Consider the following 72,089-nt stretch of genomic DNA (forward strand, 5'->3'; position numbering starts at 1 on the left):
GGCCCACCAAAGTACTTCCCTTGGTACCTTATCATATGCTTTCTCCAAGTCAATGAAAACCATATGCAAGTCTTTCTTCTTATTTCGATAGTGCTCCATTAATTGTCTCATTAGATGGATGGCTTCCATAGTTGATCTTCCCGGCATAAAGCCAAACTGGTTTTCCGAGATCTTCACTGTCCTCCTTAGCCTTTGTTCAATCACTCGCTCCCAAAGTTTCATAGTGTGACTCATTAATTTGATTCCCCGATAGTTGGCACAATCTTGGACATCGCCTTTGTTCTTATACAAAGGGATTAAGGTACTTTTCCTCCATTCTGATGGCATCTTATTGTTTCTCCAAATTTTGTTGAAGAACGTCGTCAACCATTCGATTCCTCTTTCTCCCAAACATCTCCAAATCTCAATAGGGATGCCATCAGGTCCTACTGCTTTCTTCAACTTCATCTTACTTAATGCCATTTTGACTTCACCCTTTTGAATTCTCCGCAGGCATTCATGATTTATCATATCGTGATGGATACTTATATCTCCAACATCTTGTTGGCGATCTCCATTAAATAAGTCATCAAAATAGGACCTCCATCGTTCCTTGATATCCTTATCTCCAACTAGGACTTTCTGGTCCACATCCTTCACACATTTAACTTTTCCGAGATCTCGCGTCTTCCTATCTCTCATCCGAGCAATTCTATATATGTCTCTTTCCCCTTCTTTCGTATCCAATCTTGTATACAGATCCCGATTCACCTTTGCTCTAGCATCTCGTATGACCTTCTTTACTTCCCTTTTAGCCTCTTTGTATTTTTCGTAGTTCTCGTCACTCCTACATTTCCCCAATAGTTTATAGGATTCTCTCTTACTCTTTACTGCTTGTCGTACTTCTTCTGTCCACCAAGATGTGTCCTTACCCGGTGGCATGCTACCTTTAGATTCCCCTAGAACTTCCTTCGCTACTTCCCTTATACTATGCTCCATCTTATTCCATATTGAATCTATATCTGAATCCATATTGCAAGTCCAAATATCTTTTTTGGTCATCTCATCCACAAATTTTTGTTGATTCTCCCCTTGCAATTTCCACCACTTAATCTTAGTCTCTACTTGAGGTGTTTGTTTTCTTATACATTTCCTACTTCGAAAATCTAGCACCACTACTCTATGTTGGGTTGTCGTACTCTCACCAGGGATCACCTTACAATCAATATAACTCTTTCTCCAAGCACTCCTTACTAAGAAGAAGTCAATTTGGCTCGCATTACCGCCACTCCGATAAGTCACTAAGTGGGATGTTCTCTTCATAAACCATGTGTTCATGATACTCAAGTCATAGGCTGATGCGAATTCCAAAATATCATTTCCTGCTTCATTCTTATCTCCAAAACCATACCCTCCATGAACACTCTCAAACCCATCTCGCCTAGAACCCACGTGTCCATTGAGATCACCCCCTAGTACCATTTTTTCATCCCTAGGAACCTGTTGCACCACTTCCTCTAAGTCATCCCAAAAAGCTTGTCTTATAGACACATCTAATCCTATTTGTGGCGCATATGCACTAATGACATTCACAACCTCATCCCCTATCACTAGCTTAACACTCATAATTCTATCGCTCTTCCTAGACACCGCTACTACCTCATCAATATACTCCCTATCAATAAGAATACCTACTCCATTTCTACCCTTATCCTTTCCTGAGTACCAAAGCTTATAACCCCAAGGAGCTATCTCTCTAGCCTTGGCTCCAACCCACTTGGTTTCTTGTAGGCATAATATATTTATTCTCCTCCTCTTCATAACATCTACAATTTCAGCTAATCTTCCTGTCAAAGAACCTATGTTCCATGTCCCAAAGCGTAACCTACTACCCTTACCCCTACCCCTACCATTACCGTGGACTAGCTTATTTACCCGCAACCCTTGCATATTTGACACCACCCCCGGGTCCTGGGGTGGCGCGCCGCTTCGGGGCGACGACCTAGCAACCCTTGCACATTTATCACTACACCCGGGTCTAGGAAGTGCAGCGCGTCGCTGAGTAGGGAACGCCCCAACGGTATTTATATTATGGTTCATGTCATAAGATGTGGCTAAGTTTTACGCTGGCCGCCACAAACCTACCGCAACCCTCCTCCTTTGTCCGGGCTTGGGACCGGCTGTAAAGGCCACCAAGTGACCCTCACAGGCGGAGTTTCATGGGACCTTACAAACACTACAAAAAAAAAAAGGAGTTTCAAGTACAAATTGCTAGCGACAAATTACAGCTCTTGTACTTAATTATACATTTTAAATTAATATAGGGGACTATTTTACATTTTGTATCCGTTTGTTTTATAAGTCAGACAACTTTAATTAATTAAAAATATAAATTGGATATATTTAATTGTTTTTTATCAAAAGGCACCAAACAACCGACTGAGTTTCTCATTTATTTTTAATCGTTTGGTTTATAATGCCCAAAGTTTTCTAAGATCCATATGCCAATTCCTTCTACACCATTACTGTATGTAAACACGTTTGGTTCTAAATTTGCTAATCAGACCTAGTTATCAATTTCTTATCATATGAATACCATCTATTTTAGAGGAGTTGTTTTTGGAACATAGTTAGACTATTCTGATATGTACACTGTGTTTTGGGATTAACATACGATATTTTTGTTCCATTCAGGACTATGCACCAATTGTTGGCGGAGGTAGCAAAACGTTGGCTTAGCATCAATTAACCAGGCTAGTTATTGTGGTGAGAAGTAAAAGGTACATATCTTTATTTTGGTACTTTTATTTTGAAAACTCCCTTGATACGTAAGTTAGATTGTATTTGAAAATTGAGAGGAAAACATGGATATTATAATTTTATTCTAGAATTGGTATGTAGTATATTACCTTAATTGGGGATGGGATTTTGGACTCAATTCCTATGTGGCTATGGGATTTAAGTCCACCTTTCATCTACTGTTTTAATTCCTACAACGTGACTTCTCAACTTTCAACTTCTCTTGTGCTGATTAGAGATGGAATTGCTAGCATAACAGTTGATAGTGCATGGAGAAGAGCTATTGCGTATCAATTGTATCAACTCTTTTTGTTTCTTCTGTTCTGAAAATATAGAGAAATTATTATGACTGCTGACTAATTTAAAAGACAGTATCAAGTGCTGTCCAAAACAATTAAAAAAGAACATATACTCCCATCCATAGGCACAAAAGCCATGTGATAAAAACCTATGAAGCACGGACACGGGTGCGGACGCGGGTGCGGACACGGCAAACGACATTTTTAGAAAATATGAGACACGGGTGCGGCGGGGACACGGCAAATTTTATATAATTAATTATATATATATTAGATATAAAAATATATAAAAAACATGATAAATCACAAATGAGATTATAATTTAGGATTTTTGATAAATTGCATAATTGATCCTTAAATTTTATAAAAAAATTTAAAAAAACCCTAATTTTTAACCTTTTTTTACCCCAGCCGTGTCCCCCGTGTCCGGCCGTGTCCCCATCCGTGTCCCGCCATGTCCCCATCCGTGTCCCATTTTCCGGCCGTGTCCCGGCTGTGTCCGGCCGTGTCCCGCCGAGTCCCCGAGTCCGGCGAGTCCGACTCGGCCACGGCGACCCCGGGGAAGAGTCCGTACTTCATAGATAAAAACTAATGATTTTTAAATAAAAGCATTGCCAAGCTTTCTTTTCATTCCCTTGTGGTTAATAGGAGATACGTTTCTTGAGGTGTTCAACTTCGCGACTATGGTGCTCGATCAAAACAATAAAAGCCTCTTCTTACTCTATAACGCTTGTACCTTCCCCTCTTTCTCTTTCTCTTTCTCCTTCTCTGTTCCCTTCCCTGGTCATCGAGTTTGGGTCACAACTATGTTGATAGGTCATGGAATAAATGTTACCAAATAATAGGTCAGACAAACAACAATATTTATAGACCAGGGGCCCAATAGTGCTTTGAGCCAATAAAAGTTCATGTTTCTGGCTTGCAATTGAGCTAATTGTAAACTTCATAGCTGATGTGGAAGGCTGAGCCTCAAATCTGCAAAGGTTAAGGGGCAGGCCAAAATTGATAGTTAATGGATTTTGTTGGGGTACTATTTTGGTAGTAAGCCTATAATTCCTAAGGATAACTTCTCCAGAATAAAATTTAGTTTCTAGAAACTTTCTTCAGCTTTTCAGTAAATTTGTCTCTGTAAACATGAAAAATCTTTTTCACTCTAATATTGATTGGACTTGGCACATATCATATCAAATGGCTAATATGGTTGAGTGAAATATTGTTTTTGTAACCAAAATATTGTTGTTCTAATTGGTTAAAATCTTTATGCAATTATGATTTTCTCTTTCCAAGTTATGATGCACTCCACTTGTCAACATTAGATGCAGCTATTTAAGAAAGCAAATGAACACAGTACCAAAAATTGTTTGTGTCATGTATATTGGAGGAATATATGAATAGAAGATATTTGGTGTAATGCATATTTACACCCTTAAACTTGGCAAGTCTTGCTTATTGGCACTCTGAACTTTTAAAATAATCTATCACACACCTATATTTGGCTTTAAAAACCTATCACACACCAACTATAGGTGTGTGATATGTTTTTAAAGCCAACTATGAGTGTGTGATAGATTATTTTAGAAGTTCAGGGTGCCAATAGGCAAAACGTGCCAACTTTAAAGGTTTAAATATACATTAAGCCAAAATCCTTTTACTTAGTATTTATTATTTAATGGGATGCCCCTCTTGGCTTCTTATCAGATGGTTAATGTAGATGTGCAAAGGAAAAAAAAGAAGAAAAAAGGACATGTTTTGTTTCTGATCTTCTTTAGTTACCTAAAAGTGAAAAACAAAATATTACTACCGGAAACGAGAGAAAAGGTTTGATAGAAAGAGGGAATTTTTTATATTGGCTAGTCGTTGACATTTATTTCCCAGCAAAATATGGCAATCAATAGGTGAAAAGGATTGGGCGAAAAAAGTCTGAGGTTTAGTTGTGTTATGACGTTGTGATTTAGGCCTTAGTCATGATGCCATGTAGAAAGAAAGTTTCTGCTATGCATTCTTTTCCTCCCATTATAACCTGGGTTATTGACTTTTTAATATTATTTTTTGGTTTGGTCTCTGGATCCATGTGCAAAATTTGATAGAACAGTGTCTTCAGTTTGTACATGAACCAGAGAGAAGTTGTGGAAACATTGTTAGCAGTAAAAATTGAACCTGGCTTCACTGAACTTGGTAACTGTTCTAACGAAGTTAATGTCTCTTGAAACATTATACCATGTACTCTAAATGTTAGCTTTTACCTATGGTGGGCACACATTCAATGTAGTCTATTACTACAAGACAAAGGGAATTGTGTTCCTCCTTTTCTGATGATGCCAAGTGAGTTGATCAATTTAAAGTCAGTTGCAGGATTGACTGATTCCTATTTTTTTTTCCTGTATGGCCGTATATTGTTCCATTAATATTACATCAAACAGTATCTGATTAACTTTATCCCTTAAGAAACTGAAAATCTTCATTTTCCTTATCATTCTTTTAACGAGTAAAATTAGGTTCATGAGAAGTACCTGACCTGGACTGAATGTCTAAATGATGGGTAAGGATGAAGGGTGCAATAATCCATGTCTTTGTTTCTACATTGGTTATTCTTCAATATTGAATTAATGCTTCGACTATATGTCTAGGTATATAATGTATTCTATTAGTTTTGTGGTAGAGTTTTTTAGTTTCAAAGTAGAATGAAAGTGGGATAAAATCTTGATTTCCTGAATATTCTTATTCACTACAAGAAAATTGATTTTTGGCAACAGATGAAGTCGTTGCTAAAAATATTTTTCGCAACGACATCTCCTCTTTTGCAACAACTTCTGGTCGTTATGAGAAGTTCTGTTGCTAAAGGTTTCTGCAACGACTTACTGTTGTTGCCAAAAATATATATTTGGCAACAACACTCTTGTTGCAAAAAGTTTATTGTTGCCAAATCTTGAGCATATGTGAGAGAATGAAAGGTTTCTTTTGCAACAACATGTTGTTGCTATTTATTGTAACATTTCACAACAAGTTCTGACGTTGCTATATATATTAGTTTTCTCAACAACATTTGAAGTTGTTATACATTTTGAAGTACTGCAACAACACATGTCGTTGCTATTAATTTTGACGATTTGCTACAACTACTGTCGTTGCTAATATTATATTAATGGTAACAACTGTTATGTTGCCAATGTAATTTTCCAGCCATAAATTTTCGATTTTAAATTTATTAATGGTGGAATAAGTTATACTAAAAATCAAAAATCAATTACAATGATGGAACAATATATACTATTCAATTATGTTTCTCCTAATCCTTTCATGATCACATGCTATGCTAAAACTAATTTTAATTTCAATGTCAAAAAAACCTTAGTGTTTTTAGGGGATAAGGTACCAAAATAAGCCTATGGTTTTTGGGGAAGTATCAATTTAGGTTCAACGTACAAAATAGCAACAATATAGGCTTAACATTTAGAAAATGGTACCAATATAGGCCTCGATAACGGATTGGATACGTATATTGGTGCTATTTTGTACGTGAAGGGAGAAATCGGAACTTTACAAATTAATAAGAATGACGTATCCAATCCGTTATTGAGGCCTAAATTGATATAATTTTTTAAACGTTAAGCCTATATTAGTGTTATTTTGTACGTGGAGCCTAAATTGATACTTCCTTAAAAACCATAGACCTATTTTGGTACCTTATCCCTATTTTTAACTATTTCTTCCCATATAAATGATAACATAAACACGTTATATACATATGTGCATATCTAATTGAGTACTTATTATGGGCTTCATTAACCACATCCAAAATGGATTGTGCATATCTATTCCGTCCATCTACAACATCAAGTGGTCTGCATTGTTTCTCTTGGGAAAAATAAGTATCTGCAATACATTTTTCTCCTAATTGAGAAGTTCAATACCAAAACAAGACTAATTTAATCAACTACAATTCATAACCGCCAATAATAAATATATTAGAACTGCACAAGTTGATTTTTCACACAACTCATTTTGCAGTTTAGACAGGTAACTAATGCAGCAACAAAAAACTGCTGGTAATAACATGTAAATCTACAATTTTTCATCTCTACGAGTTCATAGATTTTAGTAGATATTTTCAGATGTTATATACCCAAAATCATCAGTTTACACTTTATAATATCCCAGGTTATATCCTACACCCAAAATAAGATAAAAGTGGAAATGATACATGCTATTCTGACACCAAAGCAGGTGAATTAGGACCAAGTTTTGCTTGTAAGATTTCTCTTTAAACACTCTCTTTCTATCATGTGCATGAACATCCTCAGAAACATAAAAATATACCAAAAAACAATGTAAAAGACAATTAATCCTCTGCAATCCTAATAAAAGAGCTTATAATCATAACAATGAATAAACTAAAACTTGTACCATTCTATATTGGCTTTAGTAGTCCAATAGGCAATTTAAAAACGCATTCCCTATTTGCAGCAGAAGTATATGATGATGATTATGCTCCTGTACCTGCAAGAAAACCAATAGTTTGTATTATGCCAAAAGAAAGATAAAAGACCTGAAGAGTATGATTTCCACAAACTAATATAGTTGAAAGACAAAAAGCATCAATAATTGAAAAGCAAACGAATAGAAAAATCAATAGGCAATTCAAATAAAATGTGTTGTTTCAACACACAAAAAAAAGAACTACGTACTTACATTTCAGGTCGCTTATGGGGAGAAAGTGCATCGGAACATTGAAATCTATACAAACCATCACAAGGGTTTCATCATTATTCATTTGACAATTCATTTAATTAAAATTCAAACAACTTCCGCAAAATATAGCATAATATACATACCAAGCTTGATTTAAACTTCTCCACAAACTTGTTAATCTTGACTGGTTCACTTCTCTTCTCCAACTCCCTTAGCCTCCTCATTAAAGTCCTATTTCCGCTCTTCCCAAAATTGGCTAAACTTAACAAGCTTTCTCTTTCTCTTAACCCTATTAAACTCCCCATTTACATTTATATCCTAATCCTCCAGATCCGCTAATATCGCTGTCCTTATAACAGATAAATCAATCCCTAGCTTCGCCCTCCGAAACAATGAGATCTTCTGCTGAAATTTCTTCAGGAAATTAATTTATGTGGGCATCAAGGACGGAAACGAATTGACCATTGGAGGTGTAGAGATAAGCAGAGTGTGGCCATTGAAGGCTGCCATTTTGAGAAATGGGGTGGTTGAAGAAGAGAAAGGTTTCCTTTAGAGAAGATGAAGAGAGGGGCCGCGCAAACAATGAAAAAAAACATTAGGTTTTAGAACTTATATTTTATACTGTTACACACTCATTGTTTTTGCAACAACAACTGTTATTAAATGTTTTTTAAATATATTAAAAAATATACTAATAATAAAATAAGAAATATTTTTTAATATTTATTAAAATATATAAAAAAATAGAAAATATAGTTTAAATACTCAATTTAATTTGCATGAAAAATAAAATGTTTTTATATTTATATTATTCATAATAAATAATTAAATGAATGTTAGTGTAATAATTTAATTATTTATAGGCTTAATATATATAAATCTATTTTAATTTTATGATTAGTCTACTAATTATTAATATTTAAAATCAAATATTAATTGAAATATAAAATATAATTTAAATAATTAATGTACTTACTTTTAATCAGCATAATAATTTTCTTTCGCAACGACCTCTTTTATAGCCAAAATATTTCAGTTTTACGCAACAACACTTTGTTGTTGCTGTAAAACACTTTGTTGTTGTTGTAAATGTATTCATTTACAGTAACAATATATAGTCGTTGTTGTAAATGCATTTACTTACAACAATAATATATAATCGTTGTTGTAAATTCTTTCATTTTCAGCAACAACACTATGTCATTGCTTTAAGTTTTGACATATACAGCAACAACATTTTGTCGTTACTATAAATTCTTTAATTTATAGCAACGAAATTATTGTTGCCAAAGTTGCTACTTATTTTTCACAAACCCCATACCTCGAATTTTTTGAAGGAGACTTATCTGAAATTAATGGCAACAAGCATTGGCAACGACATAAAGGTTTTCGTTGCTAAAGTTCATTTATAGCAACGCGTTTTTCTCTTGTTGCCAAAAATCAATTTTCTTGTAGTGGTTGTTGAGAGATTTTTATGCAACCAGGCTAGCATGAGCCCATTATAGTATTGAAAATGGAACCAAATTGAATTGTGGATTGAGTTTATGATTTGCTAGTCAACTTCTACGATTTACAACTCACAAGTCAACTTCTATAACTTTCTATAACAATTTCTTACCAAGCATAATAATAAATTTGTTTGCCTTCTAAATTATTTTGACTTGTTTAGAATTGCTATTTTCATGTTTGCCAATCACTTCTCCTGCACTATCTTTTCCCCTATTTCGTTATTCTCTTTCATTTTTTGTGTCATTCTTGCTTCGTTTCTTGTTTCTTGCTTGCCCGTACAACATAAAGGGGACCATCAAAGACAACTGATAATTAGTGATATGGAGATGATTACCAATAGACCAGCTTTTAGATAATCCTTGTATTTTGAATGACGAATGAAAAAATGTTCCATTATGTAATATGTGAAAAAAGAGAAACTCTGAACATCTTGGAAACTACTGTTTTATTTGAGATGCAATTGTGAAGATGGATGTATGAAGTTGGAAAATGATTTCTACTTATCACTTGCAATCTTAATTTTTCTACTTGACACATGATGTTGTAGTAGCTGGTGGTTATCTTGCTCGAGTTTTAGCATTCTGAGAATCGGAATAGCACATTTGATAATTGATTCGATAATTATAGATGAAATCTACTTTGAATTTTGATATGGGGCAGCCAAAACTATGAGTTTATGTGTTTTTAGATGTTTGGTTTAATACATGAAAGAATTTGATTATGAAGCTTGTATTTTATGTGAATGGTTTTTGGACTAAGAAATTATTTGTACCAGGTTGTAAAAAGGTTAATTGAATTGTTAAGAGTATGAAGAGTGTAAAAAAGGGCAAGAAGTACGAGAGGAGATTACACCCGATACTTAAACCTCACCCACCTACCTTAAATGATTATTCCGATGAAGATACAATTTCCCCGTCACTAAGTCAAGAAATGCCTACTTTAGATGCAAATCAAGGTAAAAAGATAACATTTTTTAATCATTTAACTTTTATTTTCCTATAATGGTGTATGATATTATATATGTTAAATTTTGTTTCATAGAGGGATGGAGACAAATTTTAAGAGGAAAGCAGGTACATGGTGCTGCTAACATTAATGAAACTAGAAATGCAGCTGCACAGACACCATCATCTATTGCGCCAATAAACGGTACATTATATTCAAGTTTTGATTTATTTTCTATGCTTGTATTTAATATGAATAAACTATTTATGATATCTAATAATTATTTTATTTTATCAATTAAGATTTAAGAAATAAAAGAATTACATCGGCTAGTCCTCATACACGTGCTACTATTGATGATGAAGGCGTGCATTCTTCGCTACGTCGATCTACTCTCGGTATAGTTGCGGTTATTATAATTTTCATTTATTGAGTTTCTTTATAAATGTTTTTAAGAATGTATAATAACTCTTTGTTTGTTACATAATATTAGACAAAAAGAGGCATAATTTAAATAACAATGCTGATAATGAACTGGTTACCGAGATGGGTGCTCGTCACTTGCAAGGTTCTGACAATCCACAATCTGATAATCCCATTGATAATTATGAATCCAACTATCCTTGTCCATCAGACACAGAGATAAGCCCTAAAAATTCTGAAACTTTTCGAGGTTTGTTTCATTTTTAATTTAACATTTTTTAGCGCTTCATACGAAAAATTAGAATATCTTCATTCTTTTTTTTAATTAAGTACTGTTGTTACTTATTTTTAGGGAGATCAGTTGGTGGTAGGGGACCATACAAAGGAATGGATCTCGAACAAACTTACCAATGGAAGGAAAAACAAATTAGTTGTTTTCATTCCACCCGGCAGATATTTTAGACCAATTGGGAAACACTCTAATAAATTATCATCATGGTTAGGATACTGCGCAAGAATCTATGGACCTCCAACTGAGCCTTGGGATGAAATTGAAAAGAAGCACAGGTCCCGTTTATGGGCTATGGTTCAGGTAAATATCATTTTATGTACGACCAATTTTAAAAATTTTTGTATAATTGTTAAATTTTATTAAATATTTCATGAAATTACATATTGTACACGACTATTTTGATGTTAGTACTGATAGCCCTGAAAAGTGGAAGAAGCGTGAAGAGTTAGGAAAGGTCGAGCACGACAGGCCAGAAATGAAAAGGGCTAAGTTTGAGTACTTTTGTTTCTTTCAGATGAAGACAGCATATCGCAGATGGAAACATAAATTACATAGCCAATATTGCAAGTATACTAATGATGATGAATGTTTGAAACATGTTCCTAAAGAACTATCTACAGATGCTTGGAAAGACATGCTTAAAGTTTTTGGAAGCAAAGATTTTTAGGTAAATATCTAATGTTTTGTTTCATTTATTATGTGATGGTTAGTATGTATTATTTTCAGTTTAAATCAATGTTTTCTTACACATTACTTGTAGGAACGGAGTTATATTAATTCAACTAATCGTGCTTCTCAAATAGTAGTTTCTTCAACTGGTCCAACCCCTTTTGCACAAGTAGAGTATAAAATGGTAAATATATAGGGCAACTCTTATCAATTATTTTTAAAAGTTTTGGCTAGTTCCTTTTAAGATGATTATACTATTAATGTTGAAGATGGATGAGGAATTAGGCGAATTGCCAAAGGCTTCTGATGTGTGGAAGGCCACTCATGGAATTATAGATGACCAAGGACAAAATACATTCCGTGATTCAGAATCAAGAAGGATTTATGTAAGTGATAGAACTTTTTAAGCAATTACATTAGTATACTTGTCAAACTAGATTAACCTTTGTTTCATAAGCTTATTTTATGTGTTTTTATTGATGTTGCAATTCTGATTTACAAATATAATCATCAAAACTCGTTGCTTTTCTTGTACTTGGTTGGCATGCCTGAAATGTTCTTATGACATTTTTAGATTCAGAATATAATCTTGTTACTTGGTCATTTATCAATGTCTTAAGCATGAGTATCCTAACCATTATAATTACCATTATGGTTTAGGTAATTATTGTTTTAGTATCAGAGAAACCAAAGTCTAATGTAGAACTCTGCATCTAAAGCATACTGGAGAACTAATGTACTAGTTTATATGGAATGTGCAGGTTGTGAACTTTACATAATGCTGAAATTTATTTTCTTAAATCTAAGGGACAAGGTACTAAAATAAGCCTATGATTTTTGGGAAAATTTATATGTGTAATATCAATAACGTGTCTCGTTCTGTTATCAAGCCCTAAATTAGTACTATTTTGTACATGGAGCCTAAATTTATGCTTCTCCAAAAACCATAGGCCTATTTTGGTACCTTATCCCTGAATCTAATTTCAAGTGAAATCTCTATTATATATGATCTAATGTTTATGATTGAGTTATGAGACAATTGGTGATTGATTGGTCTATAACATTATATATGTTTGGGCTTCTTTTAGGTACTCTTTTTATGACTAAGTTTGTTTCATATCTTTATACTCGGTTTATTAAATTTCACTTATTTTAAGTAATGCATGAAGATATGAAAAGGGTTGAGGATCAACCAATAAATGATAATGAGTCTATTCCCACACCAGATCATGTGCTACAGCAGGTATTTGGAGTTAGATCGGGATATGTTCGTGGTAAGGGATTGGGATATAAAGCAAGTACTAGAGGAATGATGTCTAATGGTAAAAGTGATGAAGTTAATGCGCTTAAAAATGAGGTTGCAAGACTGACAGCTGAATTAAAGGCACAAGAAGGACATAGAAAGACGCAAGAAGAACAAGAGCTGGAGAGACATCTGGTTTTTGAATGGTATTGCAGAAGGATGAAAGTAATGTTAAAAGAAAACAGTTCAAGGAGTACACAAAATACTTTGGTAAGTATACTTAATTAAAACACAATATTGCTTTTGAACTATATAATAAACCATATTGTTAATTGGGTGTTTTTGTTCTTACAATTTTGTAGGAGAAAGAGATGCAAATGGACTTGTGAAGGTTATCAATTGATGGATTCATTAATTTTGAACTTGCTTGCTTTATTGATTAATATCACTAGTTTATTACTTTTCAACATTGATAGGGATGATGTTTTTGGTTTAGGATGGATTTTTAAATGTTTTGATTTCAATTTACATAAGGTTTTAGATTTTGAATTTAATAAATTGCATAGTGGACTGATGAAAGTATCAGAAAGTTGTTTAGTGGTTGCATATCGATATTGTGGGAATAAGAATGTGTTGTGTTTGCTAAGGAAGCTGGCTTGGCAGCAAAGCTACTGCTTACAATACAAAAAAAAAGTGGGTGTAATCCTGAGCTAAAATGGAGATCAGCCGAGCTATTGAAATTGTGTAGTGTAAATTATACAGCTATTTCTTGATTTGCAAGTGTAAGCTTACAAAAACGAATTTCAGTTTCCTGGCATTATAGACCACAGTATAAGTACATATATGTATGCTTCCAAATTTACTGATTATATACTTTCTATATATTAGCCATAACTATCCGATGATTAACCCGTTCCAGTAATTATCTTTACTTGTCACCATGAAGAGTGGCATAATTGTTGAACAAGGAAAAACCATTGCTGTCCTCTAATATTATTCTTCAACTTACCATCCATTGTCTGCTTTGAAAAGCAAGCTGTTTGTACAAGTAGTGAAATATAATAAGTAGCTTCACCTGTCAAGGCTGAATATCGTTAATCATTAGCTGAAAATTGGAGGCTTTGGCCTTCCCCATTTCATTAATTGATTTATAAGTCTCATCTATGGGTTTTAATATACTGTTTGAAGTTGAATTAAGTTGATTTTGGTGGCATGGACAGAGAGGGGACGATAGTTGAGTTGTGGATAAGTAGTCGAGTTTTTATCGAACTGAACACAAGCTGTTCAACTTTGACATGCTCATATTCGGATTCTCAGAAAATACACAAGCTCGAACTAAAAGTTGAACTCGGTTCGAGCCTAAATTCCTATTTACTAAAATTGTAATCAAGCTGGAGTTATTTATAAATAGGATAAGGTGCAAAAAATACACCTAACGTTTACGGTCAGGAGCAAATTTACCCTTAAAATCTACAATGATGCAATTATACTTTAACTTTGGCTGCTAAGAGTAATTTCACCCCTAACATTCGGCGAAATATTTTGAATTTTTTTTGTCCAACTCGTAAAATAGAAAGTATATTTTTTAATTTTTTTTCCAAATCTAATCATATGTTTATGACACTCACATGTATGAATGATGATCGAGAAGACAGTTAGATGAATTATTTCTAAAATTTTCCAAACTTGACAACTTTAGGGATAAAATTGCTCTTGGTTGCCAATGTCAGAGGTAAAATTGCATTATTTTAAACCTTAGCGGTAAAATTGATAAGAGTTGGATGTAAACGTTAGGGGACATTTTTGCACCTTATCCCTTTATAAATTGGACTGAATACTATCGATCTTTTATCAAGCCGAACGTCAAATCACTCATGAGCGGATCGAATAACAAATACAATTAATTGGAAAATTGTTTTAATAAATTAACAATAGAAATAAGGCATGAATAATTTTGGGTTTAATACAAAAAAAAAATGGATTGATCGGATATTTTGGAATCAAATTTTGAAGTGGGATTTATTTGAAATTCTGGTATTTAATAATGAGTTATATTTCATTTTTTTTTAAAATAAACCAAAAGGACATGGTTTGATTAGACACAGCGTTTCAATAAAACAAAATCAATTATAATGTAATCCCAAACTGCGAGCCCCTCTTTCATCCACATTTCTTACGCCAAAAATTGAGAAAACGCAATACCCTTGTCAGGCGATTCAGGCGAGACAACAGTAGCTACCGGAACCCAGCCTCGGTTGCTTCGCGTCGTCAACGTTCGTCCATAGACGTTAGATGATTGGTCTTTTTTTAATTTTTAAGTTTGTATCACTTGTTTTTTTAATCTGTCTTCTAATTTATTCATCTACATAATTGTGTGTTGGTTTATAGAATAAAACTACTTATTTTGTTTGAAGTTAATCTAAAATTTCATTGCATATGATTGCTTTGGGGATTTTAGGTCTTTTTGTGATTTGGTGGCCTTTTCATCACCAAGGTGTTTGTCAAAATACCTGACTGAGCCATATAAATAATACTTTCAGTTTAAAATTATGGAAACTGTGAACTAAGTTCCTACCTGTCTCAAAAACCAAGATCTTATCTTAGTATGCATCTTAATAGTAGTGGGTGAGGTTTGTATTTATGATTGGTTTGATGCTTAGATAAAAAAAAAAACTAAGAGACTACAAATAAAGTAGTTGTATGTATAAAGGCTGGACTATTTTAGCTAGGCAAGTAGGCTCTGTCTTATATAATGGTATTTCTAGTTAGCTAACTAAATGTAAAATGAGCCATGAAATGCAAAGATAAATTCACATGAAGCCCTTGATAGGTCAACTTCAAATATAAATCTGGTTTACATAAATTCCAGAGAAACTTTTTTTTCAAACTTTTTTTTCAAACTGTAAAAATGCAATTTGAGACATTGATGGAATGAGTAACTCTTTTTGCTCAATTTTTTGGTTTTTTGGTGCTTAGTTCTAATATCATATTTGACACTATGTGATTTAATTTCAGATTGGTTCATAAACGATATGAATATTGATAAGAGTTGGATGGCTCTTGCCAATAGAAAAGATCGTAGTTACATTGAAGGAGTTGAGACTTTTTTGAAGTATGCGTATAGATTTAAATTGTTGATCGACGTGATTCAATGTCCTTGCAAAAAATGTAGAAATGTTGTTTATAATGATGAATCTACGATTAGATTTCACTTGTTGAAATTTGGAATTATGACCACATATACAGTTTGGTATCTTCATGGGGAGTCTCCAAATGAAGAACGTGGTATCAATGAAGATCCGAATGACAATGATAATGATAATGATAATGAGTCGGATGATGATATGGTTGGATTGCTCAATGATATATATGGTGTTGATCATGATAGTTTAGTTGGTAATGATTGTGACAGTAATAGTATGCTAGGGGAACCTAAAGGGGATGCTGGTGAGTTTTATCGATTACTAAATGAAGCTAAGGAGAAATTGCATTCAGGATGTGAACTCTCGAAATTGGCTACTATTGTCAAGTTACTTCACATGAAGAGTTTTCACAGATGGACAAATAAATCTTTTGACGATTTACTTAGTTTATTAAGAGAGATAATACCAAATGGGAAACATACTATGCCTGAGTCATACAGTAGTGCAAAGAAATATATCCGTCGTTTGGGTCTTCATTATGAAAAATATGATGTCTGTCAAAATATGTGCACTTTATATTGGGGTCCATTTGCAAATGCAACATCTTGTCAAATATGTGGGTTGTCTAGGTGGAAGTCTGGTGACAATTCAAACGATAATAAGAAAATTCCACACAAGGTCTTACGATATTTCCCATTAAAACTAAGACTGCAGAGGTTGTTTATGTGTACAGAGATGGCATCAAACATGCGGTGGCATAAGGAAAAGAGGGTTGATGATGGAATTATGAGGCACCCTGCTGACAGTCCTGCATGGAAATCATTCGATGATCAACATGAAATTTTTTCAAGTGACCCTCGTAATGTTAGAATGGGTTTGGCAACTGATGGTTTTCAACCTTTTAGAAACATGAGCTCTCAACACAGCATTTGGCCTGTGATTCTAATACCTTATAACTTGCCTCCTTGGTTGTGCATGAAACAGTCAAACTTGATAATGTCGATGATTATACCGGTGAGCATAGTCCAGGAATGTGTATAGACATATTTTTGCAACCTCTAATTTCTGAATTGAAAGAGTTATGGGTTGATGGCGTGGAGACATATGATTCTCATAGTAAACAAAATTTTACATTACGTGCATCAATCATTTGGACTATCAATGACTTTCCGGCATATGCTGACTTATCGGGGTGGTCAACGAAAGGTTATAAGGCTTGCCCTATTTTCCATAAGCATACTAGTGCTGAATACCTTCGTGCTTCAAAGAAGTTATGCTATATGGATCATAGGAGATTTTTGCCTCCTAATCATAAATGGCGCAAAGACAGAAGGTCGTTTAATGGTTTAACAGAGATGAGAAAGAGGCCAACACCTTTATCAGGTCTGGATGTGTTAAAGGAATTCGACAATTTCACTCAATTGCCATTCAATAAAGGCATCAAAAGGAAATACGATGCTTCAAATAGTTTTGAGAATTGGAGAAAAAAGAGTATATTTTTTGAGTTGCCTTATTGGAAGACACTTCTTATTCTCCATAATTTAGATGTCATGCATATCGAGAAGAATGTGTGTGATAATGTGTTGGGGACTCTGATGAAGATCAAAGGAAAAACTAAAGATACACTAAACAGTCGAAAGGACATGGTTAACATGGGTATCAGGCATGGACTTCACCCGACCGTGGTTGGAGATAAAGTACATGTCCCAATTGCGCGTTATGTGCTTTCTGAAAATGACAAACTGGCTTTATGTAAGATGCTGGCTGAGTTGAAGACACCAAATGGATATTTATCAAATATATCTAGGTGTATTAACATTAAGGAACGTAAAATTTCTGGCATGAAAAGTCACGACTGTCATGTGTTCCTACAGAAGCTTCTTCCGATAGCCATTAGAGGGTTCCTACCAAAAGATGTTGTTGAGCCACTTATTGAGTTGAGTGCATTCTTTCGTGATTTATGTAGTAAGAGCTTGGAAATGTCTGAATTGGATCGTCTTGAGAAGCAGATTCCGTTAATTTTATGTAAATTAGAGAAAAAATTTCCACCTTCATTTTTTGATGTCATGGTGCATTTAGTTATCCACTTAGCATCTGAGGCAAAAATTGCGGGACCTGTCCAATATCGGTGGATGTATTTTGTTGAGAGAGACTTGCATACGAAAAAACTAAACGTCCGGAATAAAGCAAAACCTGAGGGATCAATAGCAGAAGCATATATTGCCTATGAATGCTTAACTTTCTGTTCAAGATATTTGGTAGGAATTGACACGATCTTCAATCAGAATCCTAGGAATTTTGATGGGATCGATCAAAATGCAAATGGTATTGAGTTGGCAATATTTAGAAAAGCTGGACGACCATTAGGTAAAGATGATTTCAAATTGCTAACTGATGATTGGAAACACAAGGCACATCTTTACATCCTCAACAACTGTGAAGAAGTGTGGCCATATGGCGAGTAAGTACCATATTTTATATTCTAATAAATTATTATATTTTGTTTTTTTTTATCTATTTATTCTTTATAATTTGCAATTGGTACAGGAAGTACAAAAATTCATTGCCAAATATGAGTACTAGAGCGTTCAGGAAACGTTACAATGCAGAATTTCCAAAATGGTTCCAGGATCATGTATGTGAATATATGTATGGATTATTATAATTTGCTTGAGGTTATGTCTCATTATTAGTCTATTTTTTTAATAAATTACATTTATATTATTGATGAACTTGCAGGTTTATGAATTAAATGAACATGATGTTGTTTCTAAGGATCTTATGAATCTTGCTTTTGGTCCATACCCACGCTACAAGAGTTACTCGGGTCATATTGTGAATGGCTATCGGTTTCATACTGTAAATCGTCAAATGAATCGCAAGAGTCAACATTCAGGAGTCTTGTCTAGGGGTGATGATAGTTCTTGTGATAAAGAGTATTATGGGAATTTGATAGATGTTTGGGAGATCCAGTACTCAGGAATGAATTGTGTTTACTTATTCAAATGTGAATGGTTTGATGTGAGCCATAAAGGAAGTGGATATATAGTAGATGATTTCTCAATCACAAGTGTCAAGGCCAATGGTCGATTAAAAACAGATGAGCCATTTATTTTAGCTTCTCAAGCTAAATAAGTCTTTTATGTTCAAGATCCCAAAAAAATAAATTGGCTTATTGTGGTGAAAAATCATCCTAGGGACATATATAAATTGCCTTTTCAATCACTAGAGGATATTTCTGAGAAAAATGAAGATGGTGATGTTTTTCAAGAAGAGGAGATCACCGCTGATTTTCATGCAACAAGACCCATAGACGAAGATGAAGCAATGGAGAATGAGGTTGGTTTTGGTTTTGAAGAAATACCTCTTCCAATTGGTAATCAAGCAGAAGAAACAATTCCAATTAATATTAATGATTGTGATGATGATGATGATGATGATGGTTGCAATCAACTTGAAACCGACGAAGAAGTTAGTGGTGATGAAGAGATTAACGTGATCAATGATGACGATGATGATGATTGAAGGGGACAAAACATGACACTACTTTAAAGGGGAATAGAACATGATTGGTTGGTCCGAAGGTACTAATTTTGATTCTTATTTGCTGCACAATCTTGAAATTTTGATTAATTACTGATGAAGTTCAATTATCATTTTCTATTTTAGAACACAGTGTTGCATATATTTGTAAACTAAATTAAAAGAAAAGAATGTTTAGAATAGGTTACCTATGTTAAAAAAAATAGTAGGTTACCTCTTTTAGTCCTCAATTAGATGTTGCATAAATAGAGAATTTGAATTTTAGACAAGTGTTTTGAGTATTAGAAATTTGATTCAGATTCTTGTTGTAGAATAGTCTTTTGTTTTTAGATTTCATATGCATGGGATTAGAATTTGTACGCCTAAACTTTTTTTACTATAATTTGAATGCAAGAATCTTTTGAATTTACCTAGAAATTAGAATTTCATATGCATAATTTAGTGGACTAGCTAACTTGCATGAAATTATTTTGAGCAGGAAAAGATTAACGGTCCAAGAAGAAAGCAAGGAACTACTACTGAGAGGATTTATCTATGATGAGCTGGTGTTGTAGGTTAGTTTCTGTGTATATAAATTGATGTCATTGTCTAACCATAGAACGTATCATGGGATATTAAACTAGAGCTGGAAATGCAATTTTATGCTTTTAACCTTTTGATGCTGAAGGGTATTTACATGGTTAATTTATGTGTTATCTGATGCTTGAATTAGAATATAGCTGTAATATTCATGTTATATTACAAGAATAAGCAGTTTGGGACTGGACCGGTGAAAAAGAAAACAGCTACAGTTTTTATCCTTTCATGGATGAAGACAATGATCAGGAAGAACTAGCCACAGTCGCAGCCACAACACCAGCAACCAGTTCGACATCAGCAAGCTCATCCAGTTCGAGTTCGTCCTCGAATGATGGAGACAGTTCAGATGAACATCCGCCCGGAAAGCCAAAAAAATTCATACCTATTAAAGATCTCTATGATGTAACAAGAAATCTCGATGATGAATTAACTCTTTATTGTCATTTTGTTAATGATGAACCAACAGATCCAGAAGAAGCAATGAAAGATGAAAATTGGAGAAAAGCCATGGAAGAGGAGATTCATTCGATCGAGAAAAATAAAACATGGGAGCTGACATCACTTCCGGCCGGTCAAAAACCCACTGGAGTTAAATGGGTGTTCAAAGCAAAGAAAGATGCAAACAGTGAAATCGTCCGACATAAAGCAAGACTGGTGGTAAAAGGGTTCAGTCAACGACCCGGAATTGACTACAATGAAGTTTTTGCTCCTGTTGCCAGAATGGAGAGTATCAGACTGGTAATTTCTGTAGCTGCTCAACGCGGGTGGAGAATCCATCAAATGGACGTGAAATCCGCATTTCTCAACGGATATTTCGAAGAGGAAATTTATATCCAGCAACCACCTGGTTATGTTGTGAAAGGTCAAGAAAATAAAGTGCTAAAATTGAAAAAGGCACTTTATGGTCTCAAGCAAGCACCACGAGCCTGGAACAGTCGCATTGACAAATATTTTCAAGAAAATGGTTTTGTCAAATGTCCACATGAATATGCCCTGTATGCAAAGGTGAAAAATGGAGATATGTTACTTGTTTGTTTGTATCTGGATGATCTCATTTTTACAGGGAACAATCCTAAGATGTTTGAAGAGTTCAAGAAGACAATGGCTCGTGAGTTCGAGATGAATGACATTGGTCTAATGTCATATTATCTTGGCATTGAAGTGAAGCAGAATGACGATGGAATTTTTATTTCTCAAAGTGGTTTTGTGAAGGAGATCTTAAAGAAGTTCAAGATGGAAAATTGTAATTCCGTCAGCACGCCAGTCGAATGTGGAATCAGGTTGACAAAAGATGAAGATGGAGACAGAGTCAACCCGACATTATTTCGAAGCTTGGTCGGAAGTCTCAGATACTTGACATGTACGAGACCAGATATTCTTTATGCAGTCGGCTTAATAAGTCGATACATGGAAGCTCCAAAGGTGTCACATTGGAATGCAGCAAAAAGAATTCTCCGTTACGTAAAAGGTACAACTAATTTGGAATTACTTTATTCAAAAACTGACGATTTCAAATTAGTTGGATTCTGTGATAGTGATTGGGCCGGTGACAAGGATGACCGAAAAAGTACAACTGGTTTTGTATTTTTTCTAGGTGATACTGCATTTACGTGGAGTTCGAAGAAGCAGGCGATTGTGACGTTGTCAACCTACGAAGCTGAATATGTTGCTGCAACCTCATGTGTGTGTCATGCGATTTGGCTCGGAAAATTGCTAGAAGAATTTCAGATGACTTAAAATGAGTCGACGGAGATTTTTATCGATAATAAATCTGCACTGGCATTAGCGAAAAATCCCGTATTTCATTATCGAAGTAAGCACATTGATACGAGGTATCATTTTATTCGGGAGTGCATTGAGCAAAAGGAGGTAACACTGAAGTAAGTGAAGACGCAAGATCAGATTGAAGATATTTTCACGAAGCCGCTGAAGTATGATGTGTTCAGTCATTTGAGAGCTCAATTGGGAGTCACGGAAATTTAAGTTTACGGGGGCATGTTGAAATAATAAACTAATTTTCCTTAATATTAATTTGGCAATATGAATCAACAATGGTTTCTTTGAATAAAAAATAACAATTAAATGATCATGGTGAGACAAGAGTTAGTGGGTGAAGTGATAAAAAAAAGAAGATAAGGTTGTTGACATATGAAGACAAGTTGATAGTCAAAATTTCATATTTGATTGTAATTGAATAAGTGGAGCAAAATAGACTAGGAAGAATTGGTTTTTATTTAGGCCACGTTTATGGCTAGAATTAGTTTATAGTTTTGTGGCAAAGATTCAATTTGATACTCTATAAATAGAGTTTGTATTTGGAATTGTCATTTTGAGTACAAAAAATAAAAAGAGTTGAGTGCTAAAATAGAGAGTTTTTTGTGTCATTTTTTCATAATTATTATCATCCAAATTACAAAAATATTCCTTCAAAATTACAATTTAATCCTTCATAAATTACAATTTTAGTCTCTCTACTTCAACAGATGAGACACAATACAACTACACCTGCATAAAGAAAACAAAGTGTGTGGTGGGTCTTGTCCGCCGTGCAATGACCCACCCTGTGTATATGTCATGGGCAGTGGCGAATACAGGATTACTCGGTTGGGGGAGCCGATTTTACCCGTGCATTCGGGATTTTTTTTTTTTTTTTGCTAAATCGAACTTTAAGTATTAATGTACAATTTCTCAAAACTAAGCTAGATTTCGTTTAATAGTTCTAACATGTAAAAAAAATTGATTTAGAGATGGCTGAACATGTAAAAAAAATTGATTTAAGGAGGCCTAAGAGGAAAAAAATAGAAATTTGGATTTATGAAGCCGGGCCAAAAAAATTAGAAATTTGGATTTAGGGAGTACCTAATAGGTCCAAAATATTACAATTTTGAATTTTGGACAAGCCTAACACGTAATGTGATATATTTAATTTTTTTATTACTTCAATGAAGTTTCTAAAAAAATTATAACATTTTTACATTTTTCTATTTTTACCTTTAAAATTTTATAATTTAATTTAGAAATTAAGTTGTTTGAGTCTCAAAAATAAGAAATTAATTTTTTTAATGGAAAAGATATAGTAAAAATAAGTTCAAAAGTGTTATGAAAATTAATTAATAATGATAACATAGTTTTATAATTATTAAAAAATAAAATTTAAATAAATAAATAATTTCTAAAATAAATTGAGGTTAGGGGGAATTGAACCTAGGACCTTCTAAAAAGAAGCAAATGTTTTTAACCATCTCATCTACCTTTAAACAATGAAATATTACTAAATAGAGTTTATATAGACTAATATTTGGAGTGGCCGAAACTATTCATTACCATGGTAGTTCCGGTGGCCGGAGGGGCCCGGCCCCCCTTTCTCCGCCCCTGGTCATGGGTAACATTGATATATGCTATTAATGGGATTGCGTACTTTAGGTTTGCAAAAGCAACTCAACCACGTTTTGATTTATAAATTAGCATCTCCTCTATTTTCTTATGTTGGTAGAAGGATCATCAAGTGATAGTCATGAACTCATACAAAATTATTTTCATGATTCCAAACAAAAAGATATTGGAGGTAAACGTTTACCTTTTTTTTCCCTGTTTATAATCTACTTAGAATAGGAAGAAAAGAAGTTTATTTCACTTATGATCTTGATACTTGTTTTATACCGGAGATATTTGCATAATCAATCAATGCCAGAGGTTTGTAGTTGAATTTTTTTATTCAATTTTATGCAACTTGAAACTGTGAAAAATTGTTAACCATGTTTAAAAATGTGACTGGTTTGATTGATATTGCAGGATGACCTGCTATGGGGTGTGGCTGGCTGTTTAGACCTACAAATAAAATGTATTACTATAATATGTTGAAATCAATTGGAAGTACCCGACCTTTTTAGTTGGGACGATAAGTATGCTGGTTTATCAAGGGTATGTAGATATGTTCTATAATATCTATTTAGAATCATGGGTGGAGTGACAGAAGTCACGGATTGTTGACTACTCCAAATTTGGTACGAAGAAGAAGATGAGTACACCCACAGTATAATATATTTTGATTTGGTGAAAAAAGTCTGGATTATATGAATTTGCCTTCAAAAAGTTTGGATTATTCAATTGTGATTAATTACAAGGAGTTTATAGCAATTACGGGTGAAAACTCTGAACCTCAGTAAGAGCTATGAGTACTCGAAGACCACTGTGGGTTGAAAAGTTTATGGAACAAAATTTCATGTTTTGATTTTATTTCCCTTCTCCTCCCTGTCTTCTTGAGCTTTACGTCCAATGGAGAAACTTTGGTTCAGACAGGGAATGATCGACTTGGCAAATACGACACAAAAGATGGTAGCTTGAAGAAGACAGGGAGGAGAGGGGAAATAAAATCAAAACATGAAATTTTGTTCCACAAGCTTTTCAATCCAAAGTGGTCTTGGAGTACCCATAACTCATTCTTGGATTCAGAATTTTCCACTCTAATTGCTATAGACTCCTTGTAAATTCATAACAACTGAACAATCCAAACTCTTTGAAGGCAAATTCATATAATCGACTTTCTTCTGCCAAATCAAAATACATTATACAGTCAGTGTACTAATGGGATTATTGTTGGACATAGAAATTTGCAATGGCATTGGTCTTAAGTTGTTGGATGTAGAACAACATTTGCAGCAGAAGCCACAATATGATATCAGCTGTGTACAGGGTTTTCTTTTGTCTATCCGTCCTTGAGTCTTATTTAACCAATTAATATACAAGGATTCACTAAAGGGCTTGTTGGTAAGAAAATACTTTCTGCAATGATCACTGGTGAAAAATTCCCAGATTTTGTGATGTGCATTGGGAATGACAGATCCGATGAAGACATGCTGAAAAGCATATCGAAAACAGCTTCGAGGTTGTTATATTCTTCAGCTCCTGAGATCTTTGTATGCAGTGTTGGACAAAAACCAAGCAAGACTAGGTACTATCTAGATGATACTGCTGATGTACTCCCATTGCTTCAAAGTTTGGCAACTCGGTCAAGTTCAAAACTGAGGTGCAACATAGAAGAGCAAGTGTCTTAAGACATTGACCTTTAAAAAGGTATAAACGGTTGCCTTTTAGTCAACATAAATACAGGGTAAAGAAAGTAAACTGCCCAAAGAAGAATGACGATTTTTATTAATTATGATGTTTATTTTGGTAATTGAGTTAATTTAAAAAGATGATGAAAGACATTGATTCATAGTGTGAATCTAGAAATGGTTTTTTAGAAAATGAATATGTTATAGTCATCATATGCACAAGCTTGTGTTCAATTTCCAATTCCAAATGTTCATTGCTTTTATGTTGTGAAAATTATGAACATTGGAACAGTCTTGTGAATTATATGCTTCTCTAGATGTTTGTTTCTGTAAGGAGGAAATTTCTTTATTGCAATGTTGCTAATAGTCATTTGGACACATTGGAATAGAAACGGATAGGATTGTCACATTGGAATAAAAAGTTTAATACATATAATTACACATTTAAACTAGTTTTTATTTTATTGTTTGGCATATGAGCTTATACATCGACCTATCACACTCTAAATTTGTCAATGTTGGACCTGCAACACCCTTATTTGATGATTTAGAAATCTTCAAAGTTGACATGACACCGTCGAATCAAATTTCTACTGCCATGTCAGCAAATTTGAAGGTTCAAAATTGATAAGTTCAAATGTATGATATGTTCAAATATAAATTCAAGGTTTCAAACCCTTAAAAGTGAACAATTTTTTATCAATTTTTTTAATCTAAATTTTATTTTCCTTTACCAAAACTTTCATGTTCCAATTAATAAAAGGATAGATATTAAATTTAACCTCAAAGTTTTAAGTGGACCGTAGACTTTGAACATATGCAATCATGCAAATTTGCCCTAACAAGCAAGATCGATTTTAGGCATATGTTATCAAAAATTAGAAAAAACTGGTCTGGCCGGTATTTAACTGTCACTTCAGAACTTCCAAATATCAATTATGTTAAAGATATTTAATATATTACTAATAAAATTATAAAAATTCTGTTCAAAATACTAAAAACTAAATATGCTATAAATAAGTTAATCACAATTTTTTTTTATTGAACTATATTTTATTGTGTTATTAATATAGTTATAAAAAACCAATAAAAAAATGTACGAAACTGCTTCAATTTATTGACAAACTTGTTTGAAAAGTCCGATGTGACAACGCAGCCCCTGAACTTGTCACTTTTAGTCATTTTGCCCCCTGAACTTACGGAACGACCTATTTGCCCCCTCAACTATTTAAAAGTGGTATTAGTAACCTCCTATTTTCATTATAACTGAAACAAAATGAAGTTCCAACATTAGTACAAGTGTTCATGAAAATATTAGAACCAGTCTGCATATATGTAACCTCGTTTGTAGCTTGTTTTAGTAGTACACAACCCTATATGCAATTTCTACAAGAAAACTTTGTATATTAGCCTCATTTGCACCTTGTTTTAGTAGTGCACCAACTCTTTTTATTATGGTATTAGTGTTTGCAATGAGAATATATCATAATTGTTTCCGTTATAATGAAAACAGATGATTGTTAATACCAATTTTAAATAGTTGAAGGGGCAAATGGAAAGTCCCGTAAGTTCGGGAGGGAAAATGATTAAAAGTGACAAGTTTAGGTGGGTTTCGTATGGTTTAGGCTATTAAACAACAATCAAACCCGTTTTTTCAAATTTTCGATAGCGCATGGCTAAAATTGATCTTGTTTAGAAACGTTAGGGTTAAATTTACACTATTTCATAAGTTAGGTCTAAATTTGTATTTCGGTTGAAACATTAGAGTTAAATTTAGTCCTTATCCGATTTATAAATTTTAGCCCAATTGAGCAACTCGCTTGGTTTTGGCTTTTTACATTCTAATGGTTAGCTACTATTGACAAATTACAAATTAGTCCTTTTATAAGACAATTAGAGTTGCTCAGAGTAAGGTGAAATTGGTTCTAAAAGTTCTATAGAAAGTGGACTTAGTGTAATTAAAAAATGGGATAAGAATCGAATTTGACTCTAACGTTTTCGGTGGAGTGCATATTTAGTCCTAACATATGAAGCAGTGAAAATTTAACCCTAATTTTTTAAGAATGATTAATCTTAGTGTTACGTTACCAAAAATTTGAAAAAGTTGATTTGAATATTGTTGAAGGGTGCCATTGGACTTTACAAAACATCAATTTTTTTATGTTAAGACTAAATCTACATTTTAATACGTTAGGTTAAACTTGAACTTATCTTTAATAAATAGATTTTAAAAATTAAAGAAATACAAAAAAAAAATCAAAAGTTGATAAGATTGACAGATGAAGCTGAGGTGTAAATATACTAAATTACCAATTGAAGACCTCACATAATATGAATACACCTACATAAGCAGCCCTTTTTGGTTCTTAGTAAGAACTTCTTACATTTTGAGGGGTGGATTTCTCTCTCCTGCGATGACCTACCCATCCTTCTGGCCGAAAACAATGAAGCAACTGTGTATATGTCATCGGTGTTGGACATTGATATCTCAAGATGGAATTGGTGGGATGGCATTTATGTTTAAAAACTGCATTAATAAATCAGCATCTCGTCTATCTTTCTTAAGTGGTAGAAGGACCATCAAATGATAGTCATGAACCCATACAAAATTTGGATGTTATTTATGTGGGATCCTTGAAGGTTGACAGTTGTGTAAAGGGCTTGTGGCAGAGAAACGCAGGGAGTCACTAAAGGGTTTGTAGCAGAGAAAATAATTTCTGCAATAATCAGTGATGAAAGATTAGAAGATATGTTCATTGACAGCATATGGAAAACAGCTTCGAGTTTGTTATAATCTTCAGCTCCTGAGATCTTTGTATGCAGTGTTGGACAAAAACCAAGGAATGCTAGGTACTATCTAGAAGATAATGCCGATGCACTGCTATTGCTTCAAAGTTTGGCATCCCCTTCAAGTTCGAAAACAAGGTGCAACACAGAAGAGCAAGTATCTTTCCACATTGGCATTTAAAAAGGGATAAATGGTTGCCTTTTAGTTGCATAGATACTGGGTAAAGAAAGTAAACAGTCTGGGTAGAAGACTGATGATGTTTATCAATTATGATTGGAGAGTCGAGTCTAGGAGAGGTGGATAGGGTAGGAAGGTTTTCGTGCGGGTATATCATACTTATTTTGGTATTTGACTTAATTTAGAAAATGAATGTGTTTTACATCTTTATCTAAAGAAATTTATTATTATTTTATGTTGATGGGTAGAATATTTTGATCTCAACAAGCTAGCAAAATGAGAAGCCAGTGATCTCAACAGGCATATGTGAAGAGCTTGTGGAGAATGCCCTATACGTTTAGAAGCATATGAAGATGCAGTATTGATAAAACCATGTTCTCCAAAAGCATTTATTCGCCTAGATGGGAGTTTAAACCAAAAAAGACTGATTAAACTGTTCCCAGAAGATGAAAACATCCATTGTTGTCATAGAATATATTTTATAGTAGAAAGCATGACTTTGACACATAATTTTTGTTATTATGATTGTTTGTTTATCACTCATAATTTTCTACTGGGATAAGGTATCAAAATAAGACAATGGTTTTTGGGAAGGATGAAATGTTTAAAAAAGTATCAATTTAGGTCTTGAGAAGGGATTGGACACGTCATTGATATTACTTCGTTAAGTTCTATCAATTGTACGTGGAGGGAGAAATTAACGAAGTAATAGGATTGACGTGTCCAATCCGTTATCGAGGCCTAAATTGATACTTTTTTAAACGCTTAAGCCTATATTGATGTTATTTTATACGTGGAGACTAAATTGATATTTCCCAAAAACCATAAGTCTATTTTAATACCTTATCCTTTTTCTACCATATACTATAACATTCGGAAACTCATTCATAATTTGCAACTAATAACATCACTATGTTTAGTTTGTTTGGGTTGGTGCATTTCGTGCAGTCGAGAACCATCTTTTATTGAGGTGGTTTTGCCTTGCCCATATCCATCTTCATTTGTAGAGTACCCCAACTAAAGTGACATTCCTATAGTTCATAATCTATGGAGGAAAACTGCAGCTTGCTTTTCTCAGCATAAAAGTGACATTAATTTACACTAGTCAATTTCATTTATAAGAATTTTTCTAAATTATTGCAGATAAATTTCGATTTCTGATTCATTCCTCAGAAGATAATGTATTAAAACTAAACAATATCTAACTTACACGGCCAATCATGTTTTTCTTTTTGGTAAAATTGCATAAAAGGCTTCTCAAATTTGAGCATTCGGCCACATAAATCTCTTCCGACTATGAGTTAACATGACATTTTTGGTGCCGCTAGACAAATAAGTGATGAAATTTTTTCAAATTGGAAGGTACCTGGAGGTTTAAGGTGCTGGTGTGTTTATTGACAAAGAAATTGGCCAAATTCACAAAATAAATAGAGTAGAATTAAAGACTAGATACACTATGTTGTGATCCCAAGAACTTCACTTTCCATAAAAAAAACAGCAGCACGAATAAGAAATACAACAACTACTGGTGCTATATACATTAATAAGTTCATTAAGTGAAGATTTGATGGTTTTCATACATATTAAACCATTCACTAACAGCTTGAATAAGTAAATTGTTATTGAGGGCTCAACATGTGTAAAAATTAAAGATCAAGAGTCAAATTTGTAAACATGAATGGTCAAGGACTCAATCTTTACAACTCTAAAAAAGATTTAATTACATGCGTAAACGAGCAATGCAATTATAAGAGGGGATAATTACTAATCTAACCCAATGAAGAACCCCACTTTACATATCTAACCCACCTTCCTTTCATTTTACCAAATTAGACAAATAAACCCATTTTGGACAAAACTACCCTTGTTCTCATATAACAACCATCTCCTCTTTCCCTTTCATTTACTTTCACATTCTCACAGGAAAATTCATCAACTCAACCCAAGATCTAAAGATATCCATACCCCATTCAAGTTCATGTAAGTATCATTCCCTCATTTTTCATACACATTACTAGAAATACACAGTTGGTTTTCGAATACATTTGCTTGAATTTTGACATTTTCCGATTCCGCCATTGTCTCCCGATGTGTCGCATTCGGTGCTCAAATGCGACACAGAGAATAAAATACGACAAGGACTAACATATAGCTTGTCGCATTCATATCCATGTCGCATTTGCGGTCGCATTTGGCGGTCGCATTTGATGTAGCATGTCGCATTTTGGTATAGCTTGTCGCATTTGAGTCGCATTTTGTGTATCATGTCGCATTTGAGCATCATTTACATATGAATTGGCTTTATTATGTTTTGATCACGTGTCCATGTTACTAAATGTAGAAGTATGTCAACCAAAGAGAGGTGTACGTGTTTTTTATCTTGTAACGGACTGTGGACTACAGAAGGAAAAGTGATGACATACGTGGGTGGTAAAGCGAAGTTGTTGGTTTTGCCAATAGATATTGACTTGCAAAAGTTGAAAGAGAAAGTTTATGGTGCACTCCGCGTTGACTCTACCTCGTATGATCTCCAAATGTCCATGCAGGCGACATATGGTCCAAATAAACTGCGTGGTGGGATAGCAGATATTGATGACGATGGAGATGTCATGGGATTCATAGAGTACTGCCGAATGAATCCGACCGATTTGATTCCATTGTATGCTACTCTAAACATGCGAACAATACAAGCTTCAACATTGCGACCTAACAAGGATGGACATGTTGGTCAAAGCAAATCAACGGAAGTAGTAAGTAATGATCCCACCATCGAACTGGATGCTCCTATACATGGTAAGGATGACAACGATTGTGGAAATGGTATCGATGATTATATGAATAATGATAATCACGATCATTATGATGAGCATTATGATAATGATTATTGTTACGATAATGGTGACAATGTGGAGAATGAAGATACCACTCAGAATGAAATTCCTGTTAAAAGTGTTCACGAAACAGTTAAGCAATCTAAATGCGTCCAACGTATCCCATATGATGATGGCGATGAAGATAGAATGAAAAGGATGACTGATCCATTTCGATGGTGTCCAAAGCCATGCGATGCGCCCGTGAATATGATTGGACCTAAACAATCAAACGGAGGTACTACTTTGAGGGTCAATGATATATTTTCAAACAAAGTTGAATTGCAAGATTCACTTGGAAAATATGCAATTGAAAATTCGTTTGAATGGAAGGTTTACAAATAAAACAAGTCTTTGTTTGAGGTGAAATGTAAGGATGTGGGCAAATGTAAATGGAGGGCTAGAGGGATCGTCATTCCAGGTTCCAATTTGTTCAGGCTTTCAAGAATAGATGGTATGGACATGCATGCTTGTGGGAGAGATCAGATATGTCCGCACCATAGGCAAGCGGGGAAACGTGTTGTAGGGATACTACTCCGAAGCAGGTTTGATTTGGAAAATCGGGTGCATCGACCAAAGGATATTTTTTTCGATTTTGAACGAGATTTTTCCGTTAATCTTTCTTATATGCAAGCTTGGAGAGCAAGACACTGGGCATTGGAAGCACAAAGTGGTTCGCCGGAGGAATCGTTCATGTTGTTGCCGGACTACTGTGAGATGTTGAAAAGTACAAATCCGGGTACCGTGACACATATCGAGACAGATGATGATGATCAATTTAGATTTTTCTTTATGGCTATGGGTGCATCATTGAGAGGTTTTAAACTACATATTCGACCCGTCATTGCCGTTGATGGAACATTTCTAAAAGGTAAATATCCCGGCATATTATACATTGCAGTTGGTATTGATGCGAACAAAATGATCTTTCCTGTTGCATTTGGAGTTGGACCGAAAGAAAGTAATGAATCATAGCTCTGGTTTTTCAACAAATTGAAAGAGTGTCTGAATGATGTTGAAGATCTAGCCATTATATCAGATCGGAACCAAAGCATTATACATGCAGTTAGTTTGGTTTTTCCTAATGCTGTTCACGGGGCGTGCGCACGTCATCTGCAACAAAATGTTAAGGCCAAATTTCGTGGAATTCGTAAGATAGATGAGGCGTTTTGGAAATGTGCAAAATCCTATTGGGTATCTGATTTTGAGGAATCCTTTGCAACACTTCGTTCACTACATTCCGGTGCTGCCGAATATTTACTGCAAGCTGGAAAAGAGAAATGGTCCCGTGCATTCTTCTGTGGTCGTCGATATAACATTATCACGACGAATGTGGCAGAATCATTCAACGCGTTAATGGTGGAGGCTAGACGTCTACCAATCACAATGTTGGTTGAGTTCATACGCATGACACTACAAAAATGGTTTTACGAGAGACGTACAGAAGCAGGTTATAAACGTGTATTCTATTTTATTTTATTTTATTTATACATACGTAATTATTTACGAGATTAATATGTTGCTGCAGGAGAACGTGTGGCCTATTTGGCAAGGAAGCCGGAAGAAAAGATGATAAAGCATGTAGGGGCAGCGATACGTTCATATTTCCCTGTGGATAATCACACCTTTCAAATCGGTGATCGGGTTAAGGGGGGACTTGTTTATTTAAATGCAGGAACATGTACGTGCAGGAAATGGCAACTAGCCCAATTTCCATGTGAACACGTATGCAAAGTTGCTTCCAAACATAGGATGGATAACGCCTATAGGTGGGTACATCACCCTCCTCCTCATCACCTTCCTCTTCCTCAGCTTCAACCTTCTCCTTACCTTTCATTATTGGGGCAAATATTGCATTTATATCAACTTCCCGTCCTTCAACATGGTCCACCAAATACGTGTACCAATCGAACTCTTTCTCTTTATCCTCAACCACAAGACGTGCGTCTGGAGGATCAGCAACCTTACATTGAAAAAAAAAATAGCAATGTATTGGTAAACAAATACAAAGTAAAGAGAAACATACGAATCTCATTCCACTTACAGAAAATGTTTCTTTGACTGCTTTGTTTGATGGGACTATTCTCTGGGTCCATCTCAGCAAGCGTGGAAGCGGGTTGTCACTTCTCATTGTGTAATATGCATGAGTCACATTCCACAACTCAAGAATCCAAGTCTGCAAATAAGAGGTATCCCTTGATAAGAATTATAACATTGTCGCATTCCATTTGAATGCGCTCGAATGCGACACGGTTATAACCCAATCATGTCGCATTCCAATTGCAATGCGCTCGAATGCGACACGGTTTACAATCCAATCATGTCGCATTATATTTGAATGCGCTCCAACGCGACAAGGTTAGCAACCCAACCTTGTCGCATTTGAGCGCATTCCATTCTAAATGCGACACAGGTGGAAATTGGGCGCATTCAAACACCAAACATATATACACAAATCATACCTGGAATACGTGTGCAAATCCAATAAGTTGATATGGAACACGTTTCCTATTTCCCGCTGCATTTGCCTCTAATTGCTTCAGTCTTTTGCTAATGGCCCAGTCCAAGAACCTATATGTCTCCTCCCAAACACCAAACATATATACACAAATCATACATGGAATACGTGTGCAAATCCAATAAGTTGATATGGAACACGTTTCCTATTTCCTGCTGCATTTGCCTCTAATTGCTTCAGTCTTTTGCTAATGGCCCAGTCCAAGAACCTATATGTCTCCTCCCAAGCCAACGTCCCCCATGGAAACTCATTAAACAGTCTTGGATAATTTGCAAGATCCAAAACCCAATCCTTTGCATGCCTCTCGTTAGCATTATCCAATACATTGCCATGCACAAAGTACAACATGGCAATCATCACAGCATCTTGGTTAAATCTGTCAGTCGCATCCTTCTTCTTCCATTGTATATTTTCAAAACTTCAAAGAAGTGAATTGTCGTTATTGTCTCGTATTGCTTGAAGTACTTATTTCGCAACCTATGCGGCATCTCTAATTCATACATTCTTTCCATGAATTCCCCAATGTTTACCCCAAACCTTAAACCACTTATCAAGCCAAACTCCCAATCTCCAAACCGCATATCAACTCCCCTCACCCTGAACCACATCTCCATGTGTTTACTTTCTTTATGTTTAATCTCCCGTGATAGGACATGATGCACTATTCCAGAAGAGAAACTAGCAACCTTCATATCCAAATATTGACCGAAACATGTTTTCCTATACATTTCTAACTGCTTTTCACTCAAATACTTCTTTATCATGACCCCAGAATCCACATTAAACCTCACTGTTACTTGAGCATCCGAATTAACCGCCTTGGGATATTTGAAAATGGAACTATGTTTTCTCTTTTTAGATTCACTGGGATCATGCTGTAACAATTTTAAACATACACACATTAAATTCTCTAACAAAACTGACATATTCTATGTATAAGGCTTACAATCATGTCGCATTCGTCTGTGAATGCGCTCAAATGCGACAATGTTTCATGGTGTATATTGTCGCATTTGAGAGCATTTAGTTAATAAATGCGACAGTTTAATGGAATGGCTCGTCGCATGTGTCGCATTTAGGTAACAAATGCGACACTATGTTCGCCTATTATACCTTGTCGCATTTGAACGCATTTAGGTAACAAATGCGACCATATCTACATACAGTTAACATACGAGCGCATTCGAGCGCATTCGAGCGCATTTAATCCATTAATGGCGGTAACAGGGAAGAAGATGATGCATGCTTACCTTATGCTTCGTCCGTCCTTCCTCTTCGCTTGCCGCCGCCGTCGCCTTCCGTTTTCTCGCCATCACTTTCGCGCGCAGAAGAAAGAAACGGGAGGTGTCGAGGTAGGAGATGAAAATCAAAATGAAAATGTAGAGAAGAACAACCCGGATTATATATAGTGATGAGTTCAAAACGTAAAATGCAGTTGAAACGAACTGAAAATGAAGAAGATGAACCACAATGAAGTTGAATGGGAAAGGTCAGGTGAGGAAGTGGAAGTGGAAGGAGCGAGAGGTAGGAGATGAACCTTCAAACTAAAATAAGGGTAGTTTTGTCCAAAATGGGTTTATTTGTCTAATTTGGTAAAATTAAAGGAAGGTGGGTTAGATATGTAAAGTGGGGTTCTTCATTGGGTTAGATTAGTAATTATCCCTTATAAGAGTAACATGAATTAGTCATCTTCCAATTTATTTCCCTATAATTATTTTGAATCAAATAAAAAGAAAACAGATTGACATTGTATTAGAGTTGCGAGCTCAATTTGTTTTTCTAGAAAACGAAAATGATCGAGTCTTCATTGCTAATCTCTTAAGGTAACTTTCTTTTGTTTATTTGTTTCGTTTGAATTGCAAGTCTCTCTTTAGAGTAAACAAAGATTGTTTAATCATCAAATTTTCCGATAATGCCTCTTGATAGGCATATATTTTGGGAAAGTGATTTTATACGGGTAAAGGTTGATCAGGTTTGATGAGAGGTTAATTTTGAAAGAAAATCAATAACAAATAGCAACAACAATCAAGTTACATTAGTAGGAGATCAGCACATGTAAACCTTGATTCTATACACAATTAAATAAATACATGTAAAACAATCAAGTTTTATATCAGTAGCAGGAGATCAACACCAAGTTGTCCTAAACATATCTGTATTACAAACATAAGTTACATTATCTGTATGTGTAAGAGTTTGAACAAGAAAATGCTACACTTTCTAATTACCAGTTAATAATTAATCTGCTAGGTCAAAACCGGACCGGAGGCAAGGCGAAAGTAGGATCATTTTGAGGGAGGGGACAGGCTGTCTACACGAAACTTATCTATATGTATTTGTAACCCTCAATCAAGAGCTTTTGAGAATCAGAGCGAAAAATAGTTCTCGAAAAATAGATATTTAGAGACTTGCCAGTAGCCTAAAATATCAGATTTTTATTTGCCAGTAGCCTGAGGTCACAAGTTATTTAGAGACTTGCCTCTCCTTCTTCGATGCATGCTCCTAATGCCCATTCTTTTTATCCGCTATTTATTATTGCAAGGAAATGGGCCAATTTAGTTCATACAAGTTCAATGCGAGGGAGGGACTGCTGTACACACATATCCATGCTCCAAACTGTTTCTTTCGCTATACCAGAAACTCTTCTATTAATACTTTCTAAGTGGACCTCGTTCTTATGTCGCTTAAGTTCCATTGCTTCATTCATTTGGCCGACATAACTAGCATGCTTTGCACTTGTCTCCGCAAGAGCTTCCTTGGTTTCTAATGCTACGCTGACTCTCCGTATTGGAGTTCATCTTCCTGGAATTAGATTTACAACAAATGGATAACTTAGTACTAATCACAAACTTAGGAGGAGATGGTGATGTTATTGCAGAAACACAGTTCAATCGGTTGAATATTTAAGTAATTGTAATCATAAGAACCAGAAGCATTCACATGAATCAGTTGCTATCTCAACTCCCATTAAAACAAGTAGAGATTTCAAAAACAGTATTAATCATCAAAAGCAAGATGAATCAGTTGCAATCTCATCTTCCATTAATATCCATAACTATAAACTAACAATATAATCATCTCATCAAAACAAAACAATGAAAATTCAAAAAAGAAACAGGATAATGCTCTATTTTGAACGTTAAACATAATTTATGATTTTTTGAACAAAAACCAACACTTATTATAGGTCCTCAACCTCGCTTCTAATATTCTTGCATCTAACTGTACTGTTTATAATTTTCAAAACACAAAAGCACAAAAAAAATAAGCAATGATCATTTGGAATTGGAAATTGAACATAAGTGGGTCAAAGCTTGTGCATATGACAACTAGAACATATTCCTTTTCTAAAAAACCATTTCTTGCTTCAGTCATATACGAATCAATACTACTAAATAAATGTTTTTCATCATCTTTCCAAATTAACTCAAATACCAAAATAAACATCATAATTGATAAACATGCGACAAAAAAGCAACAGTTTATACCTTTTTAAATGACAATGTCTAAAGACACTTGATCTTCTGTGTTGCACCTCAATTTCAAACTTGAAGAAGTTGCCAATGGCTGTACATCAGCAGTATCATCTAGATAATACCTAGCGTTGCTTGGTTTTTGTCCAAGCTAACAAATTTGAAGTTGTTTTTAATGTGTTTCAAACATGTGTTTGTTTTGCATAATGTTCCAGTTTCAAGTACTTGCATTATGGATGCTTTGGTAATAATTGTCAGAAAGAGGTCCACCACCCATTTACTCTGCATAATCAAAAGATAGTTCTTCAATTCAGTAATTACATATGTAATGTAATGAAAACTGGGGCTAATTCTCACTTACTTACCGAATCTAGGAACATTTCAACCAAGGTCATTGCATTTATTGGCACAGTTCCTGAACTCTTGGATGATTCGGTAGGTACATTTGATGTTTTGAAATGATTTGTCCTAGGGAATACTTTTTTGTAGCTATCACAATGAATGACCAATCTTCATACTACTTGTGTACTGGATAGCTGCACTTGTAACCTGAAGCATCCACCAAATTAAATCAGTATACAACCTCATTTCATCATTTCCTTAGGAGAATAAAGGCACAAACTGGTGAGAAGAGAAAATAGCAGAAAGTTTCTCAAGTTCCAAATTTGGAATGAATTTTGTGATTCAGAACTATATGCATTCAAAATTCTAAATCTTCAATTTTATTAAAAAATAGGAGAATCGGAAGCGCACCAAAGAAATTGAAGTTTAGGAATGGTGCACAACTAAGGTCTTGTTCAGTTTTAGAAAACATTTTCATTTCTCTATTCCAATTCTCTTCTTTTCCCAATTTTCGGTTTTCGAAATGGAAAATCAAAAAATGAATTTCTATTTCGACCTTAAAATTGATGTGTCATTTTAATAAATTTGGTAAAAATAAGTAAAAAAAACATAAGACAATGACAGGGGTTGGCTCTTCATGCAAATGAGTCATAAACATATACGAAGTTGAATCATCTTGAAAGAAAGCAACATAATGATTTCTCTAATTCATAGGCTTATGCAAACACGAGAATTACTTGATTCTTAGGCTTATCCAAACACCACAATTACTTGTTTTCAGAAGACAAAAAAAAAAAAAATTAATGGATCGTCAGTTCAGTAAACCTCACCTTTGGAAGTATAATCCTCCCCAAACACACAACATCACTGTTCTTCAGCTCCTTCTTCACCAACACTCTTAAATTTCTGCATCCAATAAATCAACAATCAATTCAAAATATACATTTGTTAATAGCATGAAAATAGTTAATCAACCACCACATTGTCATCATTACATTGAATTAACAAATAGCCATTCATAAACCAATGAAAGCAATGAACACAAAAAGGATATCAATTATTTTCAATACATTCATTAACATAGCTAAAATTGAATTTCCAGTAAGTGGCAGAAATAGATGAAAGTAAACACATATATAATCCTCTGATTCACAAATGATCATCTATAAATTCACTCTTTTACTTGGAAAAAATGGAGCTAAAACGAGTTGTCAAAATTCATAAAAAATGGGCTTTTTTAAAATTGGAACTCAGATGTTCAAAATCACACAAACTGTCGAGAAGCTAAAACTTAAAATTTTGTCATTCAGACTAGATCTTCAGCATTCCCATTCAAACATAAAATACAACAAAACAAAAGTACAAAGATTTACCCACAGGTAGCTGCTGCAGGTTATTTTATTGTGAAGATCAATTTGTATGGCTTCATGACTATCAAGAGATGCTGATTTACGAATCACGAGTTGCAGTAACCTAATCGCAATCGCATCCGTCAACAGATTCCATATTTGATAACTCAGATTGAGAGGAGATATCTCAGATTCTTGAACTCTCTTTGCATTTGCCAATGTTCTCCGGCGAGAAGGAGAGGAGATCCACCCGCACGGCGGAGAAGACAGAAGACCCACCCCTCACGTTCGATTCAAACTTTTAAACTGCTTGTGTTGGTGTGCCCTACAAGTGGCAGTATTTATATTTATTTTTATTTTTTGTTTTATTAATATTTTTTTTTTTAAAAATTAATATTTTCAGAATTTTTTTTAAAAGAATCTGTAATTGGTACAAAATTATAATTTATTAATTAATTGATATCTTATATTATATTATTAATATTTCTGACACCTAGATACAAAATTATAATTTATTAATTAATTGATATCTTAGGTTATTAATATGGCTGACGGTCCTCATAAATCAAAATTAAAATTAGATACGATATATAATTTATTAATTAATTGATATCTTGGATTATTAATATCTCTGACACTTTTCATAAATTAAAATTAAAATTAGATACAAATTATAAATTTATTAATTAATTGATATCTTAGATTATTAATATCTCTTACAATTTTCATAAATCAAAATTGAAATTAGATTAACAAATCGAGTATCTTAAAATTTACAATTAGGAACAATTTTATCATTAATGTTTTATATGGTGTAATTTTATTTCTAATATTGAAAGCTAAGAGCAATTTTACTTTCAACGTTGGCAGTCAATAGTAACTTCATTTTTAATATTGATAAATTTGATCAATTTAAGTAATAATTTATCAAACTATTTTCTCAATAATGAATATTGTCATCTACACTTCATATATGTGTCGTTTTATCATTCGTGTGTACAGTTACAAACATATAATTAGACATAAATGAAAATAAAAAATATATTTTTTTTTTAGGAGTTGGACAAAAAAAATCAAATACTTCGTCAAATTTATAAATATTAATCTCTAATACTATTACTAAATCATAAAAAAAATATAATCTTTTTAAACCAACTGATACGTAATTGGTGCAGAATAATGAACAAAAATATCAGTATTTAATAATAATGTCTGATTTCAAAAAAAAAATATCTGAAATTGGCAAAACTTACCAATGTTATAGGTAAAATTGCTATTGGTTGCGAACTTTAAGATAAAATTACACAATTTTAAACATTATGTGCAAAATTGCTCCTGGATATAAACGTTATACGTATTTTATTACACATTATCCCTACAAATTTGATAAAAAAAAATTTGTTTACCAACATCATCGTCAAAAATAAATATTTCTCATAAATTTAAATTTCATTTATTCAGCCTTTAATCTTTTAAATGTATATATTAAGCCTCTAATCAATTATTTTTTAACACGTTAAGGTTTTAATCTTTCAAATTGAGACATTAAGCCCTTAATCATTTATTTGTTTAACACATTAAGTTTGGTGATTCAAACACCATTTAACGCAAATAGAATTGTCAGTTTGTCACTATTTTAACACGTCAATAAATATAGAAATTGTCACAACAGATAATTTCTTAACTATTTTACTTTTAGAGGAACAATGATATTTTGCCAGTTTTCTGTATGGCTAAATGGAGTTTGAATTATTCACATAACTGACACGTCAAATAGAGGCTTAATATATATAAAGAAACTAGATAACACCCTAAAAATGGGATATGCTCTCTATATATAAATACTTTCTCTCTCTATTAATCTCTCACCGACTTATGGTCGGAAAGTTCACAGGAACTATTCCTAGCGTAAGTTGACAGAATCAGTGGACACGTCATTGATATTACTTCGTTAAGTTCTGCCAATGGTATATGGAGGGAGAAATTAACGTCGAGGCCTAAATTGATATGTTTTTAAACGTTAAGCCTATATTGGTGTTATTTTATACATAGAGACTAAATTCATATTTCTTAAAAACCCATAAGTCTATTTTAATACTTTTTTTTTATGAGTCTATTTTAATACCTTATCCATTTTCTATCACATCATAATTTGCAACTAATAACATCACTATGTTTAGTTTGTTTGGGTTGGTGCATTTCCTGCAGTCGACAACCATCTTTTATTGGGGTGGTTTTACCTCTGCCCATACCCATCTTCATTTGTAGTGTACCCCAACAAATAAAAGGTTGTAGTAACAAAACAACTAAAATGACATTCCTATAGTTCATAGTCTATGGAGGAAAAACTGCAACTTGTTTTTCTCAGCACAAAAGTGATATTAATTTACACTAGTCAATTTCATTTACAAGAATTTTTCTAAATTATTGCAGATAAATTTCGATTTCAGATTCATTCCTCAGAAGATAATGTATTAAAACTAAACAATATCCAACTTACACAACGAATCATGTTTTTCTTTTTGGTAAAATTGCATAAAAGGCTTCTCAAATTTGAGCATTCAAGCACATAAATCTCTTCAGACTATGGGTTTAACATAACATTTCTGGTGTTGCTAGACTAAGTGATGGAAATTTTTGAAATTGAAATGTACATGGAGCTTTAAGACACTGTTGTATTTATTGACCAAGAAATTAGCCAAATTCACAAAATAAATAGAGAAAAATTAAAGACGAGATACACTATGCTGAGAAATACAACAGCTACTGGTGCTATCTACATTAATAAGTTCATTGAGTGAAAGGCTTGATGATTTTCATACATATTAAACCATTCACTAAGGGCTTAAATTAATAAATAGTTATGGAGGGCTCAACATGTGTAAAAACTAAAGATCAAGAGCCAAATTTGTAAACATAAATGGTAAGGGACTCAATCTTTACAACTCTAAAAAAGATTTAATTGCATGTGTTAACAAAAATTATGTGCCACAAGCGAGCAATGCAATTATAAGAGTAACATGAGTTAGTTATCTTCCAATTTATTTCCCCATAATTATTTTGAATTAAATAAAAGAAAAACAGATTGACATGGTATTAGAGGTGTGAGAGCTCGGTTCGTTTTTCTAGAAAATGAAAAGGATCGAGTCTTCATTGCTAATCTCTTAAGTTAATTTTCTTTTGTTTATTAGTTTGGTTCGGATTGTGAGCGGCTCTTCAGAGTAAAGAAAGAGGGCAAAAGATGGGAAGAAAGATTGTTTGATCATTAAATTTTCCTGTGTTAATGCTTATTGACAACCTTATATTTGGGAAAGTGATTTTATACACGTAAAGGTTGATCAGGTTTGATGAGAGGTTAATTTTGATGAACAAGAAACAACTTTCAATAACTATTTGAAAGAAAATCAATAGCAAATAGCAACAAAAGCAATCAAGATTTTATCAGTAGTAGGAGATCAACACCAAGTTGTCCTAAACATATCTGTATTACAAACATAAGTTACATTATCTGTATGTGTAAGAGTTTGAACAAGAAAATGCTACACTTTCTAATTACCAGTTAATAATTAATCTGCTCGGTCAAAACCAGACTGTAGGCGAGGGGAAAGTAGGATCATTTTGAGGGAGAGGACAGGCTGTCTACACAAAACTTATCTGTATGTATTTGTGAAAGAATTCATCCTCTCTTAGGTTACGTTGTAAACCTCAATCAAGAGCTTTCGAGAATCAGTACGAAACATAGTTCTCGAAAAATAGATATTTAGAGACTTGCCAGTAGCCCAAAATATCAGATTTCCATTTGCCAGTAGCCTTAGGTGAATTTATCCGCTATTTCATCATTGCAAGGAAATGGGGAACTTAGTAGCATACAAGATCAACTTCTACCAGTTCAATGGGAGGGGGGGGGGGGGGACTGCTGTACAAGATTTTAGTAAGAAACACCTTGTTTGAAGATACATACAGCTGTAGACACATATCCATGCTCCAAACTGGTGGTGTTTTGGGTGAACTTTGAAACACATTGTTCGAAGATACATACAGCTGTACACAGATATCCATGCTCCAAATTAGTGGTGTTTTGGAGGGCCTCCCTGTGAACTTTCCGTACTTCTTTCTCTATACCAGAAACGCTTCTTGCCAGTAGCCTCAGGTGACTTGCCTCTGCTTGTTCGATGCATGCTCCCAATGCCCATTCTTTTTATCCGCTATTTATTATTGCAAGGAAATGGGGGAATTTAGTTGCATACAAGATCACTACCAAGTCCATACAAGATACAACTTCTACCAGTTCAATGCGAGGGAGGGACTGCTGTACACACATATCCATGCTCCAAACTGGTGGTGTTTTGGACAGCCTCCCCCGTTCTTCTTTCGCTATACCAGAAACTCTTCTATTAATAGTTTCTGAGTGGGCCCCGTTCTTTATGTCGCTTAAGTTCCATTGCTTTATTCAGTTGACCAACATACCTAGCTAGCATGCTTTGCACCTGCCTCCGCAAGAGCGTCCTTGATTTCGAATGCTATGCTGACTCTCCGTATTGGAGTTTATCTTCCTGGAATTAGATTTACAACAAATGGATAACTTAGTGCTAATCATAAACTTAGGAGGAGATGGTGATGTTATTGCAGAAACACAGTTGAATCAGTTGAATATTTAAGTAATTGTAATCATAAAAACCAGAAGCATTCACATGAATCAGTTGCAATCTCAACTCCCATTAAAACAAGTAGAGATTTCAAAAACAGTATTAAGCATCAAAAGCAAGATGAATCAGTTGCAATCTCATCTTCCATTAATATCCACAACTATAAAACAACAATATAATCATCTCATCAATACAAAACAACGAAAATTCAAAAAAGAAACAGGATAATGCTCTATTTTGAACGTTAAACATAATTTATGGTTTTTTGAACAAAAACCAACACTTATTAACCTTGGTTCTAATATTTTGAAATATTCTTGCATCTAACTGTGCTGTTTATAATTTTCAAAAGACAAAAGCACAAAAAAAAAAAATAAGCAATGATCATTTGGAATTGGAAATTGAACATAACTGGGTCAAAGCTTGTGCATATGACGACTAGAACATATTTATTTTCTAAAAAAAACCTTCTTCCTTCAGTCATATATGAATCAACACTACTAAATAAATGTCTTTCATCATCTTTCCAAATCAACTCAAATACCAAAATAAAAATCATAATTGATAAACATGGGATGAAAAGGCAACAGTGTACACCTTTTTAAATGCCAATGTCAAAAGACACTTGCTCTTCTGTGTTGCACCTCAATTTCGAACTTGAAGAAGTTGCCAATGGCTGTACATCAGCAGTATCATCTAGATAATACCTAGCGTTGCTTGGTTTTTGTCCAAGCTAACAAACTTGAAGTTGTTTTTAATGTGTTTCAAACATGTCTCCATCAGATCTGTCATCATAAAATCTAGGGATTTTTAATGTGTTTTGCATAATGTTACAGTTTCCGTGTCCTAATGTTCCAATTTCAAGTACTTGAATTATGCATGCTTTGGTAATAATTATTGGAAAGAGATCCACCACCCATTTACTCTGCATAATCAAAAGAAAGTTCTTCAATTCAGTCATTGCATATGTAATGTAATGAGAACTGGGGCTAATTCTCACTTACTTACCGAATCTAGGAACATTTCGACCAAGTTCATTGCATTTATTGGCATAGTTCCTGAACTCGATGATTCCATACGTGCATTTGATGTTTTGAAAAGAGTTGGACTAGGGAATGTTTTGTTGTAGCTATCACAATGAAGGATCAATCTTCCATCACAATTAGTCTCAGTCCATAAATCCTTGACAAACTGCATCAGACTATTTGTATACTTGATAGCTGCACTAGTAACCTGAAGCATCCACCCAATTAAATCAGCATATAACCTCATATCATCATTTCCTTAGGAGAATAAGGGCACAAACTGGTCAGAACAGAAAATAGCAGAAAATTTCTCAAGTTGCGAATTTGGAATGAATTTTGTGATTCAGAATTATATGCATTCAAAATTCTAAATCTTCAATTTTTAAAAAAAATAGGAGAATTGGAAGCGTTACAAAGAAATTGAAGTTTCAGGAATGGTGCACAACTAAGATCTTGTTCAGTTTTAGAAAACATTTTCCAATTCTCTTTTTTTCCCAATTTTCGGTTTTCGAAATGGAAAATCAAAAAATGAATTTCTATTTCAACCTTCAAATTGATGTGTCATTTTAATAAATTTGATATTTACATGTTAATGAGATTATTAGAGAAATAAGATAATTAAAATATCAATGAAATCATATTAAAATATCAATTCATGAATCAACAGTGAAATGGACTGCAAATTGAATATTAGTTATAAAGTCAGCTTATAACACAAATTTGCAAAAATTTGTGCATGTCAATAATCGTCTAGCCTTGAGACATACCACTTCATAATAATAGCAAGTAAAGAAGCAGATAACTCCTGATATTAGTATGAAGATTATACTTTAAAAGAAAATTATAGCCCAATTAGTAATGAATAAGGAAGTTTTACCCAATTTGAGAATGACCATTGTAGCCCACAAAGGAGACCCAAAAGAAACTTACTTTTAGGAAAAGTAAAGAATGTCTCTTGGATATGACACTTTTGAATTAATGATGATTATAAAGAGCAAAAATTTCAATACTTGTTCCTAATAAACCCTCCCTAGTACAACAACCAGTGTCATCATCTTCATAGAAATAAGTAAAAAAAAAAACATAAGACAATGACAGGGGGTGGCTCTCTATGCAAACGAGTCATATCATAAACATACCAAGTTGAATCATCTTGAAAGCAGGCAACTGAATTGATTTATCTAATTCGTAGGATTATGCAAACACGAGAATTACTTATTTTCTGAAGATAAAAAAAATTAATGTATTTTCAAAATTCTCTTATGGACCCTCAGTTCAGTAAACCTCACCTTTGGAAGTACAATCCTCCCCAAACCCCCAACATCACTGTTCTCCAGCTCTTTCTTCAGCAAAACTCTTAAGTTTCTGCATCCAATAAATCAACAATCAATTCAAAATATACATTTGTTAATAGCATGAAAATAGTTATCCAACCACCACATTGTCATCATTACATTGAATTAACAAACAGCCAATGGTGCATAATGGAAAATTTTAAAAGATTACACACAGCTATAATAAAAAATCCCATTCATAAACTAATGAAAACAATGAACAAAAAAAAGGATATCAATTATTTCCAATACACTCATTAACATAGGTTGCTTTATTTTCAAAATCCACATCTAGTTATACATTTATACTAACTAAAATTGAATTTCCAGTAAGTGGCAAACATAGATGAAAGTAAACACATATATAATCCTCTAATTCACAAATGGTATTCTATTGAGCAGCAACATATTTCCAGAGAAACGCCTCTCTCAGTTCTGAACTGCCATGTGAAAATGGAAGAATGTTCCTTCAATTGTACTTCTAATGTCAAATAAGTCCCAAAATGACACTCTAGTATCATTTAGAAAGCAGTGGGCTAATCTATTTCGTGGAGAATGCTTGTGGCAAGCTGCTCTCAACAGAACTTATCCCTTTGCAGGGAAAGCTAAAAGATGACCAGGACCTATACCACGAGGTTCGAGCACAAAGATATTGTGAGATCTAACCCTTGGCTGGCTTAGAACGAGTTGACCCCGTGATCTTTACTTGGAAAGAATGGAGCTAACACGAGTTGTCAAAATTCAGAAAAAAAAATGGGCCTTTTTAAAATCGGAACTCAGATGTTCAAAATCACACAAACTGTGGAGAAGCTAAAACTTAAAATTTTGTCATTCAGACTAGATCTTCAGCATTCCGATTCAAACATAAAATACAACAAAGCAAAAGAAGAAAGATTTACCAAAAAGTAGCTGTTGGAGGTGACCCACCCGCACGGCGGAGAAGACAGAAGACCCACCCCTCACGTTCGATTCAAACTTCTAGAACTGCTTGTAGGTGTGCCCTAAGTGGCAGTATTTATAATTTGTTGAAAATCACCACCAGTGTGTTTTATTAATATTTGGGTAATTAATTTATTAGTCCCTATATTTTGACAAAACACACTGTTTAGTCATTGTGTTTTTAAAAACATACGGTAAGATCCTTAACTTTTTTCTCAGTGAACTGTTTAGTTTTTCCGTCTATTTGTTAGATTTTTTACCGTTTATGAATTCAGAAATGATTAAATTACCCTTTACTAATTATCAGTCAAAAGCAATTCACACTTCTATGCTTTTCCCTCACAAAAAAACGAAGAAATAATTGAATCCCTAATCCATAATCGAATCTCTCATGTCCACTCTTCCTGTTTGAATTAAAATTGCTTTTGCTTTTGAGGTGTTTGGTTCTATGATTGATATGTGGTAAAGGGTAGTTAAGACATTATATTTTTATTTTAATTAGAGTTTGACTCAAATTCAAATTGACTAACAAAATCTTCATGAGAGTCTAACGACAGGGACTAAACAGTTCACTGAGCAAAACGTTAGGGACTAAACAGTTCATCAAGGAAAAGATTAGAGACCTTACTGTATGTTTTTGAAAATACAGGAACTAAACAGTATGTTTTGTCAAAATATAAGAGCTAATAAATTAATTACCCTTAATATTTTAAGGATTTTTTTGTTAAAGAATTGTCATTATTTACATTCTGAGTCCCCAAATCAGAAATTAGGAATCTTAACTATTAAAATTATTAATTAGATTTTTGAACTAAACAAAAATCATCAATTGAATCTCTATCTCATCTTAAAATCAGAAACTATACTTATTTGATATAGACGATAATAATCTTTGTATTGGTTCAAAATGAGTTTGGGGAAAAGGGTCTGAAACTATTCAACCGAATGATTTTCGACGAGGCATCAATTGATCATTTTTGTTTAAAATGAGACTCAGTTGTTGATTTTTGGTTAGTTCAGGAATCTGATTGATGGTTTTGATAGTTCAAGGTTTAATTGTCTTTGAAACTTTAGTTTTGGGAGCCAAATACCTAAATTTGAAGACTTTAACTTCTTTAAAAAGAATTTGTAATTGGTAGAAAATTATAATTTATTAATTAATTAACACCTTGATGATTAATATCTCTAACACTTAAAAGTTTCGTAAATCAAAATTGAAATTATATTAAAAAATCGAGATAAGGTGTAAAAATACCTCAATGTTTATTATTATGAGCAATTTTATCGTTAATGTTTTACATGATGCAATTTTATTCTTAATATTGAAAGTCAAGAGCGATTTTATCTTAACGTTGGCAGTCATGAGTAACTCCACCATTAACGTTGATAAATTTGGTTAATTTAAGCAATAATTCATCAACTTGTTTTCTCGATCATGAATATTGTTATCTGCATTTCACATATGCATCGTTTTATCACTCGTGGGTAATAGTTATAAACATATAATTACACATAAATAAAAATACAATATATATATATATAAAATCTTTTACAGGAGTTGTGAAAAAAAAAAATTCAAATATTTCGTCAAATTTATAAATATCAATCTCTAATTCTATTAATAAATCACAAAAAAAAATATAATTTTTTTAAATCAATTGATATGCAATGGCTGGAGACTAATAAACAAAAAAATATATATATTTTATAATAATATCTGAAATTGATCAAATTTATCAATGTTATAGGTAAAATTGCTCTTGATGCAAACTTTAAGGTAAAATTGCACAATTTTTGACATTAGGAGTAAAAATGCTCCTGACTATAAACGTTAGAGGTATTTTTACACATTATCTCTAAAAAAAAATTGATAAGAAGTTGTTCACCAACATGATCATCAAAAATAAATATTTAAGTCTCTCATAAATTTAAATTTTATTGATTCAGCCTTTAATCTTTTAAATGTATATATTAAGCCTCTAATAAATTATTTTGAACGCGTTAAGGTTTTAGTCTTTCAAATTGAGACATTAAGTCCTTGATCATTTATTTTTAACCCATTAAGTGTGTGTGGTTCAAACACAATTTAATGCAAATAGAATTGTCAGTGTGTCACTGTTTTAACACGTCAATAAATATATAGATTGTCACATCATATAATTTATTAACTATTCTACTTTAGAGGAAAAATGATATTCTTATAGTTTCCCGCAATGTTAAACAGAGTTTGAATTATTCACATAACTGACACATCAAATAAAGATTTAATGTATATATAAAAAAAAAGCTAGGTAACACCCTAAAAATGTGATATGCTCTCTCTCTATAAATACTTTCTCTATCTATTCATCTCTCACTGACTTATCGTCGGAAAGTTCATAGCATAAGTTGACCGAATCAGTGGACCAGCTACAGTTCAGTCTCGACACCTTATCATATATATAGTCAATGTATTTAAAATCAATTTATGTGTGTCATTAATATTTAATAATTAAAAATTAATTAAAATCCCTTAGACATTTTTCTTAAATTACAACAATATCGATTTTGAAGCTAACGCAAAAAGAGATAATGAATAGTTGGTGGCTCAAGCCACAAGGATCTTACGGAGTATAATAGTGTAGTTCAAGACATCAACAAACTTCTTCAGAACCACACGACTTATGTGGTGATGTTTGTTCATCGATTAGCGAACGAAGTTGCTCATGAGTTAGCTCGTCATTCTTATTCCAATGCTAGTCATTTTATTGCCTTTTGTATTCCTAATTTTTTAGAGAGTGTTTTATATGGGAATGTGAGTTTAATTTTAATAAAATGAAATTTTCTCTAAAAATAATAATAATTAAATTTAATTGATATTAAATATTAATTACTTAATAATTGTGTCCATTTTATTTGAAAATAGGTATATAATTGTTATTTTTATCTTAAAATCATTATTATTGGGTCTTTTAATTAGTTTAGTTATTATAAATATAATTATTAATATAATTAATTTATGGGATAAGGTGTAAAAATACGCCTAACATATACATCTAGGAGCAATTTTACCTATAACGTCTAAATTTGTGCAATTTTACCTTTAATGTTGGCACCCAAAATCAATTTTACTTCTAACGTTAATAAATGGGTGTTTGGTTGCTTTTTCATGCTCTTATTTGCCTTTTCACTTAAAAAAAAGAGTTTTAGGTGTTTGGTTAGTGATCTCATGTTTGTCTTTTACATCCGAAAAGTAGCATTTTATAAAAGTAGAGAATATTTGCTTTTTGAAAAAGCAGATTCTTCCAACAGCAAACCGTAACAGTAAACAATAGGCAAAACAAATGGGCCATAAGTTGGAGCAATTGGAGAAATTATTCATCAAATTGTCTTATTGGTCATGAATCTTGTCATCTATACTTCGGGTAAATTACACCCATGGCTAATGAACTTTGCCCATTTTAACACTGTGGCCACTAAACTTCAATTCTTAACGGCATAACCATTAAATTTTACACTTTTAAACACCGGCAACCACTCAACTTTAACCAAATCCTCAAAATGACCGTTAACGACCTCAAAGTAAAAATATTTAAGAATTAAAGTTATTGAGAACGACATTTAGCATGAAACTACATTTTTTATGTTCCAAAATCACATTAATAGAGTTTTCTTTCTCTAAAAATTTGTGTTCTATATCCTAACCAAACAACACCTAAATGACCTCAAAACGAAATTTTTTAAGAATTAAAGGTCCTTGGAATATCATTAACTCTTCGAATTTTTTATTTTCAGACCGTCATTGGTCGTTTTGAGGCGTTGAGTGGCCACCGATGTTAAAAGTGTAAAGTTAAGTGTTCATACTGTTAAGAATTGAAATTTAGTGGTCATAATGTTAAATGGACAAAGATCTGTTGCCACGGGCGTAATTTATCCTCTATACTTCACATGTGCGTCATTTTATCAATTAGTAACGGATAATAAATATATGATTAAATGTGAAAACTTTTTAAAAAATTAAAAAATATACTGTATTTTGTATGAGTTGAATAAAAAATCAATATTTCACCGGGTTTAAAAATATTAATCTGCAATTTCATTTTTAAATCATAAAAAAAATATGAATTTTTTTTTAGAATCAATTTAGGTGAATTGGTGGAGAATAAGGAACAAAATATCTATATTTTATAATAATGTCTGAAATTAACCAAATTTACCAATATTTAGGGTAAAATTGCTCTTGGCTATCAATATTAGGAATAAAATTGCTACGGTTTATAAACGTTAGGAGTATTTTTGCATTAAGGTCGTAAAACAAGAAAAATACAATAAGGAGTCCAACGGGTTAAGTTTCTGTGTTTTTTTTTTTTTTGTCTGTATCATATATTTTGTCGGATTTCTTTATCCGTCTGAATTGTATCTACTCTCTTTATTCTGTCGTTTATACCTTTCTTGAATTTAGCAAGAGCGGAAATGATTTATCTTATTCGTGGATCAATAAATCTTCATGGTTGCAACAAAAAAAAGACTCAGATCTGAATGTTCGGAATAACTTAAAATATGAAATTTGGATTGTAGATGCTTTCTACAGATTTGAATTTACGAAAAATATATATTATAGTGTTATTTGATATTGTTTTATATTTTTTTATGGTTTGTTTTGCTATTTATAATCGTTTTTATCTCTTCGTAGATATTGTATTGGTTTTAGACTTTACTTGTGTGAAGTTTTATTCATTATTATAATTTGGTTCGTGTAATTCTTCTTTCATCTACTCATTACAATCATTTTTCTCAATAAAATAAAATAAAATAAAATTAAGAGAAAATTATAAAACTGGGTCAAATGGGAGGCCCATTTACATATTTAACTCATTTACTAATTCTACTACATATCTAGACTGATTTTGTATGACTTTCCAAAAATATCCCTAACCTTCCCACTTCCACCACTCGCGAATCGCCGCTCCCCCCATCTCATTGGTTATGCGAAAAGTTGCTCCTGCATTAATGATTTCAAGACTTTTGATCTTCCTTTCTTCCTTTAAATTGCACGAAATCTGCACCATTTAGTCAAAATCACGATGAATTTCTCTTTTTCATCTCTTCATCTCTCGATTCTGCAACTTCCCAACCCTAGAAAACGAGTAAATGGTTTTTCATCTTCCTGTTCGTTGCTTGGTTTCTTTCTTCTTGTTACCATCAAAGAAATGGTTTTTCTACGTTATTTCCTTCGTTCTTCCTATGTTATCATATTGTTATTGTCGCTTTTGGGGGTGAAAGGGGTGAAAAATATAAGTATCTGTTTTTTTTCTGCGTTTTTTCATGAATTCACTTCGCAATCGATGGTTTCGCTAAGCTTTGCGAAGAGAACGAGCCTGGAAAGTGATGATCTACTTCGTGAATTGATGATTTCGCGAAGATCTGCGAAGAGAAAGAGTCTGAAACGTATGGATCTACCTCGCGAATCGATTAGTTCGCGAAGTCTACGAATAGATCCTCACGTTTCAGTCCTCGCAGACTTCGCGAAAGCATCGATATGCGACGTAGATAGTCACATTTCAGACCTCGCAGACTTCGCGAAAAAATCGATATGCGAAGTAAAATCACCTCTTCCCCTGCACATTTACATTCGCATGCTTCGCTAATTTTCATTTCGCGAAGCAAAAATCGTCTTTTTCCCTGCCTAACACGATTAATTTTTTCTGTATATGGTTGAATACGTAACATCCCTTTATGGAAGGCGGCGTACTGGGCTGCAGGGGAGATGATTTTCCTTCCTGTATAGGGATGAACTTCCCCAAGATTGACACATTCACTCCTAAAATGATTGGTTAGGAGAGGTTGTGTCAATCTCGGGGTGCACCATGGGACACGTCCATCCCATGGTGCCAATCTTCAAAGTGGACCTAACTTAATCCGGTGTCAATCTTGAATCGGATGAGTAATCTTGGTGTGCACCGTGCGACATCCCAAAAGGTCTAGAAGTCCAGACCTTTTGGGATGGATGTGTCCCAAGGTGCACACCAAGATTACTCATCCGATTCAAAATTGGTATCGGATTAGTTAGGTTCACTTTGAAATGATTAGTTAGTAGAGTTCATTGTGGCAATCTTGTTGTAAATTTTGATAATGTTATGATTTGAATGTTGTTATTGTGGCAATCTTGTTGTAAATTTTGATAATGTTACGATTTTAATGTTCGAATCCGTTGTTGTTTGCCATTTTTTGTTATATACCACTTCACGTATTAGCTTCAAATCATATCCAGCATTCGCATATGCGAACTAAATTCATCAAGCAAAACAAACTTCAGCTTTGCAGGCTTCGCATATGCGAACTAAATTCATTAAGTAAATCAAAACATTAACTTCGCAGGCTTCGCATATGGGTGAATATGCGAAGTCATACGGGATGGGGCGAGTCCCGCGTAAATATTGAGGGTATTTTTGAAAAGTCACACAAAATCAGTTTAGATATGTAGTAGAATTAGTAAATGGGTTAAATATATTTGACCCAGTTTTGTAATTTTCCCTTAATTTAATATTTTAAACAATTTGTTAAAAAACAATTAATTTAATTAATAATAAATATTTTATATTAATATATTAATTGAGTCGCTAAATTGAAATTGATGTCAATTACAGAGTGATCGCAGATTCGCAGAAGTGAACAGTGAAATTTCAGTTCACTAATCTTAATTACTTTAGCAGCCCCCTTTGAATCGGCAATCTCGCTGTCGGAGTTTCGTCCCCGGGAAAGAAAGATGGCGTTTCTACTAAAAACTTCCAACTTCTCTACTCGTTTTCGATCTCATTCTCAGGTTATTTTCTTAACATATGAAATAGATCGATAGATTGTTTTTATTTCATCTTCATAATTCTCTATTGATGTTTCTCTTTATCTAATCAACAGAGGACAGAGGACGCACTCTCTCTTCCGCGCCGAGGTTTCCATGTCGAACCTGGGCCGCGCGAGAAAGCTGTGAGTTATTATTATTATTATACAATATATAATTAAATCATTTTTATTATATTTATAAAAATCAAGTTAAACTATTTTGGTGTTTACTTTTATATACATTAATATGAAAGCAGTATTTTTTTTTGGTCAAATACATGAATATCATAATTAAGTACACAAAATTACAATTAAGTCATATCACCAAATTTAATTCTTAATATGTCATTATTCTCCATATATTATGATTTTACATCATAGTTTAAAAATTCTAGACTCCAATTCATAAATCATAAACCCTAGAAAATATATTCTACACTTCTAATTTATAAATTCTAATCTTTAAAATATATTAAAAGTAATAACTTTACTAGTTTGATATAATAAAAAATTATGACTTGACATATTTATAAATAGTAAATGATGAATTTCTGTGTAATTTTCCCTATTTTTTTAAGGGCTGGTTACAGGAATATCATATTGGGTATAAAAATTACAATTACATCATATCACAAAACTTAATTCTAAATATGTTATTATTTTTTATATTTTAAAAAATAAATATGATTTTATACTCTTATTTATAAATTTAAGACCCCAATTCATAAATTCTAACTCTATAAAACATATTCCAGATTCATGATTTATAAATCTTAGTCCTTAAAATATATCAAAAATGATGATTTTCATGGTTTGGCATTATTTAAATAATATTTGATATAGTTGTAAATAATTTTTAAAAAATGTATCTCTATGTAAATTTTCCTTTTTTTTAAATGAACATGGCCTAATTTTTGAATTCCAAAAATGTTCAAGGCAATCCTATACAAATATATAAATATTATATGGTATTTGTTGGTCAATTGGATAGTTGAAGATTATTTTGTCTTGTCAAGTAATATGCAAATATTTTTAAATGTTGATCATAATTAAATTTAGGTAACAACTTAAATTGATATGTTATTAGTTTTTGTTGTGTGAAATTACTACCGTCAGAAAAAAAATTCCTAATTAGACCTTTTGATGGGTTAGGAGGCCGTAACCTAATCGGATTTAACATATAATTACCTTGTTGAAATCCTGTCCAAAATATTATTTATATAAAAAAAATTAAAATCAGAGTTAAAATTAAATTGTTTCATTATAAGCCTCTAATAACACAACATAAGGATCTATTGAGCTTCATTTGCTTGAATTTTGTTTGTGTTTCTTTTTTTTTTAATTTCTTGAATTAAAAAAGTGAGTTCATGTTTCTCGGTTTATATTATTTTTTTGAAAATAAACTAGCATTTCATTAAGCACTATCAGCAGATAAAACATTAAGAATAAACGGTGGTGGACAGGCCACTCACCACGAACACATCTAGAAATAACAGCTTTAACTAAGCTATGGACTGCTAAATTCACTGCACGTTTTACAAAAGAGATAGAACAAAAATTCAAATCTCATAGCAGATCACGGCACTCCCTGACTATATCAGACAAATAGGATAATTAGACGTTAGGGATTTGGATAGCGTGAACTACAGTCAAACAATCCGATTGGAATTCAATATGGTCAATGTTGTAGTTCTTAACTCATGATAATGCTTCACGAATTGTCATGGCCTCCACCATAGGAGGATCGATTATGTCCGCAAGGAAACCCATTCTAGCTGCAAAACAACTTCCTTGTCCATCACGGATCAGAAATCCAAACGAGCTAAAGTTCCTTTGCTCAAACACCCATGCATCAAGTATTTATCCTTTCAAAAAGTTAAGTATTTATCCATCAAAGGTTGGGCCCTCATACTTTTTGAGCCATCCGTAATTGACCACCTTAGACTTGCTTTTCTATTGGCTGGATGTTGAATGTATACTACTCTAGTCTTGTATAGAGATAAGGCAGGCCGGTCCTGATAATTTAGGAATAAAATAAACAATAAGAGTCTTTAATATAAAATTTAGGGTAAAATACATGAATATCATAATTAAATAAAAAATTATAACTAAATCATATCATCAAATTTAATTCTTAATATGTTATTATGAATTAATATGTTATTATTTTTCGTATATTATGATTTTACACTATAGTTTGAAAATTCTAGACTCAAATTCAAAATCATAAACCCTAGAAAGTATATTCTAGACTTCTAATTTATAAATTCTAATCCTTAAAATATATTAAAAGTATTGATTTTATTAGTTTGACATAACCTAAAATTATGACTTGACATAATTGTAAATAATTGTTAAAAGATGAATTTCTGTGTAATTTTTCCATATAATACTACTAATTAAAGTGTAAAAGTTGGATAGATCTTTTAATTTTTTTTTATCAATAGGCTTTCAGAAAAAATTAGGGTATCCTGTATGAATTTATCGCTATTTATATTAAAAAAATTAACTTTCATATATACATATAAAACTAAAAAAAATTAGGGCCCCTCCAGTCCTAGACCCTAGGTTGGCGCACCCCGAACCTAGAATTAAGTAGGGATGACAACGGGTAGGGTACCCGTGGATAATGTCAATCACAAACCTTTATCCTTTTATTTTTTAATTACCCATACCCGTCGCATTACCCTAAGGGGTATACTTTCTGCTTCCAATATCCGTCCCATTTAATTCGCGGGTACTCACTGGTGTCTTTACCGGTTAAGAATCAATAAATAAAACAAAAAATATTACAAATCTAACAAATAGACATTTAATAAATCATCTATTTAAAAATTGAACAAATTGGACTTTAATTAATAAAAATAAAGTAGCCTAATGGTATAACTCAATGGTTGAAAAACAAAAGATTGAGTTCAAATCTCGCGTCTTATATCTAAAAAACAATGATATTTATTAATATATAAAAAAGTTATGTCAGGTAATGGATATTCTGGGGGTATTCCCATACCCGTCCCATTACCCTAACGAATAATGGTTTTGATCTCATATCCTTTTATATAGGGTACGAATAGTCCTATTAGGGTCGGGTATAATACCGGGTACCTGCAGATACAGTACCCGTTGCCATCTCTAGACCCAGAACCGGTCTTGAAATAAGGTAGATGCTATGCTTACTTTATTTTTTATAAAGTGAAAGATTTATGTGGACTACACTATACGATTATTAAATATTTCTACGATTAACTAATTAGCGGGCTCGAAAAATAGTTGAGGCCATATTAAAAGAAAAATGTTACCCAACTGCATATAATTATTTAATAAATTAATATTCCTTTCACTTACATAATAATTATTTAATTTTATTTAATATTTAAATTAAAATATTACATTAAATTTGTATTATTATTTAAATTAGGATAAAAAATTTATTAGTTCGTACTTTTTAACTCACACACTATTAGTTATCGTACTGTAGAAGAGAAAATTGCAAAATCTGATCCAATTTATCGTAATCGATTAGTTAATATGTTGGTTAGCCGTATTCTGAAACATTGGCTTATCAAATTATTTATTGAGCCATGAAAAAGATTCGTGTAAAAATGTATGGATTAATAAATTATTTACAATTAAAATAATATTAATGTTATTCTTAATAATTCTATAAAAAATATAGAATAGTAAGAAAATATATTGTACTAATCTTTCTGTTAATTTCGGGATAAAATCCAAATTTGCCTCTAATAATTTTAGAGAAGTACAAATTACCCCTAACATATAAAATTGTGCAATTTTATCCATAATACTGTCAAACAAGTTCAATTTTACCTCTATATAATAGAAACTTTGAACCGACTGATTTGATAATAATTCAACTATCATATCGGATGTTCCAAACAAGTTTCTCGATCAAATAAAACAGTTATATGTATTTTGATGAATTATTTATACATGGCCGATGCAAATACTAAATATCAAAACATTTGCATCGGCCCGAAATAAATGGCCGATGCAAATGGTCCTTTTGCATCGGCCCCAAATAAATGGCCGATGCAAATGGTCCTTTTGCATCGCACTTTATAAAGGCCGATGCAAATACGTCGATGCAAATGGCCATTTTTCTACTAATGCATGTTAGCATATAATTTTTCCTTTCTAAGCACATCAAAGACACTTTTCAAGTGTCCTATATGCTCTTCTAATGATTTACTATACACTAACATGTCATCGAAGTAAACTACCACAAACTTGCCTATAAATGCACGCAACACATGATTCATTAAGCGCATAAAAGTTGATGGTGCATTAGTTAGACCAAAAGGCATAACGAGCCATTCATACAAACTGTGTTTAGTTTTAAAAGCAGTTTTCCATTCATCCCCTTCTCTCATTCTAATCTGATGGTATCCGCTTTTTAAATCTATCTTACTAAACACTACAGCTCCATGTAATTCATCCAACATATCATCAGGGTTACACCGATAAGCTAAAAATAGATCATAAGAACATCTCCACCAGTCTTCTAGTTGGATTCTTAATTTAAAATTTGAAGAGCTAATTTAAAAATCACTTAGAGGAGCTCCTAATCTGTAAACAACATCGTTTAAATATAGGTTCATATTTTAATGATAAAATAATAAATAATTAGTGAACATGAGATATGTTTTTAGAGATGATATGGATCTAGTAGAGAAATTCCAATACGGAGAGTGGGCATTCTAAATCATAGATGAACATTTTTTCTATTTTATATCACTGTTTATATCATAGGAATGGACTAGGGTTGAACCCCATAATGACCACACAAAATTTATGCAATTAGGTTGTCCTTTTAAACCTAGAGCTTCGGATATCCAGTCAACAAGGTAGAGGTTTCTTTCATATAACGCCTTAAATTTGTTGGGCTTGAGTCTCACCTTTTTATGTATTTTCAATTCGATCTCAGTTCTTTTAGGTTAGTGGATTCAATGTGTTATCCTTTGATTCTACAACTTATTTATTTCTTTTGTCAATTAACTTGCATGGTCAAAATCATTGATGCGAAGATGATAAATATATAGTTTAATTCTCAATAGACTTCAAACTCATAAAGCTTCACTTTGTAGTTCTTAGAATTTAAAATAAGATTTGATTTTATAGTTATTAGTTCGCTTTAATATTTTAAACATTGAGCTTTATTATATTTATTCAATGAAAAAAAATTCACTAGTACTTTTTTTTCAATTTATTTTATAATAATTTTTTACTTAAGTTTGGGCTATCAAAGAGGTATGTTTCCAATTCATCTATTTGGGCATCTGCAAGGCCAATGTAATCTGCAAGGCCTATATATGAGAAAATTAAACAGGATGTAATTTGGTGGTTTGGTGAGAACTCTAAATTTCTGGACGGAGGGCTGGATTACCCCATCGGTTGCTAACCAGCTAGATATCCCGCAGCGGAATCAGAACTCTATGTATGAAGCGGTTCAGAACTTCAGATGTGGTAGTGAATGGATCAATATTGACCAGCTCCCGACAGTGGTTCAGCAGAATATACAGCGGATTCATATGGGACGAGACCTAATCGATGTTTGCATTTGGACTAAATCGGAGTCTGGAACACTAGCAGCCCGTAACTTCTATGAGTCGCTGCACTCTACTGAAGATGTTCCTTGGCGTAAGTTTGTTTGGAACCCGACCATCCATCCTCGGTGATCCTTCACCTGCTGGTTGCTTGTTAACCAGAAACTCGCCACTCAATTGCATCTTCAGCGTCGCGGCTTCGTCATGGCCTCACGCTGTGAGCTTTGCAAAATGGAGCTAGAATCCTTAGATCACTTATTCGTGAATTGCAGCACCGCGAAAAGCTTGTGGGACTTTGTTCAAGACCTGTTTGCCGTGACAATAGCTCTGATAGGGACCTTCTCAATTCTGTTTCGACTATTGCGTGAAGTGAGGACCCGTAAATAGGTCAGAAAACTTTGGCAAGGGGCTGTGGTCACTTGCGTTTGGTCCATATGGCATATAAGAAACAGAGCAATTTTTGAGGAAGACCTCCCTTCAATCCAAATTTTAAAACACAAGCTACTCTACCATATCCGGGAATTAGAGCAGGGAGCTGGATTCCGCAACAGGCCTCCGTCCGAGCCAAACTTCATAATTGTCAGATGGATCCCTCCACTCACGGGCTGGGTCAAAGTTAATATGGATGGGGCAGCCGCGGGGGCTCCGGGAATGGCTGGTGCAGGGGGAGTTTTTCGAAACTCGAGAGGATTTGCGATGGGTTGCTTCGCCTTTCAATATCCCTGACTCCTATGCTCACATTGCAGAGTTAAAAGCTATAATTTTTGCCGTGGAGTCTGCGTGGGAACGGGATTGGACTAACCTATGGATTGAATCTGATTCTTCGTATGCAATTGCCCTATTAACCAGCAAGTCGAAAAACGTTCCGTGGACAATCAGACAGGATTGGCTTCAATGTCTTGATCACACCACAGCAATGAATTGTAAGATCTCCCACATTTACAAAGAAGGAAATCAAGTAGCTGATAGTCTTGCAAACTACGGCAAAACCTCTGCAGATATTACTTGGTGGAGCTCTCCTCCTCCATTTTGCAATTCTTTTATTTTTGACGATCTATGTAATATAGCTCATGTTCGTTTCCTTTAACTCTCTCTTTGTAATTCTTTCATTTTTTTAATAAGATTCGGGTTGGCTGAGGCTTCCAGGGGGTGCCGACCTAGTTGGGATGTCTGGAACCTCAGCCGCGTCCCAGCCTTCTATTAAAAAAAAAAAAATTACTGAAGTTTATTCACGGTAGTGAACAATTTTTTTATCAATTTTTTTTAATATAAATTTTATTTTGCTTTATAAAGGGATAAAGATTAAATTTAACCTCCACATTTTAAGGGAAGTGCATATTTAGCCTAATAACTAGGGCTGCACAAAACTAACCGAAAAACCGATTTCCAAAACCGAAACCAACCCGAAAAATAGGTTAACCGTAACCGATGGACTAGTTTATGGTTTTTTTTTAAAAACCGATGGTTAACTGAAACCGAAAAATAAACCGATTATGCATTAATACACATAAAACTAGTAGAAATATATGTAGAAATTTAATTATCAATCTATAAATATACATATTTATATTTAATTTTTTTTTTGAAAAGATTTATATTTAATTTTTAAGTTAAAAATATCAAAATAACTTAAAACTTATTTGTTTTGGCAATTTTGTTAATTAAATTGGAAGTTGCATATTTTTATTTAATATTTAAATAATTATATAATTATATATTTATTTTAAAGTGAATAATTATATATTTATTTTAAAGTGAATAATTATATATGTAAAGTGATATTTGCTACGAAAAGTCATTAATAGTTAACCAACCGAAGTTTATATTAACCGAAATATGGTTAACCGAATTAAATGGACTGGTTAATGGTTTTTGTTAATGGACTGGTTAACCAACTATGTGCACCCCTATGAAATTATGCAAATTTTCCAAGCAAGATCGATTTTAGCCATATGTTATTGAAAATTAGAAAACACTGGTTTGACCGGTATTTAACTGTCACTTCAGAACTTCCAAATATCAATTATCTTTAAGATATTTAGTGTATTACTAACAAAATTATAAAATTTATTTTATCAAACTTCTAAAATATTTAATGCGTTTTAAAAAAAACCAACAAAAAATGTACGAAACAACTTCAATTTATTGATAAACTTATTTGGAAAGTCCAATGTGACACTTAAATAACAATTAAACCATTTTTATTCAAATTTTCGATAACGTACGATTGGCTAAAATAGACCTTGCTTAGAAACGTTAGGGTTTAATTTACACTATTTCTAGCTAAATTTGCATTTGGCTTGAAAGTTAGAGTTAAATTTAGTCATTAAATTTCCGATTAATAAATTTGTGGTAGAAGTTAAAAACTTAAAATTATTTTTTACTTTAAAAATTGTTAAAACATTATTTTAATAATAGTTTAATAAAAATTACAAGGGCTTTTCTCAAGGACACTAAATAAGGTGAAATTGGTTCTATAGGTTTGATAGAAAGTGCACTTAGTGTAATTAATAAATCGGATAAGAATCGAATTTGATTCTAACATTTTCGATGGAGTGCGTATCTAGTCCTAACATATAAAGTTGTTAAAAATTTTCCTGTAATCATGTAAGGTTTTATTCCTTACATTTTGATTGTTGTACTTCTTTTCTTATCTAATGAAATTACAAGCATTTTCTCAACAACAACAACAACAATAAAGCCTTAGTCCCGAAATGATTCGGGGTCGGCTAACATGAACCATCATATAAAACCGTGAAAATCAAGTCGTGTCAGCGACACAGATCAAGCATTTTCTCAAAAAAAAAAAAAAAGATTTAGGTTAAATCTGAACTTATCTTCAATAAATAGATTTTAAAAATTAAAGAAAACTAAAAATATATTTCAAAAGTTGATAAGTTTGACAGATCAAGCTGAGGTGTCACCCTACCAAATTACCAATTGAAGACCGGATACAATGTGAATACATCTACATAAACAGCTCATTTTGCAGTAACCCCTCCATCTAGCCGGAAACAATGAAGCAGCAGTGCATATTTCATGGGTGTTCAACATTGATATCTCAAGATGGGATGGGATTGCGTTTAGGTTCACAAACTGCATTCATAAATCAGCATCTGGTCTATCCTTTCCGAGTAGTAGAAGGAACATCAACCGATAGTCATGAACCCATACAAATGATTTTCATTTTGTTGACAGAGGTACCTGTTATTTACTAAAATTTATTTTTTTTTGTCACTTTTGAAGCAAAGTTTGCCTGTAATTTTCATGGAAATGTTAGGGCTAAATTTGTACCATTTTATAAGTTAAGGTCAAATCTACACTTCTTGATTCCAAATAAACAGATATTGGAGGTAATTGGTTACCTTTTTTTACTGTTTACAATCTGCTGAGAATAGGAAGAAAAGAAGTTGATTTCACTTCTGATCTTCATACTTGTTTTATGTCGGAGATATTTGCATAGCCAGTCAATGCCCACAGATTGGTAGTTGAATTTTTTTTTTGTTCAATTATATGCAACTTGAAACTGTGAAAAATTGCTAACCAAGTTTAAAAATGTGACTGGTTTGATTGATATTGCAGGATGACGTGCTATGGGGTGTGGCGTGGCTGTTTAGAGCTACAAATAAAATGTATTACTATAATATGTTGAAATCAATTGGAAATGATGATCAACCCGACCTTTTTTGTTGGGACAATAAGTATGCTGGTGCACATGTTCTCTTATCAAGGATATGTAGATATGTTCTAGGATATCTATTTGGAATCATGGGAGGAGTGACAGAAGTCATGGATTGTTGACTACTCCAAAATTGGTACAAAGAAGAAGATGAGTACACCGACAATATAATATATTTTGATTCAGTGAAAAAAGTCTGGATTATATGAATTTGCCTTCAAAAAGTTTGGATTGTTCAGTTGAGATGAGTCTATAGCAATTACATGTGAAAACTCTGAACCTCAGTAAGAGTTATGGGTACTCAAAGACCACTGGATTGAAAAGCATATGGAACACAATTTCATATTTTGATTTTATTTCCCCTCTCCTCCCTGTCTTCTTGAGCTTTACGTCGAATGGAGAAACTTTGGTTCAGACAGGGAATGATCGACTTGACAAATACGACACAAAAGATGGTAGCTTGAAGCATGTTGTTGTAACCTCAACGAACCTTGAGGCTACCATCTTTTGTGTCATATTTGCCAAGTCGATCATTCCCTGTCTGAACCGAAGTTTCTCCATTCAATGTAAAGCTGAGAAGACATGGAGGAGAGGGGAAATAAAATCAAAACATGAAATTTTGTTCCATAAGCTTTTCAATCCAAAGTGGTCTTCGAGTACCCATAACTCTTGCTTGGATTCAGAATTTTCCGCTCTAATTGCTATAGACTCCTTGTAAATTCATCATAGCTGAACAATCCAAACTTTTGGAAGGCAAATTCATATAATCGACTTTCATCTACCAAATCAAAATATATTATACAGTCTGTGTACTCATCCGATTATTGTTGGAGTTGATGGCATAGACATTTGCAATGGCATTGGTCTCAAGTTGTTGGCTGTGGAACAACATTTGCAACAGAAGCCACAATATGATATCAGTTGTGTACAAGGTTTTCTTTTGTCTATCTATCCTTGAGTATTATTTAACCAATTAATATACAAGGAGTCACTAAAGGGCTTGTTGGTGAGAAAATACTTTCTCCTATGATCACTGATGAAAAATCCCCAGATTTTGTGATGTGCATTGGGAATGACAGATCCGATGAAGACATGCTGAAAAGCACATTGAAAACAGCTTCGAGTTTGTTATATTCTTCAGCTCCTGAGATGATACTGCTGTTGTACTATCTAGATGATACTGCTGATGTACTTCCATTACTTCAAAGTTTGGCGACTCGGTCAAATTCGAAACTGAGTCTTAAAGACATTGACCTTTAAAAAGGTATAAACGGTTGCTTTTTAGTCAACATAAATACAGGGTAAAGAAAGTAAACTGTCCTGATAGAAGAATGACCCATGTTTATCAATTATGATGTTTATTTTGGTAATTGAGTTAATTTAGAAAGATGATGAAAGACATTGATTGTTAGTGTGAATTTAGAAATAGTTTTTAGAAAATGAATATGTTATAGTCTTCATATGCACAAGCTTTCACCCAGTTATGTTCAATTTCCAATTCCAAATGTTCATTGCTTTTGTGTTGTGAAAATTATGAACATTGGAACAGTCTTGTGAATTATATGCTTCTCTAGATGTTTGTTTCTGTAAGGAGGAAATTTGTTTATTGCAATGTTGGAATAGAAACGGATAGGATTGTCAAATTCTTCTTTTATCATAATCAGCTTATTGTTAGATTCTTCTTGTATCATAATCAGATTATTTCATTTTATGTTAATGTGTGACTTTGACTTGGTCTGCGGAGGTGATACACTAAAATATTCTCATAATGAGGTTTTATTCATGTCTTTCAAGGCTCAAAGAGTTGGGATAAACGTGACACCAGCCTCTAATCCTTTTGTTAATACATTGGAACATGACTATTTTTTTTATATGGTTGTTCTTTTATCAAACATAATTTTCTACTACATAGTATAACATTAAGGAACTCATTTATAATTTGCAACTAATAACATCACTGGTTCTAGTTTATCTGGATTGGTGGATTTTGGGCTATTGATAATCACCCTTTATACGGGTGGTTTTGCCTCTGGCCGTAACTCATCTTCATTTGCGGAGTAGCCCAACAAATGAAGGGTTGTATTAAATTATTTATTGTCCCAGCCAGGGCCAAAACATAGTGACTTTAAACATTATAAACCCATAACATCCTTACTCATTAGAGGCTCTTTATGCACCTCACTCAGACAATTTAGACTACGTTTGGATCAAAAAAGCAATAACTAGATGTTACATTAAAATAACATTTTTTGCTTTAAAATAAGTTGTTGCCTTAAATTTCGTTCCATCATATTTTACAACCGCAGTTTCGTTGCTGAAAAAAATATTAACATTTTAATTAATAAAAAGATTAAAAGATAAATCTTAAGAACATCTCCGACTGTCTCTTAGTTGGATTTTTAAATTAAAAATTATTTAGAAGAGCTCTCAATCTCTACACTTAGAGAAGCTCCCAATCTCTACTCACTATTGGTAAATATAAACATAATTAATAACTTTAATAAGAAAATAATAGATATTAGTGAACATGATAATTGTTGTTGGAGATGATATGGATATGGAAGATAAATTCCAATACGGAGAGTCAGCATTCTAAATCAAGGAAGCTCTTGCAGAGGCGGATGCAAAGCATGTGAGGTATGTGAATGAAGAATGAGCATCAAAGAAGCCGAGGCAAGTCTTTGAATAACTTATGACCTTAATGGCAAATTCTGTACTTCAGCTTGAATAAATTTAATAGTGTTGTTTCATTCTTAGTATTTAAATCAGCATAATGTAGATAACATATTATCTTGGCTCATTCTTAGTATTTAAATCAGCATAATGTAGCTTAAGAATTGAGGAATTAGCTCAGCAGATAACATTTCAAAAATAGAAACACTACTTTGTCTCTTTATCGCTCATTAAGAATTGAGGAATCAGCTCGGAAGATAATATTTCCAAAATAGAATTATCATTTCGAATTGGAACTTGTAATCAGCTCGGCAGATAATATTTCCAAAATAGAAAAACAATTTCTTGCTTCAGTCGTATAAGATCATCTTTCGAAAATAGGTCAATTACCAAATTAAGCTAATGTGCTTCATTCCTATGCTTCGAGCAGGTTTCTTAATCAGAAACTACCTTGGTTCAACATTCTGAAATATTTTTGCGTTCAACTGTTTATAATTTTCACAATACAAAAGCCCAGAGAAGAAAAAAGGCATACAATAAATAGGCAATGATCATTTGGAATTGGAAATTGAAAATCAGAGTAGAATGACATATTCATTTCTTGTTTCAGTCGTATAGGAATCAACACTACCACATTAGGAACCACTTTTAGTTCTGCAACTTTAAACCTCAACCTTCAGCCTTAAAACCTCAGTTTCATCACATGAAAATAGTAAGAGATTACCAATGTCTAACTTTAAAACATAAAAACTGTCTTACCCTATCAACAACTCCTTTGATTTCTGCGACTCGACCTAACTCTCCAATCATAATTGATAAGCAACATCCTTCTTGTACTCGGACTATTTACTTTTTTTACCACGAATTTATGAGACCAAAAGGCAACAGTTTATACCTTTTGAAAAGCCAGTGTGGAAAGACAGTTGCTCTTCTGTGTTGAATCTCAATTTCGAACTTGAAGGAGCTACCAAACTTTTAAGCAATGGCAGTGCATCAGCAACAGCATCACATAGTACCTAACCTTGCTTGGTTTCTTTTTTGAAAGAAGATATCAAGAAAAATATTTTCTCGAGGTTACCTGCCTCGGCTTTTTCTTCGGCAGCATGTGTTAACAAATGTTAGAACAATGTTTGTGGCCGAATCCTAACAAAGCCTAAGTTTGCTTGCTCTCTCCCTCAAGCCTACTCTTCCTGTAAGTTCCACATTCACAAAGAGAAATCAAATTAAACACATTAGAAGGGGAAACTAAAACTTAAAAATGGCCTTTTTTTTTTAAATTGGAACTCAGATGTTCAAACTCATATAAACTATAGACACACTAACACTTAAAATTTTTGTCATTCAAAATAGATCTTTAGAATTCTCATTAAAACATAAAATACAAGAAAGCAAAAATATAAAAATTTACCTAATATTTGCAGGTTATTAATTGTGAAAGATAATTTTGTATAAGCACGTTACTATCAGTTGATTTACAGAGATGCTGATTTGTGAATCAAAATTGAACTTCCACTGAGGACTGCAACTTAAACACATATATATAATCTTATAATTCAAAATCAGAAAAAAAGTGTTTTTTTTTTAAATTGGAACTGAGATATTCAAAATCACTCAAACTGTCAAGAAGCTAAAATTTAAAACTTTGTCATTCATAATATATCTTCAGAACTCCCATTAAAACATAAAAGTAGAAAGGTTTACCGAGAAGCAGCTGATGGAGGTTATTTTATTGTAAAAATAATTTTGTATAGGTTCATGACTATCTAGAGATGTTGATTTACCAATCAGGAGTTGCAGTACCCTAATCACAACCGCATCCATAATGACCGGAGATATCTCAGCTTCCATATTTGATATCTTCTATTGAGAGTAGATATCTCAGATTCCTAAACTCTCTTTATATGTCATCCGCGGATAAGACCCACCCTCAAAACCATTAACTGCGCACGTTGTATTCAAACTTTTAGAGCTGCTTGTTTAGGTGTGACAGTTCCTGTATGTGGCAGTATTTATATTTGGTTAAAAATCATCCTATGCTTTATTGATATTCTAAGGATTTTTTATCTTAAAGAATCTGAAGTTATAATTTATTAATTGGCATCTTGATCATTAATATCTCTAACACTTGAAAGACCCACCCTCAAAACCTCTTGGATTCAAACTTTTAGAGCTGATTGTTTTGGTGTGCCAGTTGTTCTAAGTAGTAGTATTTATATTTTGTTGAAAATCACCCTTATGTTTTATTAATATTTTAAGTATTTTTTTTCATAAAGAGTTGTAACTGGTACAAAATTATAATTTGTTAATTAATTGGAACCTTGATGATTAATATCTCTAACACTTGAAAGCTTTATAATTTTAGTCCTAACATTGGGAGTCAAATTTTATCTCTAACTGTTGGCAGGCAAGAGTAACTTTATCCCTCACGTTGATACGTTAGGTCAATTTAAGTAATAATTCATGAAACTTGTTTCTCGATCATGAATCTTATCCTATACACTTTACATGAGCGTGTTTTATCACTAATTAGTAACAGATACAAACATATAGTTAGACATGAATAAAAAAAAATAATTCCTTTTGTACGAGTTGGGGCAAAAAATTCAAATACTTTATTGAATTTATAAACATTAATCTTCAATTTATTATTAAATCACAAAAAAATATAAAATCTTTTTTCAGAACCAAATGATATGCAATTGGTGGACAATAAGAAAAATAAAATATTTGTGTTTCATAATAACCCAACTTGCCAATATTAGAAGTAAAATTGTTCTTGGCTGCACAATATAAAATCATTTTAGGCGTTAGGTTAAAATTGCTCATAACTATAAGTGTTAGAAATATTTTTGCAATTAAAAAATTTGATAAAAATTTGTTCAACAACATGCTCGCCAAATATTAAATAGGAAAAATAAGTATTTCAGTTTTTGATAAATTTATATTTTATTGATTCACCCTTATAAGGTTAATATTTCAAATTGAGATATTAAATCCTTGATCGGAAAAGACGAGCTCTTGGAGAATGGGAATGATTTATAAGATCAAAGGCATAAGAAGCTCAAACATCTATCTTGGGAAAATAAGCAAACACGCCAGTCATTATTACGAGTCTTTAAATATGACGGCACTGTAATGATGACGATGACATTATTTGTGCAAAAGGAACACTCCGCATGTCATTCACGGAGAACCTAAAGGCATTTCATAATTTAACTAGGGGGACATCTGATATGGTATTAAGTCATCTGGGCTTTTATTAGAAAGCGATATCATGATTCATGACCCGAAGACCTCAGATGGCCTTGGCCCGTTCAAGATTTGATTCCAAAGTAACCCAAGAGATACATGATTATTCGGGACCACATTGTTAAATAAATTCCCATTTCGTGCCTGCCAGATGACCTAAACCCCATGAACAATGGCACTACGCCACAAATTAAAGCTAGAATATGCGAGTTGAACCGGAAACTGATGGCCTGAAGTAGGATATCTTGAAGGGTATGCACCATAGTCAAACGACAACCAAACAAAGCCGAAATGCTCTTACAGATTTGATAAGGAAAAGCATATTCTACCATAATATGATCAATAGACTCCACCTGACTCTGGCAGAAACAACAACGGGACACTATGGGCAAACCTCGTGCTTGCAAAAGGTCATGTGTCGGAATGGAACCCCTAAAGGCTCGCCAGCAAATGAAAGAATGCGAGAGGGGAATATATGATTGCCAAATAAAACTGATAGGATGAACAACCATGGGTTGCAGTAACCAAAGATAAAATACAAAGAAACGACCATTGGTTATCGCACACCAAAAGCAAACATCAACTAAATCCCTACTACCGCAAAGAGACTGCATGGCTAACTCAACCTCATGCGGGAGAGCAGGTAGAAAATCCCAAGTACCATTCGTTCGAAAATCAGTAACCTTTTCCGACAGTCGTGCTCTATTAGGAAGAGGGATTTCAAGCGGATCTGCTACTGTTGGAATGAGCCATTCCGACGTCCAAAAGAATAAATCTGATCGTTCCCCGAGCTGCCATTTGGAATTCTCACGGACGAGTTTCGAATGCTAAACTGAGGACCTTAAGTGCATCGTTCTGTGAATGCCTATCAAGTTTAGAAATCGAGAGCATATAGGCGCCTATAACACAGTGAATTGTCAGATATGAGACCTCAAGCAATCTTCCCAGTAAGTGCCAAATTTAAGACGTCTAGACGCTTGATCCCTAGGCCCCCCTCTTTAATCGAAGATAGGCATTTCGTCCAAGGTGGAGTTAGTAATTTCCATCCTATAATTGAACCCGGCCAAATGAAGTTCCTGATACTTCTATTTAAATGGTTTAGCAGGCTCGACAACCATTTATAAACTATCAACGAGTGTGTTAAAGAACCAGTGATCACTGCCTTTATTAAAGTCAGCCGTCCAGCCATAGACATCACATTTCCCTTCCATTTTGAGAACATACCAGTGACTTTATCAGCAATGTCGCTGAGGTAAGAAGCTCATGGTGCCTCCACAAATAATGGAACGGAAGTTGGCCAATCCTAACGCCAGTGACCTGTGCAAGGCGACCTATACGGTGTGGACTGATATGCTTCCCAAAATACAATTCAGACTTATGCCAGTTCACAATCTGACCCGAGACAATGCCATAGAAATCAAACGGTCCAGCAATAACCCAAACATTAGGGAGTGTTGCCTTACAAAACAATCGAATTGCATCCGCATATAGCAAATATGTTGGCATATTATGATTTCTAGAGTAGACCACATTGGGTCAAATTGACCAAGATCAACAAGGCGTGTAATGCAATGCGTCGACTAAAAAAATGTTCAGCTATACTAAATAGGATCAGAGAAAGAGGGTCTCCCTGTCTTACCCCCACGAGAGCAAGCGAAATAACCGTTTACTCTACTGCCAGTCAAAATTAAATTTTTGGCAGATGACAGAATGTTGAGGATCCAATCGCGGAACCATAGAGAAGACTCAAAAGCCTTTAACACTGGCCAGTAAAAGATTCCAGTCGAGTGTGTCAAATGCTTTTCCAATATCAATCTTCATACACATATTTTCCCAAAGCATTTCTTCTGTAGGATATTCACGCCTTCCGAAGCAACTGCGTTGCATTGGTGAATATTCTTGCCTCGAATAAACCTAAATTGATTCGCAGAGACAATATCTTCAGCAATCTGAGCCAGCCTATGTGCAAGAATTTTAGAGATAATTTTAAAGCTAATCGAACTTTTATTTTGCTTTACCAAATTTTTCAGTGTTCCAATTAATAAATTTTTTAACGAAATTGAAGCCTTCAAATTAGTTTTTAATATAAATTCTTAAAATGTTATTTTAATAATTGTTTGAAATTGGTTCTAAAAGTTCTATAGAAAGTGCAATTAGTGTAAATAATAAATGGGATAAGAATCAAATTTAAACCTAACATTTTTTACGAAGTCCAAATTTAGCTCTAATGCCGGAAATGATTTAAATTGAATTATAACGTTTTCAAGCAAAATCAATTTTAGCTCTACGTTAACAAAAATTTGAAAAAGCCGGTTATAGTGTTATTTAACCATCACATTAGACATTTCAAACAAGTTTATCCACAAAATAAAGCACTTTGGTACATTTTTGGTTGATTATTTGTAACTATATATGTAATATAGTAAATATTCTAGACTAACTTGTATTTGACACACTTAGTCGTTAGTAATATTTTAACAAGTTTTTTCTAACAATATTAGCGACATATTAAATATCATACACGTAATTCATGTTTGAAATGTCGGATATCATGTTTGGACAATTTCATATTTTAGGGCTAATTTTACACTTACTGAAAACTGTTAGATATTGTTATATATGTTAATATTCTCTTTTTATTGTATTTCCTATTATAATTACCTCTAGCATAATTATAGGAATTATACCATAATTGTATTGTATTTCCTATTATAATTACCTCTAGCATAATTATAGGAATCATACTATTGTATAAATACCCCTTTCATGATTAATAGAAAATCAATGGATTCACAATCCAACATGGTATCAAGAGCCATTCTCTCTTTCTAAACCCTAAATTGCCGATCCTGCCTCCCCCCTTTTTCTTCTCTTTTCCAGCCGGGTCTCTCCCCTCGCTGCCGGCGATCCTCCCTCCCTCTATCGGCGCTGTTTTCTCTCCCCTCACATCCGTTCCACCATGACTAATAAGGCCACCCCTCCCCCCCTCACCCCGCCCTCACCATATCAAATATCTCCACCTTCATTAAAGAACCACTTGAATCTACCACTAGCCAATACATTACCTGGTCCGAACTCTTCAAAATTCATGCTACCGCCTTTCAAGTTCTCGACCATATTATCCCATCCACCGATGACAAATCTGAAAATTCTTCTTCGGTTATGAAAACAAAGGATCTCGGCTTATGGGCTCGCATCGACGCAATTGTTAAACAATGGATTTATGGATCCATATCGCGAAGCTTGCTTAACAGTATTCTTGTTCCCGACGCCGCCGCCGCTCAAGCTTGGACTCGTTTGGAGGAATTGTTTCATGACAACAAAAATTCTAGAGTGTTATATCTCGAACAAGAGTTTTCCAATGTGAAAATGGATACGTTCTCCGATGTGAGCTCGTATTGCCAACACTTAAAGTCTCTTTCCGATCAATTGAGCAACGTTGGATCCCCGGTTTCCAATGATCGGTTGGTGCTACAAT

At 33.4% G+C, this 72,089-nt stretch overlaps 1 protein-coding gene and 3 long non-coding RNA genes across 5 annotated transcripts; 2 read left to right on the top strand and 2 right to left on the bottom strand.

Annotated features, from left to right (window-relative positions):
• The first annotated feature begins 2,665 nt into the window (after positions 1–2,665).
• On the top strand, positions 2,666–11,230 carry LOC136201117 (uncharacterized). The gene is made up of 6 exons (XM_065991697.1): positions 2,666–2,759; positions 10,051–10,230; positions 10,317–10,424; positions 10,523–10,618; positions 10,714–10,893; positions 10,996–11,230. Exons 2-6 carry the CDS (start codon positions 10,083–10,085, stop codon positions 11,103–11,105), a joined length of 642 nt encoding a protein of 213 aa, XP_065847769.1. The 5' UTR covers positions 2,666–2,759; positions 10,051–10,082; the 3' UTR covers positions 11,106–11,230.
• Positions 11,231–11,522: 292 nt separating this feature from the next.
• On the top strand, positions 11,523–11,991 carry LOC136201428 (uncharacterized). The gene is made up of 3 exons (XR_010673828.1): positions 11,523–11,602; positions 11,696–11,788; positions 11,874–11,991. It is a non-coding gene; the product is annotated as an uncharacterized lncRNA (long non-coding RNA).
• Positions 11,992–35,646: 23,655 nt separating this feature from the next.
• On the bottom strand, positions 35,647–38,975 carry LOC136200840 (uncharacterized). 2 transcript variants are annotated; one of them, XR_010673568.1, is made up of 5 exons: positions 38,712–38,975; positions 38,165–38,240; positions 37,358–37,541; positions 37,008–37,274; positions 35,647–36,321 (listed from the first exon to the last, which is right to left on the bottom strand). It is a non-coding gene; the product is annotated as an uncharacterized lncRNA (long non-coding RNA). The 2 variants fall into 2 exon arrangements; XR_010673566.1 differs by having other exon boundaries at positions 38,708–38,975.
• A 3,616-nt stretch (positions 38,976–42,591) lies between these two features.
• LOC136235076 (uncharacterized) lies at positions 42,592–46,687 on the bottom strand. The gene is made up of 4 exons (XR_010691638.1): positions 46,588–46,687; positions 45,644–45,719; positions 44,338–44,562; positions 42,592–44,254 (listed from the first exon to the last, which is right to left on the bottom strand). It is a non-coding gene; the product is annotated as an uncharacterized lncRNA (long non-coding RNA).
• Between the last annotated feature and the right edge of the window lie 25,402 nt (positions 46,688–72,089).

The sequence above is a fragment of the Euphorbia lathyris genome, chromosome 7, assembly GCF_963576675.1.
Source record: "Euphorbia lathyris chromosome 7, ddEupLath1.1, whole genome shotgun sequence".
Lineage (NCBI taxonomy): Eukaryota > Viridiplantae > Streptophyta > Magnoliopsida > Malpighiales > Euphorbiaceae > Euphorbia > Euphorbia lathyris.

Coding starts and splice junctions, on each gene's coding strand:
- LOC136201117 (XM_065991697.1), top strand. CDS start 10,083: ATGAAGAGTGTAAAAAAGGGCAAGAAGTACGAGAGGAGATTACACCCG. Junction 10,231..10,316: donor TACTTTAGATGCAAATCAAG/GTAAAAAGATAA, acceptor TTTGTTTCATAG/AGGGATGGAGACAAATTTTA. Junction 10,425..10,522: donor ATCTATTGCGCCAATAAACG/GTACATTATATT, acceptor TTATCAATTAAG/ATTTAAGAAATAAAAGAATT.